Source organism: Dreissena polymorpha, chromosome 11 (assembly GCF_020536995.1).
Source record: "Dreissena polymorpha isolate Duluth1 chromosome 11, UMN_Dpol_1.0, whole genome shotgun sequence".
Lineage (NCBI taxonomy): Eukaryota > Metazoa > Mollusca > Bivalvia > Myida > Dreissenidae > Dreissena > Dreissena polymorpha.
In genome coordinates this window covers 70,382,521-70,443,468 of record NC_068365.1, presented here as the reverse complement: position 1 = coordinate 70,443,468, position 60,948 = coordinate 70,382,521, and the positions used below count along the sequence as shown (strand labels likewise).

General features: G+C 36.0%; 2 protein-coding genes across 3 annotated transcripts; one reads left to right on the top strand and one right to left on the bottom strand.

Annotated features, from left to right (window-relative positions):
* Positions 1–4,412: 4,412 nt before the first annotated feature.
* Positions 4,413–12,736, top strand: LOC127850470 (E3 ubiquitin-protein ligase mind-bomb-like). Of its 2 annotated transcripts, none has more exons than XM_052383542.1 (2): positions 4,413–4,541; positions 11,363–12,736. In XM_052383542.1, the coding sequence occupies exons 1-2, from the start codon at positions 4,489–4,491 to the stop codon at positions 11,964–11,966; spliced, it is 657 nt and encodes a 218-aa protein (XP_052239502.1). In that variant the 5' UTR covers positions 4,413–4,488; the 3' UTR covers positions 11,967–12,736. The 2 variants fall into 2 exon arrangements, with proteins under 2 accessions (XP_052239502.1, XP_052239503.1); XM_052383543.1 differs by lacking the exon at positions 4,413–4,541 and adding an exon at positions 7,406–7,690.
* Positions 12,737–20,966: 8,230 nt separating this feature from the next.
* On the bottom strand, positions 20,967–26,532 carry LOC127850472 (uncharacterized). The gene is made up of 2 exons (XM_052383545.1): positions 26,373–26,532; positions 20,967–21,984 (listed from the first exon to the last, which is right to left on the bottom strand). Exon 2 carries the CDS (start codon positions 21,936–21,938, stop codon positions 21,381–21,383), a length of 558 nt encoding a protein of 185 aa, XP_052239505.1. The 5' UTR covers positions 21,939–21,984; positions 26,373–26,532; the 3' UTR covers positions 20,967–21,380.
* Between the last annotated feature and the right edge of the window lie 34,416 nt (positions 26,533–60,948).

Genomic DNA, 60,948 nt, shown 5'->3' with positions numbered 1-60,948 from the left:
TTGGCATTTCGCGATTTTGATTCTGTGCAAAGCGGGAAATCAATGCGCATATACCCCCAAAATAACGAATTAGTTAACCAATCGCAAAAGCTCAAAAAAGTCATGTGATGTAATGACGAACCGCAATTGGTTGAAGTCAAAATGACGAAGCTGCAAAATAGTGTTACTTCGCCATTTTGCGCGCTAATTAATACATAAAAGTATCAATATAGCCTTGTATGTTTAAGGTAAATTGACGAAACGTAAACTTTTGCTGATAGAATAATTTAATGATGTACATTTTATAGTATTGCTGAACGCAAAAAGAGATCAAAATAATATAAAATGTTGAGGCCTTAACTTAGTAACTTGTGGCCACAACTCATAGCTTGTTTCAACTCTAAGTTGAGGTCTCAATATAATAAGTTGTTCCTTCAACTTAATAACTTCTGGCCGCAAGTTACTAATCTGAGACCACAACTAAATTAGTTGTAGAAACAACTTACTAAGTTTGGACCACAACATAGTTGAACCAATCAGATAAGTCGTTTCATCTTTATCGTTGTATCACTGTTAGTACCCTTATGCTCGAACTATTGTGTGTTCGGGTTCAAGCGCCGGTTTGAGCACTCTCCCTGTAAGCTATGGATGCTGGGATTGAGCCCCTGTCTGAGCACTTGCCTTGTTAGCGACTGGGTTCAGGGTTCCATCCCCGGTCTGAGCACTAGCAACGTAAGCGTCGGATCCCGGTTTCGAGTCCCGAAGCACTCGCTTCATTAGAGAGTGGTGCATGGTGTTTGGATTCTAAACCGGGACCCTTCTTGTAAAGGGCGATTGCTCTGACCGGGGCTTGATCCAGGGAACCATCGCTTACGAGGCGAGTGTTAGATGCCGTAGTTTTCGACGGTCCCTGGGTTCGAATCACGGTAAGAGCACTAGCCTTAAAGCTAATTTGGATTTTTCGACGGTCCCGGGGTCCGAATCACTTTTCGAGCACTAGCCATGAAAGAAGCTTTGTGTCTCTAGATCGAACCTCGGTTTGAGGACTTACCCTATAAGCGAAGGCTTGAATTCCGATGTGCGAATTTGCACCAACAGTGACAGGTCCCGGAATCGAGCTCCAGTCTGAGTACCAGCCATGAAAGCTATCGAACCCGGGTTCAAGCCTGTGTCTTACCACTTGCCCAGTAAGGGAAGGATCCCGGTTGCGACCCTCAGTCTGAGCGTTCGCACCGAAAGCTACGGGTTTACACAGGGACTCGAACCATACAGCCTTCGCTAACATACCATACTGAGCACTCGCCTTCTAAGCGACCGGTTGCCGAAATAAACACGAGCTACGTAAGAAACATTTCCTGGTTTTAAGTCCCGGAATGAGAGCTCGCCTCGCAAGCTATGGGTAATCGGGTTAGAGCGCCGGTCTGAGCACTAGTCATGTAAGCTATAAATCCCACACTTTTTGGGTCCGGCGCTTAGACTAGGTCTTGGATCAGCGTCCGTTCGCTTAAATAATAAGTACTTAAACCGGGATTTGAGCCCGGGGCCCATAGCATACAGGGTGAGTGCTCAGACATGGCCTCCAAATCGGGACCCGTTACGTAGGGTGCGAATGCTCAGACTGGGGTCCCAGCCGCTTACAGTCCTTAGACTGGTGCTAAAACACAAAGAACCATCGTTTAAAAAAGAGCTATCAGGCCTGGATTCGAAACTGGAATACGTCGCTTATGTGGCTAGTTTTCACACCAGGGTTCGAAACCTGAACCCAGTCGCTAACTTGGCGATTGCTCAGATAGGGGCTCAAATCTGGAATCCATGGCTTACATGGCAAGTGCTCAAACAGGGCTCGAACTTCGGATCTATAGCTAACAGAGATATTGCTCAAACCGGCGCTCGAGCCCGAGCACCTAGTAGTATAAGGGTTACTAATTGTGATAAAACGGTAAAGATGAAACGACCAATCTGATTGGTTAAACATAAAGTAGTGACCTTTACTTAGTTAGTTGGTCCCACAAGTTATTTAGTTGAGGCAGCAACTAATAAGTTGTGGGAACAAGATATGAAGTTGTCGCCACAAGTTTCTAAGCTGAGGCCTCAACTTGGTAAGTTGTTCCCGCAAGTTATTAAGTTGAAGTAATAACTTAAATGAACAAATTACTAAGTTGAGGCCACAAGTTTTGGGAACAAGTTATGAATGTGTAGCCACACGTTACTAAGCTGAGGCCTCAATTTAATAAGTTGTGGGGACAACACAAGTTATTAAGTTGAAGCCAAAACTTATGAAGTCGTTCCCACAACTTTATAAGTTGTTCCCAGAAGTTACTAGGTTGAGGCCACAATATAAATACAGAATTGCGGTTGTCACTTCTTTGCCACCGTGTACAACAGAAAAAAACACGCATTGCTTTGCTATATATAATGGAAAACAGTGGAATAATTCATTCTATTGAAACATAATACATTACAATTAGCTGTCCAATTTGCCGAAGCATCACATAAATGCAATTCTAAATGACGAAGATACATTTTACAGCAGATTTATTAACTTAACGTCAAAATAATTTCATACGAACATGCTCCATCATGAGACACTTACAAAAATGTTAAAAATAATATTTATTTAATTTTATGTAAGAAATATTTAACAAAAATACGTCTCCTGAAAACTTGCGTTTTTGTAGGTTCGGCGTTTTGAATTGGGACCATCGATATACAGATCCACATATTTCGAATGAATGTTTAGATAACTATAAATGCATATGACAGTACTTGATAATTGATTTGTATATTGTTATATGCATATACTTTTCTAAATAAATAGTTTGAAAAAAAAATACATTTACGAAAGTTATAACCTGTATACATAGGCATTCCTAATAAAGACATCACTTACGGACTGTCGAAACTTTCGGGTAATTTATTTTACCGAGCGTCGTGCGCGTTAGCGACCATGTTCCTGTACGTCATTTAAACGTCATATAATACCGGTAACTAGTTTGTCATTAGTTTTAAATTGCAACGTCAATTCAAAATTCGTTCCACCTTTCGAGTGGAGTAAGTACACGGCCGTAAATCACGGGCGCCATCTCTTTTTGAGATGCATTTATAAATGAGCCAATGCTACTGCTGAGGTGTGTTAAAAGTTGTGACATGGGTGAGTTTTTGAAAGCAAATCGATGTTTTTTGCCTGTGTGACAAGAAATTTCCGCCAGATTGATACGCTTATGACGTCAAACGATTTCTTTCTACGTATACTAGTTACTGTATGCACATACGTATTGGCTTCTTGCGGATCTAAAAGGAAATTTCAAAACACCCGGCGCTTAGCATCAGCTCGGCAGTAGCACAGGCTTCTTTATTAATGCCTCGCCAAAAAGAGATGGCGCCCGTGCTTAACGGCTGTTCCCAAGCGCGGAGGGACCTAATTACTTTCGAAACACACACACAAATACTGGTGCCCGTGCTTAACGGCCGTTCCCAAGCGCGGAGGGACCTAATAACTTTCGAAACACACACACAAATACCAGTATTAACGATATTTGATCCGACCTTCCATTTTATCGCAATCTATATTATTGCATCGCAGATATTTTTGGAAGATTATACAATATACACGTAGGTCATAAATAGGGACATATTAGTACTATTATACTTTGCTTAGAATAGAAACTTTCACAACGATAATAACATAATAATACGTGTTAAATTATGTGTCTCCCTGTTATCGTCACACTGACACACGAATCAGCTAGTTCGTCCGTCCGTCCGATCGCCTGAAGGTAAAAGTACGTGCTGGGCTTGGGCTGTCCTGAATTAATGCAAGTATAAAAATACAATATGATTGTTTAGTTAGAAATAAATATACATGACATATTGAGTGTATCTTAAATTTATGCAAGCACACGCAGTATCGCGGTAACCGTCTGTAGGTTTTGTTCTTTTTAACCCATTTATGCCTAGCTTCTAGAAAAAAAGGCCTTGGCAAACAGCGTAGACCCACCCAGATGAGACGCCGCATGATGCGGCGTCTCATCTGGGTCTGCGCTGTTTGCTTAAAGGAATTTCTGTGAGAAATATTCTAAATATAGAAATAAATATACTAGACATCCCTAATTTTGGAAATAAATTGATCCAATTTAGAAGGATGTGAGAGTCCACTAGGCATTAATGGGTTATAGGGCCCTTCACTCGCGCGTGCACTATTTTTAGTAATGCAATATAATGTAGATGTTCAAATTCATCACATCGCAACGGTCATGTGAGCAAAGGGCAATATCTATCTCACCGGAATAGCCAGACGAGCGTAGGCTGATGTTTTGGTATGTGGAAATCAGTTTATGTACAGTAAATGCGAAAAGAAAGTGTTATCGACCGCGGCTCGGCAATTTTGCAATCCGGGAATAGAATTGTTGAACACGATACATGACGTCACAGCACGTGATCAATTATTGATATCGATATTAAAGTACGGGTAGAGAAAACATTGTCTTCATTCTCGTATTGGATTTAAACATGAAAGAAAGCAAATTTAGTGCATTTATGATAAAAGTGGGAGCGAAATTAAGGTAATAATTGTTACGCTTTTACGCTTTTTGCATAACATGCCATGAGTTTGTTGTAAGATTCCTTACGGGGGCTAGTTCACAATTAGGCTTAATGACAGTGTTAAAAATGTCATAGATTCAATGCTTTATTTAAAAAAACGTAAAAACTTTAATTTTTCATAATCATCAACGGAAAATCGGATATTTTTTTTTAATAATTGCTAATTGCGTTTTGTAATGGCGTAAAATGTGACGGAAAACGTAAAGCATCATGTAAACAGGATGTTTAAGCGTTTGCACTCCTTCGCCGACTCAAGAAAATGTTACACACGGATGAGAATAATACAAAAGTATTTGTTTGCGTTCGTTTTTGTTATCTAAATACAATTTTACGTTCATACATGTGTAGTGTACATTGCGCTCACATTTTTGTCAGACCGAAATAAAAAATGATTCAGAATTATAATATCGAATGTATTTTTTACAAATTGTCAGTGCCAGTCAGACGATTTCTTACAGCGGTGCTTAACGTTTAATCGAATGAAACCTAATCTTTGTATTTTAATTGATATTCATATCGTAAGTGTTTCTTTTTGTAACAACTGGCCAATAACAATCTAATGATTAACGTATAGACAATTGAAAATAGATACGTGACTTCCGAATGTATGCATAATCAACAGTTTATTCAACAGGTCGACCAGTTACAAAAATAAACAATACATTCATTTAGAAAGACTTGAATTTGCTAAAAACTTCGATTTTACCCGAGTAAATAGTAACTCGACTAGATACCACAGTTTTGCGTGTCTTGTTATGAATACCGGTACAGAATGAAGGTTAATTTTCAATCTGAAAGTGACATGTGATCGGTTAATAATTACTTTGACTTAGTTTGGTCAGAGGTAATAATATGATACATAATAGTACAGGATTAAGAAATTGGAACTTGTTATAAGATTACATAAAGCTCTTTTAAATAGACTTGACGTTGACTATATTAACGAGTATTTCAAACAGTTAAACATCTATAAATCATGCATATTAATATTTTCCTACCCAGCACATTGTCGAGGCTTTCTTCTCGTTTACCTTACCCATTGTCCAATGAGTCTAGTCGATAAATCGGCATTCGATTATTGATAGCGGATAGATAAGAATAAAAACATTGCGCGGTAATGTGTGTATATAGCTTAACCCTTAAAGCGCTGGAGCTGAATTTTAAAGGCCTTTGCAAACAGTTTGGATCCAGATGAGACGCCACAAAACGTGGCGTCTCATCTGGATCCAAACTGTTTGCTATTCTGATAGTATTCTTTGAAAAAAAATGAAGAAAATGCTTATTTTACAAATTCAGCAGACGACATTTTATCAGACGACAAATTTCCCAGCATGCAAAGGGTTAAATGCAGACCAAGCTACTGTTTGCAGAGTCTATACAATTTAATCAATTGATAAAGCATCGAAAACCTCTTTTCTTGTAATTTTGCGTGCTTTGTTTCAACTGAAAATACAAAACATACACTACAGAACATACCTTGAACTATGTCTGTGTAACAAAGTAATGTTCAATTAATAGCGACATTATTAGCAAAGTTTTTAATTATTTATATGTTCTCCTGTTTCTTGACTGCAAGAGATTGCCGTTGCGAAATATGATAATATTTATAGACGATTTATATCGCCTACATTTACAAAGACTTCATAGCGAACATGTATTGATTAATTAAAGGGGCCTTTTCACGTTTTGGTAAATTGACAAAATTTAAAAATGTTGTTTCAGATTCGTAAATTTTCGATTTAGTTAAGATATTTGTGAGGAAACAATACTGAATATTTACCATGCTCTTATACAGCCATTATATGCATCTTTTGACGATTTAAAACCCTGAAAATTATAAAGCGTTGCAACGCGAAACGATTGAATAATTTGGAGAGTTCTGTTGGTGTCGCCATATTTTGTGAAACTACGATGATTGCTTATATATAGTATAAAATACATCTGACATTGCAAGCGGAAGAATGGTCGAGTGGTCTAAGTCGGAGACTTTTTACGCCAGGACACCAAGGGTCAGTGGTTCGAGCCCTGTTGAGGGTTACTTTTTTTTCTTTTTTAAATTTTATTTTTGATGTTTTTACTGCAGCTTTTTAGAGCAAATGTTTACATTTATCAATAGAAAGCATTTAATGACAAACTTCAAAACATGCCAAAATCTGTGAAAAGGCCCCTTTAATATCGCGTAACGTATCTCGAAACGATGAGACATTTTAAATGAACGGTTAAGCGTAAGAAACAGTATCTCTCAAAGAGTAGATTAAGAAAATTAAACTGATCTACAATATTTTAAAGTTATTAATCAACAACAACAACAACAACAACAAATCCTTATTAATATTATTTAATAATTTTATTAGTAATCACTACGGTTTGGAAAATATACATAACATGTTTTTGTTGATAATTTGAGACGTGAGTATTGTGTATTTATTATTGCTTGATTGTTTTTTTTACGATGTATATGATTAAGTCGACATTATCTTCGGTTCTTTTCTATGAATATTAACAGTGGATTAAAATGTCCTTTACGGCGAAAATAGGTTTGTGATCTTTATTTTGTGAAACAAAGCATTAAAGCCATGTTAACAAACATCCCTGTTGTTCTCTACTTAGCGTTAATCTATTATTGTTAATTTGGCAGCGACACAGACACAATAAGTACGTCGGTGGCTTTAACCTGCACTGACGTAAATACAGTCGGTCAAAAACTGTGATATGACCATTGTCACTTGCCAAATGTTATTCAGTGGTATAGACTTTAACGGTGGATTAAATTATCATTTACCGTGAAAATAGGTTTACTTATCGATACTGTCTTTTATAAATCGTGCCTGCCATTTCAAAAACGAAATACTCTGGGCCGATTTAATTCTTAACGCATGCTTTGAAGTGTATACAATGGGTAAAAAATGTTACATACTGTTACGCACTACTTGTGTTTGAATGTGTTTAAGTTGTATGATTAGTGTATTGTAACCGGCGTGTGTGCATTCAGGAAGTTTTAAACGTGTCGACTGTAGTATTGCAAAGTTGTGCTGCTTTTACGAACGTGGAGTAACATGTGTGTACTACACTTCACTTGTTTGGGAAGTTTTAAATTAATGATTAAAAGGTTTGTAAAACAGTTTAATTTGTATAGACTACTAAAACGGAAATTACAGAAATATTACACTGTAAAATATCTTAATGGTTAATAATTTGATTTCGTTTTTCACTGGTTAGACGCCATGTTCGTAAGGTTTTATCTCGGAAAATGTGCAATAAATGAGTCTTTAATAATTAAATCAAATTTGCCAACAAAATCAAAGTTATTGCATATCATGAAACAAAACGATAAATCAATATTTCATTACGAACACAGGTTTATGCTATACTCACATCGGCGTAAATTGTTCCAGCTTGGCAACTATAAATGCGTAGCCATATAAAATAGCTCAACTTCTTAACCCATTTATGCATAGCGTCAAGAAAAAAGGCCTTGTCAAATAGCGTAGACCCAGATGCGACGCCGCATGATGCGGCGTCTTATCTGAGTCTGCGCTGGTTGCTTAAAGGAATTTCCGTAAGAAACATTTTTAATATAGAAATAAATATACTAAACATCCCTAATTTTGGAAATAAATTGATCCAATTTAGAAGGATGGGAGAGTCCACTAGGCACAAATGGATTAATATTTTTGGGCAACCGTATTGCTTTTGTCTTTATGTTTTTAATTCTCGGTTATTCGTGTAAACATTTGTTTTATATATACAAAATAGATGACGAATATGATAATACAGTTCCGGCTATATCGCTCTTGTTTATTACATTAGTTTTGTCATAATTAGGAGCGACTCTTATCAAAGAAAAGCGTGGTGATATAAATTATTCATACATATATTGATGCTATTTCATTCAATACGAAAAGTGTCTATGTTAACATTGGTTTATCTACAGTGACAGTCACACAAGAGTAAACGGGAAACAAAGTGGCAATTTTACATTCTAGCAGATTTTTGCTAATTCAATATATCGTATTGTATGAGATGAACTTAAGTCTCGGACAAAGTTACTGATATGTAAAGGAGATAATGATTTTAATTACAAGAGGAAATTAACTGATGAAATCTTAAATTAGAATCTTATCCGTATGTATATCATAGTGTATAGTGCTTTTTGCAAGATGTCATATCCACCTTATCACCATGTTGTTGGTGAATATTCACTGAATTTGTGTTCAATTAAAGATTATAGACGATATTTTGTGATTATGTTTTTAATTCTGAAACGGACTTAGGTGGTAGCATATTTCAGCGGAATCGTGAATATTCTTGTTAATTGATCGTTGAAGGACTGTGAAAAGGTCAATACATAAATATGAAAAGGTCAACCTAATCACATTTCGGTAAATAAAATTCGTTTGATCACCAGCGTATTTCTAAGCTAATGAAGCGAAATACCGCGCCTCATAAAATATACTTTTATTGTTTAAATGATTTTATATATTATCAATGGAGTTACATTTCATGGTTAGTTGATCATGTTTTTAAAATGAAAGTTATAATTTAACACAGGTCGTTAACGCTCTATACACGTTTATTTTGAAATATTGAAATATTTACGAGAGAAATCTAATGGCCTAGTAAATACTTCTATTATGGAAGAACTGCCCTATCAATATTATTTGAATAATAACTGATAATTCATTCTTGCTTTCAAGGGACTAACAGTTATGTATTATGCCATATATCATTGAACAATTAATAATATCACAAAGCTTTGACATAAAGATATAATACTTGTATCCATTGTTGGTATATCAATAAATATACTATATATATATAACGTCATACATAAATCGACAGTTTCACATGAAGACCAAACGCGATCTCAAGAACACCAAAAACAATAACAACACACTGTTTAACCCTTTGCATGCTGGGAAATTTGTCGTCTGCTAAAATGTCGTCTGCAGAATTTCTAAAATTAGCATTTTCTTCGATTTTTTTCAAAGAATACTATCAGAATAGCAAACAGTTTGGATCCTGATGAGACGCCACGTTCTGTGGCGTCTCATCTGGATCCAAACTGTTTGCAAAGGCCTTTAAAATTCAGCGCCAGCGCTTTAAGGGTTAATAAGAATGCAGTGATTGGCTCAATATAGTAGTAAATACAAAATAACATATATTTACACATGTTCTATCAGTATGGTTAGATAGGTGGCATATGTTCCATACAGTCATTTATTACAGCGTGGTGTTCTTGATATTTTTGTGATAATGTTAATGTTTAACCTAACTGACACTTTGATAAGCGAACATACTGGCACAGTTTATCTTGATGCAAATAAGAAAGGATGGCATTATTTCTTCTATTTAACATTATAAACATTCCAGGAAATGGATTCACCAATCTGTTGTTTTTTTTTACACTTAAGAAGACCATTAATACATAATATTTCAAAATAAATAACAATAATTAGTTTAGCTAACAATTGTGTATTGTTTATTCGTACTTCACAGTTAAAATCTATAATTGTATCAGGCGTCATAGAGAAGAATGTGCTTATGACGTATGCTCTTTCGATAGTCTGTATCTATTCTAAATCGGAAGTATGACTTCTCGGATCTAAGTCCATGTTTCTTCAAAGTCTAAGAATGGGTTGGTGAATACGGGCCCAGTATTGAATTGACAGATTAATATGGGCATAATACGAAGCAGACCAATCGCTTCCGTATATGAATTATTGCTCGTGACAGTCTGAAATATTTACATGTATAAAAGAAGCTCGCAGCGTAGACTTTTATCCGCACAATTTATTAATAAGCCTCTTGATCAATATATTGACACGAGTTTCCTGTGTATAGCTGCCATTTTATATTTTTGCATTGGCATGGGATGTGAATTGCAAAACTTCGTAGATAATGTTATATTTGTGTTGAAAGTACAAAGTACATCTATTTCCAATGTTCAATAATGTATTGACCCTCTTGATAGCTTTTAACACGTTTACAATAAAATAATGATTGTTGCAATTCAGAATTATTTAATAAATTATATTGTAACCCTTAGTTTATCGATTTCAGATTGTTGTCAATTATCCTAATATGATCCAGACAGTATGGTGTTTGGCAGTTTGCAACGTGCACATAAATACCCTATCAATTAGAACGAAATAACAAAATTTTGATAAAATGATCAAGCATTCACGTGTACAACGTGGTCATTTACTTATCAATTTACAGATAAGATTTCCTTTATCACATTTACATTTTTTGCTGTGGCCTGGCCCGTTTTGGTCTCGCCCGTATCTTGTTGATTAGAGTACTTTGTGGACGTGGAAAGCGTCGAGTAAAATGGCAAATAATCTCAATGAGCACGTCTACGAGCTGTGTGCGACTTTATTGTACCGAACGAGGCAACGCAATATTCGTTTGGTTATATTGTTGCAGCGATATACTTATACTTAACAGTTAATAAATAAATATAGAGTGCACATGCACAATCATTACTTAAAGCATGTATATGCTTTCAAAAGTGCAATTACATTTGGAAATAACTCAGGCTTCTGCGATATATACTAATGCCAAGTATGGTATTGGAAAATGAAGACTATTTGAACATTTGCATTAAAATGAGAACTAATGACCACAAATAATCAATTAAGCACGGAGTAAAATAAACGCAGACTGTTTTGTTTCAATGTGATTTACCTTAGACTTGCGAGATTATAACGTGATCAAATAGAAGGCTCATTATATTATATCTGCATATGTCTGAAATATCGGTATCGTCTCGTTCTAGATATATACCTAACCACCAACCATCCGCTGACGTCACCGCTGGCCCGATGGTTAAATGCGTCTCGATGACCAAGAATAATCTGAACTCGGACGCTTGCACACTCCTGGCGCTCTTGCGGAGGGACGAAGACAGCCTAAATGACGCCGGGAGGCAGCTGGTGAAGCAGAACCGGAAGTACGCTTGCGACGTGTTCATGCACGAAGTGGACGGCTGGACGCCTTTTCACGCTTTTGTCCTTCGAGGCGCTCGCAAAATGGTAAAACTTTGTCTCAAGGCGGGCGTCGACGTAAATTTGACTATGGGATCACCAGACGGCGTACCAGGCGGATGTTCAGCGCTTCACCTGGCCGCCCACCGTGGTGACGTCAGTATTATCGATGTGTTAATCTCAAACGGGGTGGATTTAAATGTGAGGGATAAAAATGGTAAGACTCCGGTGATGTATGCTTCCTTGGCTAACAATAGTCTCGCAGTACGGAAATTGCAGCGCGCAGGCGCGGATATGACTGGATGTGAACTGAACAGCAAACATAGTCCAGAGGATATGACGTCATCGCCGATAAAGTGCATTTTACCCTTCGTATGCTCAGGGGGACGACGGTAGCATAACGTGATACCTCAACCTTGTGTTTCAATCATCATCATTTTCATCCTTATCATCATTATCAGCAGCAGCAGCAGCAGTAACAGCATTATTATCGGTTCGAAGAAGACACAAACATTGTTTTCAATTTTCATTTATTAAGTTTGTTTTGTAACTTACACAGAGCCATTTCTAATTAATAAATGCATTTTATATTTTACGTACGTCTGTCAATACATGCATGACAAATTCTTAAAAGAGTAAAAAGTTATGATCCTAATATTGCTTCATTGAAATTGATAGGTGTTGAAATGAATATTTAATGCTGATTTGAAAAAGATATATACATTTCTCCTTTTCTCAGAATGTTATTTGTAATGGGTACAGATATTTAAAAAATCAGAAAATGTGGAAAATGTATTTATTAAATTTGACATCTGGAAAATGCGTGTGTGGAAATATGCTTGAACGTATTTTTGTTTTTATTTTTATGTATAAATTCATTAATCATACATATTTAAAAAAATTCACACTCAAATGCAGGCTGTTCATACCTTAAGCCAAGTTACTTTTTAAAAAAGAAAAACGCGGTGGTACGGGGAATGTAACAAAGATTTTTTATATCTCTAATAAATGCCGGTCAATATGTGCGGATATATACGTTACGTGTTTTAATGGTATTTTTTAAAAATAGTATTGAATCTTGTCAGGCGACTTTTACAGATACATTTTATCCATGTCAGTACTCTATTCCACAGGAGGGAAGCCCATAGTATTATTTTTTTGTTTGTTTAGCATATATATATATATATATATATATATATATATATATATATATATATATATATATATATATATATATATATATATATATATATATATATATATATATATATATATATATATACCATAATACTATGGGCTTCCCTCCTGTGCTATATTCGACTGTTATATACGAATATTTGTTGCGTGTCTAGCATAATTATTAATCATTTAATATACACCTTTGCCAATTAACATTAATCATTTCGTATCGATTTTAAATTCTTTTTGTTTTGTAGTCGTATTGCTTTATACTTTGTGCATCAATACATTAGATTTTGCTTGTTAAGAAACGAGTAAGAAATCACCGTTTACACCGACCTAGTTTGCATGTATTGATTTCGAAATGTATAGTCTCAGTATGACAATCATGTCATGACAATCATGTTAATTATTTGCTGATTTAAAAGCATATCTCAGTCTGCACTATAAGATACCTCGTACCATGAACTGAATTGCCCATTTGAAATACATTCCTTTTGAGTGATCTAGTCGCATTCACACATAACCATTGCATTATTGGTATTCGGTATTCGTAATTGGCACGTAAGTCCTTCCTAAAATATTTTCAGATTTTAAACTTAACAAGCCTCGTTGGGTTACCGAATAAAGCGCTCTGCATTGAATAGCTTAATGTTAAACAAACATTTTTGGTAAGCAAAATGATCTCGCTAACTTGACAAAAGTATCATCGATTACGTGTTACATTTGATTGAAAAATAATCAAAATACCATAATACTAATTTAAATTATTGTGCCAAAACGCTTTTTCATATATATTTTTTCTTTGGTATAAAAAGGGCATACATGTACCACAACTTTTGCACGCATACAGAGCATATTGTACATTTCCACAGGCGTTGATTTACTTAACTGAGATGACAGCCTTTCCCCTTCATTGTTGATACATTTCTTTCAAATTTACGATTTCCAATGGCAAAGTTGTTTTATTGCCAATATTAAATAAAAGTCAAGAATCTTTACTCTGTCTATTGTACGACGTCTGTAAGGATAGTAGTGTGTATTGAACTCGTTATAAAATCTTTACCAATAAAGGAAGGCAACGCTGATGCTCACTGAATATGTTCATTGATTTAGCCAACCAAAACGCAATATATGCTTTTTCAATTATTGCATGTGTTAAACTGAAACAAATTGCTTAAGAGGAAATTAATTGTAAAGCGTTATTTTTAATTTATTGTTATTATTTATAGTTCAAATATTCGTTTGATCTTTATGTATTTATGTGCTTTCTACATGTGATATATATATAATCTATGCATGATAATTACTTTGAATATTGAATGATAACACATGTTTAACATTAAAACAAATCTATAAAAATTATTTATGCATGGGCCGCAACCATTGGTTGTTTAAAATAATGGTTAAAATGTGATAGTGTTGATCATTAGTTATTTGAAATGAAGGTGTTATCAATTACAACAAAATATATTATTTGGGATTTGTTTTATGTGTTGTTTCTTACACAAATGTTCACAGTGTATGTATTTGACGGACCATGGCGTTAATTTTGTTTGTGCTTTGTATACTTTAATGAATACAGAATGTTTACAGCGGTATACTCAGTAATACACAACGCTTAATGCAATGTATTATAGGTATTGTCCGATTAAAAAATGTTAATTAATAAATTAAAACACTAAAACAATAAAAACAAGTTCTTCATCAGTGAATTCTTTTGGGGACATTGTCGGCTCGGGTACCACTTAAATGTACCCAGGATACTCTTTAGTATACTTTAATGTACCCCGGGTACAGAAAATATGATAACACGTACCCGGCCAATTTAGACTGCACCCGAGGTCTATTCCCGCCCAAAGTACGATCTCGTAAAACGCGCTACGGAATACGAAACAATATACTATCTGAACAAACACTGCCTCAACATGCTTTTTGAGTACGATTTTAAATAATATAGAGGTATTTTTACTGAATATTGAAATAAATATGAACAAAATTAATTTAAAAAAAGCCGACAACGATCAATTTAGCGTTAAAATTCCCGGGTACGTTTTAGTATATTTTCCGTACCCGGCATACATTTAAGTAAACTTAAGAGTACCCGGGATACATTTAAGTAGTACCCGAGCCGAAAATGACCAATCGAGCCTTACTATGACGGCCAATGTGACGCTTAGACTTAAAAGCTAACATTATGTCTATTTTCGTTTCAGCTATATAAATTTCTAACATATGAATTAGGAATAATTCAGCTAAAGAGACATAATGAATAGCGCATCTTTTGTTACAATAAGCTGATTTTTATACAAGTGACATTTTACATAAAATTGTAATATTTATTCTTTCGCACATAAACAAAACTGAATCCAGTTAAAACGCCTATTAATTAAGACTTCGGCACAAGTAAGAAAAATCCTCACATATCGATTATTCGATTCGTCGTCAGTCGTTTGCCAGTGTGTTTCTGGCCGATAATACGGTTATATTTCTCAACTGATTTGTTACAGCTGTCGCGTAGGAACTTCGCATCACACTTGCGCATCAAATTACTATCAATTGTCATGACGTAAATTTTCATTGATCGCTGAGTGTTACGTTGTTTTTCTAGTAACGCAAAGACTTTCAAAGTTTGCTGTTTTTTTAGCTATAAACTGTTTTTGCTCTGACTTATATTTAGAAATAATGTTAGTGTAACTTCCGTGCTATTTTGATCCAAGAGAAGAAGAAGAAGAATTTTCGTATATTAATATCAATACTAATAAGTGTACTTTCTTTTCTCGTCGAAAAGCTTTGCCATGAACAGCTTAGTCAAGTAGAAGAGATTCAGAGAGAAAGCCTAAGTTTAAGGCCGCTTGAAGTAGAGTTTCTCGACAAAATACTTCTTTCTATGCAAATATCTTTAGAAACAATGGTGGCAATTTAAATTATTTTATTATTATTTAAAACGTCAAAAATGTCATTGGGCAAGTTTAAATACAAACAAAAATGTTAGAAAATAATACTTGTTCTTCCATTTGTTTCTACTATACCGGTTCGAGTCTAAATTATTGGCTTAAAAGTAAGAACGCAGAAGGTTTAATGTCAGGTATTTATGAACAGCCATTTCTAACAAACTATTTGTCCGTGACAACGGAAGCAAACAACAATCTTGCTTTATCTCCCTAAAAACCTACAAAGTCTTATGAAAAATCTTATATTGACAGACATAATATGACACAACTATAACGCCTGTTGATTTCTAAAGGCGTACCCAATTGACCTACGTATTTGACCACCGACGCTTCAAATTAATCGATTATATATTATCAAGTGATTTAGTTCAATATATCTTATTGACTTTGTTCATTGATCGTTCTAAACCCGACAAATTCTACTGAAAAAGACTTCGGAGTGAGTAATAGGAGGATGTTTCGTATTATGTTTAACCCATTTATGCCTAGTGGACTCTCCCATCCTTCTAAATTGGATCCATTTATTTCCAAAATTAGGGATGGATATTATATTTTTTTCTATATTTAGAATATTGCTTACATAAATTATTTTAACCAAACAGCATAGACCCTGATGAGACGCCGCATCATGCGGCGTCTCATCTGTGTCTACGTTGTTTGCAAAGTCCTTTTTTAAGGACGCTAGGCATAAATGGGTTAATTGTCCTCAAATGCAGTCACGACGACGTTAAGAAAACATTTACTGTTTTTTGCCCAATTTATTTATTTTTAAAACTGCTTCGCGTTTTATTATTATTTGAATATAAACATTATTATATTTTTTGCACGCACGAACACTTTATTACTTTAGCGCTGATATATTTTGAGAAATAAGCTTTAACTTTTTTTCCCCAATACACAAACATCTTCGTTATAAAGGAAACATGGGTTTTTTAATGGTTGTACAAAAAGGTTATTTTGTAACACTGTACTTGGAGCTGAAAACAACGTATCTGAGTGAAATAAAGCATCAATATTGACGTTGATGCTTTGTATAACTATCGTATTGTCGTCAAGAACGTTAATGAGTTTTACGCATAGTGTGGTTTACGTTAGAAAGATTAAATCGGTCTTTCAAGCGTTAAGGTTGTTTTAAAACGTTGTAAATCGTCGATATGTTGCATTTTAAAAAGCATACCGATGTGTGTTCACCTTGTTTCCTAAAACATATCTGCGTTCCCATTTTGCGTGATTCTGACATGTTGATGCTGAACGTGTCAAGACGACTCAATTCAGCTCGATTGGTTCAAGTATTACTTAAATGTAACCCGGGTGCTCTAAAGTATACCTAAATGTACATCGGGTACGGAAAATAAAGTACAACGTACCCGGCCAATTTAAACTGTACCCAAGTTTTATTTCCGCCCATAATCCGTTGTCGTAAAACGCGCAACGGGTTACGAAACATTATTTTTTAACAAAACCTTCGTCAACTTGATTGATGAGTTTGAGTTTCGACACCGATTTATTATAAATTTACGACAGAAATTGAAGCAACTACTTGTTTCTATGACAACAACCTTCGAGACGAAGCCGGGTTGAACAAATTGAATACTCGTATATAAAAATGAGAAGCCGAATAACTATTTAATTTGTAATAATGAATGTTGTCAATTTTGCAAACGTCAAAACTTCTGGAACCGACCAAAAGATCTATCAATCTTGAATTTTGAATATTAATTATTATACAAGTGTCGAATTTACCTGTTTGCTACCACAGATCTGTAAATAAATATGCTTATTAAAAGAACTTGAGGTCAGCGAAATCATTATTAGACAATGTCATTAGGGAAAGCGTGAGTGATTACAGTGCACGTAACTTTTATATACTCAAAGTAAATTATTTCAAGTTACGTAACACATGTTAACTTCAACGCATGTGATCTATATCTTTCTTTGCGGTTTTGTGGGCTTCTAATGTCATCATTGTTTACAAGTCACAATTGCCTTTTGTTTTATTAGTATCCGTTCGTTACAAATCATTTGTTTTGATCTTGCTTTTTGTTTCCAATTTTCGAGTGTGCTCAAGTTATGGTAGCAAATTATTTCCGTTCCACATGTTGTTTTGCATCCCCCATTTTATCCCTTTTTATTCGTTTTAATTACTATTCCTGCTTGGTTTAAGCACGCAACTGCAGTTTTTTATGACATTCTTTAATCGTTTCAGCCCATTTGCTGTTCTAGTTATTTTCTGTCGTAAGAAACACAGTTATCGTACATATATCAACTTGCAAAAGTAGGGATACACTCAATCTCCGCGCAGAGTTGTCGTTCCTTGCTCTCATTTGATCATGCCATGCTGGTTCCTGTAAAATCTCTGCGCGGAGTTTGGGATACAATATCGCCTCGTGCCCATTCATCAAAAATCACTTGCAAATGTTAAGGTACGTGTAACCCTAAGAAAATAAACACAATAAAGGTGTCCCGTAATTTAGAGTTTAATATAAAGGACTCGAATGTAAAGCATTTGTAAACATGTTTCGTTTCACCATGGCGCTGTTTGTAATACTAGCCGAAAGCCAATTGTTCACCAAGGTCGATTTACTAAGTGTAACTCGCACGTTATTAATTAAATACGCATTAACCTCGGCCTTTTTTAACTACCATTAGTGGAATTTAGAACGATCAGTTAACAAAGTCAATAAGGTATGTTGGGAAAACTAGTTTCGCAATATGATATAGATTTTGAAGCGTGGGTGGTTAAACAAACACCGGTACGCCAATTGGGTTCACAATCAAAAATACATTTTTTTGCATATGTATAGTTATGTCTAATAAGCTCGGACTGTTTATATACAATTTTGCAATATTTGGTCGGTAACATGATTGTTATTTACTTCCGTTGCCAATCATTATGATAACTAATTTGTTAGCAATATATATTTATATATTTTGATACAAACTTGACCTTAAAGGCCATGCGTTCTTATTCAAAAATGAATTCTTGATATTAAACGTTAAAATAAAAGAATGTGTCTTGTATTATTTTAATAGAAGCACTTTTTTATTCAAAGTTGACGACTTACCATTGCGTGCGTTATACTAATAATGAAATACATTACATCATTCAATTTTAAGCTAAACACATTTGCAAAATAAGTAATTTGCTCGAGTATGTCTTTTCTTGAAGCCCCAGTTAATGTAAGTCCTGGCTTTTTGAACCGGTTCTACGTGTAAACTTTGTTAATAGCACCGTTTTTCTTGACAAGAGGATATAAATTAGATAAGTTTAAATAATTATTGCCATTTTAGATGACAATTGTAATAGATCGCTTGGATATCTATGTTTTTCAGCTTTAAAACTATTAATAACAAAGTCGAACAGAATTAAATTGCACTATTTCATATAAAAATATTTGAGCACACAAATTGCATCACAATTATTTACCTTAATTCATCCGGGAAAATAGTTTTTGAATTGGAAACAAAACACACTCACGGATTTGATAGTATTTTTTGCTAATTATCCAGCATTACACTTACCGAACAATAAACACTCGCGTCATGGCCATTGATATTATTTATCACACGTTGCCACGTCAAATGACGTTACGAAATGTAAACAACATTCGGGATTTATCATTATGTTTGCGTAAATATTGATTTAATTTGCTCATTTAAAAGCATGTGATATAAAAGATATGACACTCGTTGTCATATAATACCATATTTTATTAAACTGGTCCAGGAAATTCGTTAGTAAGCTCGCCAAAGGCTCGCTTACTAACAAAATTCCTGAACTCGTTTAATAAAATATGGTATTAATGACAACTCGTGCCAGATGACTTGATGGTTTAGTTTGTTAATAAAATCATTTAAATTAAAATGATGTTCAGCTGTTTAAAGGGTATCTATATGTAATGTTTAAATCTCCTTTACGGTCTTTATAAAATTCATTCTTTCTGGGAACGAATAGAACGGCGTTAGCCGGAGCAATTCAAGTGCAAACGTAACGCGGAAAATCGAATTGTTATGTTTGCTTACACTGCGAAAACCAACATATTTCAGTTTAAACTACAAGCAAAGCGCATGAAGCGATACTCGAGAGAAAATAAGAACCTGTAAGAACAATGTCAATGCTAAATATGTCTAAGTTAAAACCATTTAAAGGCTTCATTATTTTGTGCGTCAAACTTAGGATGCGAAACTGTAAGGGGATTGATACGTTTAACCTGACAAATGATATTAGCGATACTTATCCCACATTGAAAGCATTACACAAGTTTTAAAAACCACTTTTTATATCCGCAAACAGTTGAGATGTGACCTTATTAAACCAAGGTGCGGATAAATATATAAAGAGCGTTTGGTACCATTGTGCACAATAGTAGTATAGTATTTTGTATAGACAATACAATCAAATATGGAATACTTCTCCAGAACATAATTTACTCCTGTTTAATATATAGTTTAGTTTACAACTTTATAGAAAAGTTTGGTTTATTTTAAAGGGGTCCTTTTCACGTTTTGGTAAATTGACAAAATTAAATAATAACGTTTCAGATTCGCAAATTTTCGTTGTAGTTATGATATTTATGAGGTAACTGTAATACTGAACATTTACTATGCTCTAAAATATCCACTATAGGCATCTTTTTGACGATTTCAAAACCTGAAAATTATAAAGCATTGCAACGAGAAACGATTGAATAATTTGGAGAGTTTTGTTGTTGTCGTTATATTTTGTGAAACTACGAGGATTGCTTTCTAAAGTATAAAAATTAAATACATCCCTCATTGTATGAGCACGGATGAATAAGTGGTCTAAGCGATAGACTTTTACTCCAGGACTCCAGTGGTCAGTGGTTCGAGTCCTTTTGAGGGTCACTTTTTTTTCTAAAAAAAAAGTTATTCTTGTGTTTTTTTACTGGAGCTTTTTAGATCCTATGTAAATATTTATCAATATAAAGCATTTAATGACAAACTGAAATACATGCCAAAATCTGTGAAAAGGCCCCTTTAAACTATTAACTGCAATGAGCACTATTTGGTAACCGTTTGATAAACGAGTTCTCCAAAGTTTTTATTCTGAAAGAAGGCTTCGGATTTTTACATGAATTGAATGATTATTTTCAAATCAATATACCGTATATAAATAAAATCCGTACTTATCAGTCCAATACAGCGTTTCTTTTAAATTATTTTAGCTAAAAACAAAAAAAGCTGTATTCAACAGGATCTTGATGTAGGGTTACACATTTTGTCAGTATAAAATGGAAGCCATTTTGTGTTTTATTTTTATTTTGCAGTGGTGAAAAAAGACATTTCGTTTGAACAAAACCGTCTTTCTTCAACTCGTGGGATAAATTCAAGTGCACAAATACACTGACATAGTAATCTTTATTTATAAGTATCGTTAAAGACTTTGGTATGCATTTAAATACAGACAGACACAAAATGAAACATGCTCTTATTATTTAAACATGTATCTTTCTATGTGATAAAAAATGCTAAATTTGAACAAAATAATAATAATAATAATAATTATAATAATAATAATAATAACAATGATAATGATGATAATAATAATAATAATAAAAATAATAATAAAAATAATAATAATAATAATAATAATAATTATAATGCTCCAGCTGCTGCTCATGATGCTTGGATCACATGGTTGAGCTATCACGTTATGCTACCGTCGTCCCCCTGAGAAAACAAAGGGTAAAAGGCACTTAATCGGGGATGACCCCATATCCTCTGAACTATGTTTACTGTTCACGTCACATCCGGTCACGTCCGCGCCTGCGCGCTGCAATGTCCGCACTGCGAGACTATTATTGGCTAAGGACGCGTACACCACCGGGGTCGTACCATTGTTGTCCCTCACATTTAAATCAGCTCCGTTTGAAATCAACACATCGATCATACTGACGTCACCGCGGTGGGCGGCCAGGTGGATCGCTGAGCACCCGCCCGGGACGCCGTCAGGAGATCCCATAGTCAAATTCACGTCGACGCCCGCCTTCAGACAAAGTTTCACCATTTTGCGAGCGCCTCTCAAAACAAACGCGTGGAACGGCGTCCAACCGTCCACTTCGTGCATGAACACGTCACAAGCGTACTTCCGGTTCTGCTTCACCAGCTGTTTACCGGCATCATTCAGTCTGTCTTCGTTCCGGCGTAAGAGGCCCAGGAGTGTGCACGCGTCCGAATGCAGGTCATTCTTGGTCATCGAGACGCCTTTGACCATCGGGCCAGCGCAGACGTCAGCGGATGGTCGTAGGTTTGGTATAAATCTGGAACGAGACGATAACGATATTTCAGACATATGCAGACTTTATCATACTGAAACTTAATTCGATCACTTTAGATTCCCGCAAGTCAATGGTTAAACGCAATGAAACATTTTTAATGAAGTCTTATTTTAATGCGAATGTTGAAATATTCTTTCTTTTATTAACCCTTTCAGTGCTGGAACCGAATTTTGAAGGCCTTTGCAAACAGTTTGGATCCAGATGAGACGCCACAAAATGTGGCGTCTCATCAGGATCCAAACTGTTTGCTAGTCTGATAGTATTCTTTGAAAAAAAAACACGAAGAAAATGCTAATTTTAGAAATTCAGCAGACGACATTTTAGCAGACGACAAATTTCCCAGCATGCAAAGGGTTAACAAGTAAACTGGTCCTGAGTATACCCCATAGAAGCCGGAGTACATTTGCAAATGTAATTGCAGTTTTAAAACATACACGCACAGTCAGCTAAGTGAGAGCATCTGTACAATAGTTATTTCTTCTCGACTTTTGCACAAACAAATATCGATTAGTTGCTTATGCGGATGTTGCAAACTTCCAAAAATCGCCTGTAATATATAGGGATAATGAACAACAAATAGATCGGTGACATGGGATAAACTATGCGTCACTAATTCGACAGCGAGAGTGAAGCCGCTGGGATAAACTATGCGTCACTAATTGACCTTTCGACAGCGAGAGTGAAGCCACGCCCACCGATTTCAAGTGGGTCACTCCGCCGAAGTCCGTCATAAAAATGGCTACGCGAATCGGCCGCATAAGTGAACCAAAAAGGCCTCATGGTATACCAGAAAGGCCATACAATAGTTTTTATTATCATTGAATAGTTATGCTGAATATAATTATCATATCTATTAAATAGTCATAACTTGTTTATTAGTCTACTTAAAAACCGTTAATTTTATTATCAAAGTCGGCAAAATTATCGCAAATTATCGCATACAGTATGAATTGTTCGTTAGTCACAATATTTTTCCTTGAATAATAAATGTTTCAGTTTTTTAATTAAAAGCCGTTAATTTTGCAACCGATGGCAACATCGCAAATGTGGCACAGGTAAGTAAATTTATTATATAAGAAGACGAAGAACGTTTTTATTGAAATCCGATATAACACATATCTACAATGCGTTTGGTCAAAATGACCCATGCGCATTGTTATAATCGTATAACAAAGTCAAAGTCGTCAAAAAAGTAACATACACAATATATTATTATATATTATTATTTCCTCGAAAACTATCTTCCAGAATGTTTAAAATATAAGAAGTTGAAAGAATTTTCATGTACAAAAAAACTCGCTAATCAGACCGGGTTTTCAAAGGGTCATTCACAGTTTGCGGCATCTGTTTTGATAACGGATTAGTAGAAAGCCCACATATGGTGTAAAATGACACTTATTGGCCCCTATTGATAATTACTTGCGCATTTTAAAATAGTTTCTTAACTTACATTAAATTTGGAAGACTTAAACCGAAAGAAATAAAAAATGTTTTATTCTATGTGATATTATTAAAAATAATAACTCATTGTCTTTATTATTAAGCATTTCATTAGCATTAAAAAAATCTAGCAAAGTTTATAATGTCCTATTTATTTGCCGACTGCATTAGAATGTCAAATTTATTTAACGTTGGCCACCTTTGAAAAATGGTTTTAAATGTTCCTTTCTAATTTGTCTATATAGAGGATAAACAAGTACAAAGTTATACTCTTTTTTATAACGTGTCCGTTGCAAAACTTACATTTTCTATTTTCGCGTAGTATCTTATTATAACGACTGTGTTTTGCTTTCGGGCGATCGCTTAATATGTTGAGATTAAGCTGTTTGTGGACGACCACAAAGACGAATCCAACGTTTGAATTTTTCAAGATTAGTACCCGGTTGAGGGAACGGAAAAAATGTACTTCCATCTTTTAACCGTTCTGGATACCTTGTGTCTGAATAACAAATGCCATAACAGCACCTTTTAACCATTTTCTTTGTTTAAAACACAGAATTACGTATAAGCTTATGTGTCGGACAACGGCGAGTTTGACGGACAAAATGGCGGATAGTAACGGGCCTAATCTATGCTGTAATCTGATTGGTTAATAAGCCTGTCAATCAATCGGCTGTCGAAAGGTCAATTGTATTGTGTAATTCATGATTCATCATCAATTCACTGAATACATGTGAAAAGATAACGAGATCATTAGTGAGCGAGGGAAATACTAAAATATTAAATGGTGTATTCTCTAAGGAGAACTGGCAATCTGTTCCCAAGCCAATGTAAACATATTAAATGGAAGCAATAGGAAACTCATGTTTATTTATTGATAAAGAGCCAGCCTATTAACAATTATGCGGGAGAAACAGTCTACGGTACGATATACTATTTTAATCAATGTAAAAACTGCTGACAGGCACTGGCTATAATGTCTAGTTGCAAAAATGGACCCTATTTTGCATTCGTTTATTGTTAGTGGTGCCCAGTAATTTAATGATAATTTAATAATGAGCTCGTATCATTAACACCGACAATTTCAAAATTATACACTTTTGTGTGTTAAATGTCAAGTCAGTCCCAAAAATAAAATTATTAAGAACAAACAGTTTGAAGAATATTATTCATTCTTAAACTAAATCGGGCCCTTGAAAGTTTATGACATTAAATAGCAAAAATATGGAGGACATTTCCTGTTTGCAACAAGTTTCATATTACATTGTGCTCGCATGGCAACATGTTCAATAGCTTAAATATTGCGAATATCACCAACAAAAAATATCCCGGAGATCCACTTGTCATCCTATAATAAATGTCTGTATCTTAACACATAGCACGCATGTTACACAACTAAGCAGGCTAAAACATGTTTACAATATGTAAATAATTATACATTCGTATTCCGCACTATATTGAGCATCTATCATACGTATCCTTATTATAGAGTATGTTTTCGCTTGTTTGAGAATGGGGTACATGTAGGTACACTTTAGAGAAACTTTAATGATATATGATATAATACATTACCTCTAGTATCTTAAGAAACATAATGTATTGTAAGTATATGTTCAAATACTACAGATAGTGCATTACTTCCTTTAAAGAATGATTCCCTCGGTGATTTTATTTCTATCGTTAATCATATCTAACTCAAAAGGCAATATTTCAAAATACAAACATGTACTCGTTTATATAGATTTTACAACTTGTGTTCAATTAAAACTTCCCTTTACAAAGTATTTTTACCAAACCATGACATTTAACTCGATCGGTAATAAATAAAAGAATGGCAGCAATTCCTGAAACAATCAATTCACAAGGAAAAAAAGCGATAGCCGCTAAAATTTGCTTGCTAACACCCAAGTCGATTTTCAGATTAAAATCATAAACACAAATTATCTTCTGAAATCTTAAACTGAACACAATTATATTAAATAAAGGCCGTAATCTGAGAAAACTTGGCATAATACATGTGCGTAAAGTGTCATCCCAGAAATGGTCCAGTGGGCCAAACACACTATTAAACACCACGAAAAATGCAATAAGTGAGATATGAAAAATATATTGCTGAATGCACTTTACACGATGTTATTATACATGCGGAGCTAACGCTGTTCTGGTGCATCTAATATTTAATCCGTTCGTTTGTTCTTTGAAATAATTTTTATATACGGTTATCTAATATCAGTGACTTTGCAAGAGACTAAAGTTCATCTTATACCATGCGATATCTGGAATTAGCCACAGGCGGCTAGACTTTAAATTCCAATATGTTGCCCGTTTACTCTTTTGTGACTGTAGATCAAAAATGTTTACATGGACGCTTGTTGAATTTTATGAAATAGCATCATTATATGCATGAATAATTGATGTCATCACACTTTTGTTGATTACAGTCGCTTCTAATTATGGCAGAAATAATATAATTTAATCAAAAGACTGATAAAACACGAACTGCTTTATCAGCTTTGTCATCCGAAGAATTTGGAACATTAAAAACGAAGGCGTACAAGAACAATAGAGAACGATACAAATAAAGACAATTAACAATACGGTTATGCACTATTTTTGTATTGATTAAATAAAGTGTTCAGTTATTCTTAAATGGCTTTGCATTTACAGTTACCAAAATGAAACAATTTATGCCAAATATACAAATGACGTGTTCCTTCAGCAATATTGATCGATTTATCTTGTTCGTGGTATTCAATAACTTCGATTGTGTTGGCAAATTTGAGTTAATTATTTAAGATTGATGTAACTGCACATAAATGCACATAAATGTATTCCGAAATCAAATTTAACGAAAGACGATGCTTCTAAGCAGTGAACACAATATAATTTCATTTTAAGTGATTCACAAAACTTGATTAATTTTTACCAACCTTTTAACCCTTAAAGTAAAATGTCCAAAATAAGTGACATTCAGTTCGCACAGATTATTCCGCGTGCGTAGAAGCAGCACATGCAATACTACACTAACACGTTTAAACTTCCTGTTTATCGGTTAAAACACACTACACATAACTTAGCGCCATTCGTACATTAACCGTGGCTCTTATGCCCCAGATGTTGACCGATCCTATATACGTCAATGCATGCGATAAGATTTAAAGCGACCCAGAGGTATGTGAAGTTGGCTGTTAGATGTTAGCTGTTCATCAGATGTTTAAAACAGAAATGCACAGCTGTGCATTGGGTGTTAATCAGATGTTTAAAACAGAAATGCACAGCTGTGCATTGGGTGTTAATCAGATGTTTAAAGTAGAAATGTACAGCTGTGCATTGGATGTTCGTCGGATGTTTAAAATACAAATGCACAGCTGTGCATTGGGTGTTCATCAGATATTTAAAAAAGAAATGCACAGCTGTGCATTGGGTGTTCGTCAGATGTTTAAATTAGAAATGCATAGCTGTGAATTAGGTGTTCGTCAGATGTTCACAATTTAAATACACAGCTGTGCATTGGGTGTTCATCAGATGTTTAATATATAAATGAATAGCTGTGCATTGGGTGTTCGCCAGATGTTAAAATAGAAACGCAAAGCTGTGCATTGGATATTCGTCATATGTTTAAAATAGAAATGCACAGCTGTGCATTGGGTGTTCATCAGATGTTAAAACAGAAATGCACAGCGGTGCATAGGGTGTTAATCGGATGTTAAAATAGAAATGCACACCTGTATATTGGGTGTTCGTCAGATGTTTAAAATACAAATGCACAGCTGTGCATTGAATGTTCGTCAGATGTTCAAAATACAATTCCACAGCTCTGCATTGGGTGTTCATCAGATGTTTAATATATAAATGAATAGCTGTGCATTGGATGTTCGTCAGATGTTTAAAAAAGAAATACAAAGCTGTGTATTGGGTGTCCGTCAGATGTTTAATATATAAATGCATAGCGGTGCATTGGGTGTTTATCAGATGTTTAAAATAGAAACGCAAAGTTGTGCATTGGGTGTTCGTCAGATGTTTAAAATTTAAATGCACAGTTGTGCATTGGGTGTTCGTCAGATGTTTAAAGCAGATATGCACAGCTGTGCATTGGGTGTCCTTTAGATGTTTAAAATAGAAATGCATAGCTGCGCATCGTGTGTTCATCAGATGTTTAAAAAAGAAATGCACAGCTGTGCATTGGGTGTTCGTCAGATGTTTAAATTAGAAATGCATAGCTGTACATTGTGTGTTGTTCAGATGTTTACAATTTAAATGCACAGCTATTCATTGGGTGTTCATCAGATGTTTAATATATAAATGCATAGCTGCACATCGGGTGTACGGCAGAAGTTTAAAGTAGAAATGCACAGCTGTGCATTGGGTGTTAATCAGATGTTTAACATAGAAATGTACAGCTGTGCATTGGATGTTCGTCGGATGTTTAAAATACAAATGCACAGCTGTGCATTGGGTGTTCATCAGATATTTAAAAAAGAAATGCACAGCTGTGCATTGGGTGTTCTTCAGATGTTTAAATTAGAAATGCATAGCTGTGAATTGGGTGTTCGTCAGATGTTTACAATTTAAATGCACAGCTGTGCATTGGGTGTTCATCAGATGTTTAATATATAAATGCATAGCTGTGCATTGTGTGTTCGTCATATGTTTAATATATAAATGCATAGCTGTGCATTAGGTGTTTGTCAGATGTTTAAAATAGAAATGCACAGCTGTGCATTGAATGTTCGTCAGATGTTCAAAATACAATTACACAGCTCTGCATTGGGTGTTAATCAGATGTGTAAATTAGAAATGCATAGCTGTGCATTAGGTGTTCGTCAGATGTTTACAATTTAAATGCACAGCTGTGCATTGGGTGTTCACCAGATGTTTTATATATAAATGAATAGCTGTGCATTGGGTGTTCGTCAGATGTTTAGAATAGAAATAAATAGCTGCGCATCGGGTGAGCGGCAGAAGTTTAAAATAAATGCACAGCTGTGTATTGGGTGTTCATCAAATGTTTAAAATAGAAATAAATAGCTGTGAATTGGGTGTCCGTCAGATGTTAATATAGAAATGCGAAGTTGTGCATTGGGTGTTCGCAGATGTTTAAAATACAAATGCACAGCTGTGCATTGGATGTTCGTCAGATGTTTAAATAGAAATGCACAGCTGTGCATTAGGTGTTCGTTAGATGTTTACAATTTAAATGCACAGCTGTTCATTCGGTGTTCATCAGATGTTTAATATTTAAATGCATAGCTGTTCATTGGTTGTTCGTCAAATGTTAAAATAGAAATGCATAGCTTCGCATCGGGTGTTCGGCAGAAGTTTAAAATAGAAATGCACAGCTGTGCATTGGGTGTTAATCAGATGTTTAAAATACAAATGCACAGCTGTACATTGGATATTCGTCAGATGTTTAAAAAACAAATGCAAAGCTGTGCAATGGATGTTCGTCAGATTTTTAAAATAGAAATGCACAGCTGTGCATTAGGTGTTCGTTAGATGTTTACAATTTAAATGCACAGCTGTTCATTTGGTGTTCATCAGATGTTTAATATATAAATGCATAGCTGTGAATTGGGTGTCCGTCAGATGTTAATATAGAAACGCAAAGATGTGCATTGGGTGTTCGTCAGATGTTTAAAATACAAATGCACAGCTGTGCATTGGGTGTTCATCAGATGTTTAAAATAGAAATGCCCAGCTGTGTATTGGATGTTCGGCAGATGTTTAAAACAGATATGCACAGCCGTGCATTGGATGTCCTTTAGATGTTTAAAATAAAAATGCATAGCTGCGCATCGGGTGTTCGGCAGATTAAAATAGAAATGCACAGCTGTGCATTGGGTGTTAATCCGATGTTTAAAATAGAAATGCACAACTGTGCATTGGATGTTCGTCAGATGTTAAAATACAAATGCACAGCTGTGCATTGGATGTTCGTCAGATGTTAAAATACAAATGCACAGCTGTGCATTGGGTGTTCATCAGATGTTTAAAATAGAAATGTATAGCTGCGCATCGGGTATTCGGCAGATGTTAAAATAGAAATGCACAGCTGTGCTTTTGATGTTCGTCAGATGTTTAAAATAGAAATTCATAGTTGCGCATCGGGTGATCGGCAGAAGTTTAAAATAAATGCACAGCTGTGCATTGGGTGTTCATCAGATGTTTAAAATAGAAATACAAAGCTGTGAATTGGGTGTCCGTCAGATGTTAGATAGAAACGCAAAGTTGTGCATTGGGTGTTCGTCAGATGTGTAAAATACAAATGCACAGCTGTGCATTGGGTGTTCATCAGATGTTTAAAATAGAAATACACAGCTGCGCATTGGATGTTCGGCAGATGTTTAAAACAGATATGCACAGCTGTGCATTGGGTGTCCTTTAGATGTTTAAAATAGAAATGAATAGCTGCGCATCGGGTGTTCGGCAGATTAAAATAGAGATGCACAGCTGTGCATTGGGTGTTAATCAGATGTTAAAAATAGAAATGCACTACTGTGCATTAGATGTTCGTCAGATGTTAAAATACAGATGCACAGCGGAGCATTGGGTGTTAATCAGATGTTTAAAATAGAAATTTACAGCTCTGCATTTGATGTTCGTCGGATGTTTAAAATACCAATGCACAGCTGTGCATTGGGTGTTTATCAGATATTTAAAAAAAAATACACAGCTGTGCATTGGGTGTTCGTCAGATGTTTAAATTAGAAATGCATAGCTGTGAATTGGGTGTTCGTCAGATGTTTACAATTTAAATGCACAGCTGTGCATTGGGTGTTCATCAGATGTTTAAAATACAAATGCACAGCTGTGCATTGGGTGTTCATCAGATGTTTAAAATAGAAATACACAGCTGCGAATTGGATGTTCGGCAGATGTTTAAAACAGATATGCACAGCTGTGCATTGGGTGTCCTTTACATGTTTAAAAAAGAAATAAATAGCTGTGCATCGGGGGTTCGGCAGATTAAAATAGAGATGCACAGCTGTGCATTGGGTGTTAATCAGATGTTAAAAATAGAAATGCACTTCTGTGCATTAGATGTTCGTCAGATGTTAAAATACAGATGCACAGCTGTGCATTGTATGTTCGTCAGATGTTTAAAAAAGAATGCATAGCTATGTATTGGGTGTCCGTCAGATGTTTAATATATAAATGCATAGCGGTGCATTGGGTGGTTATCAGATGTTTAAAATAGAAATACATAGCTGTGCATTGGGTGTCCGTCAGATGTTAAAATAGAAACGCAAAGTTGTGCATTGGGTGATCGTCAGATGTTTAAAATTTAAATGCACAGCTGTGCATTGAGTGTTCGTCAGATGTTTAAAATAGAAATACATAGCTGTGAATTTGGTGTCCGTCAGATGTTAATATAGAAACACAAAGTTGTGCATTGAGTGTTCATTATGTGTTTAAAATAGAAATGTATAGCTGCGCATCGGGTATTCGGCAGATCCTAAAAATAGAAATGCACAGCAGTGCTTAAAATGATCGTCAGATGTTTAAAATAGAAATTCATAGCAGCGCATCGGGTGTTCGGCCGAAGCTTAAAATAGAAATGCACAGCTGTGCATTTGGTGTTAATCAGATGTTTAAAATAAAAATGCACAGCTGTACATTGGATGTTCGGCAGATGTTAAAAACAGATATGCACAGCTGTGCATTGGGTGTCCTTTACATGTTTAAAATAGAAATGCATAGCTGCGCATCGGGTGATCGAAAGAAGTTTAAAATAAATGCACAGCTGTGCATTGGGTGTTCATCAGATGTTTAAAATACAAATACATAGCTGTGAATTGGGTGTCCGTCAGATGTTAATAAAGAAACGCAAAGTTGTGCATTGGGTGTTCGTCAGATGTTTAAAATAGAAATGCACAGCTGCGCATTGGATGTTTGGCAGATGTTTAAAACAGATATGCACAGCTATGCATTGTGTTTAGATGTTTAAAATAGAAATGAATAGCTGTTCATCGGGTGTTCGGCAGATTTAAATAGAGATGCACAGCTGTGCATTGGGTGTTAATCAGATGTTAAAAATAGAAATGCACTTCTGTGCAGTAGATGTTCGTCAGATGTTAAAATACAGATGCACAGCTGTGCATTGGATGTTCGTCAGATGTTAAAATACAAATGCACAGCTGTGCATTGGGTGTTCATCAGATGTTTAAATTACAAATGCACAGCTGTGCATTGGATGTTCGGCAGATGTTAAAAATAGAAATGCACAGCTGTGCTTTAGATGTTCGTCAGATGTTTAAAATAGAAATTCATAGCTGCGCATCGGGTGTTCGGCAGAAGCTTAAAATAAAAATGCACAGCTGTGCATTGGGTGTCCGTCAGATGTTAAAATAGAAACGCAAAGTTGTGCATTAGGTGATCGTCAGATGTTTAAAATTTAAATGCACAGCTGTGCATTGAGTGTTCGTCAGATGTTTAAATTAGAAATGCATAGCTGTGAATTGGGTGTTCGTCAGATGTTTACAATTTAAATGCACAGCTGTGCATTGGGTGTTCATCAGATGTTTAAAATACAAATACACAGCTGTGTATTGGATGTTCGTCAGATGTTAAAATACAAATGCACAGCTGTGCATTGGGTGTTCATCAGATGTTTAAAATAGAAATGTATAGCTGCGCATCGGGTATTCGGCAGATGTTAAAAATAGAAATGCACAGCTGTGCATTGGGTGTTAAACAGATGTTTAGAATAGAAAAATATAGCTGTGATTTGGGTGTCCGTCAGATGGTAAAAAAGAAACGCAAAGTTGTGCATTGGGTGTTCGTCAGATTTAATGCACAGCTGTGAATTGGGTGTTAATCAGATGTTTAAAATCGAAATACACAGCTGTTCATTGGATGTTAATCAGATGTTTAAAATAGAAATGCTCAACTGTGCATTGGATGTTCGTCAGATGTTAAAATACAAATGCACAGCTGTGCATTGGATGTTCGTCAGATGTTTAAATACAAATGCACAGCTGTGCATTGGGTGTTCATCAGATGTTTAAAATAGAAATGTATAGCTGCGCATTGGGTGATCGGAAGAAGTTTAAAATAAATGCACAGGTGTGCATTGGGTGTTCATCAGATGTTTAAAATAGAAATACATAGCTGTGAATTGGGTGTCCGTCAGATGTTAATATAGAAACGCAAAGTTGTGCATTGAGTGTTCATTATGTGTTTAAAATAGAAATGTATAGCTGCGCATCTAGTATTCGGCAGATCCTAAAAATAGAAATGCACAGCAGTGCTTAAAATGATCGTCAGATGTTTAAAATAGAAATTCATAGCAGCGCATCGGGTGTTCGGCCGAAGCTTAAAATAGAAATGCACAGCTGTGCATTTGGTGTTAATCAGATGTTTAAAATAAAAATGCACAGCTGTACATTGGATGTTCGGCAGATGTTAAAAACAGATATGCACAGCTGTGCATTGGGTGTCCTTTACATGTTTAAAATAGAAATGCATAGCTGCGCATCGGGTGATCGAAAGAAGTTTAAAATAAATGCACAGCTGTGCATTGGGTGTTCATCAGATGTTTAAAATACAAATACATAGCTGTGAATTGGGTGTCCGTCAGATGTTAATAAAGAAACGCAAAGTTGTGCATTGGGTGTTCGTCAGATGTTTAAAATAGAAATGCACAGCTGCGCATTGGATGTTTGGCAGATGTTTAAAACAGATATGCACAGCTATGCATTGTGTGTCCTTTAGATGTTTAAAATAGAAATGAATAGCTGTGCATCGGGTGTTCGGCAGATTTAAATAGAGATGCACAGCTGTGCATTGGGTGTTAATCAGATGTTAAAAATAGAAATGCACTTCTGTGCAGTAGATGTTCGTCAGATGTTAAAATACAGATGCACAGCTGTGCATTGGATGTTCGTCAGATGTTAAAATACAAATGCACAGCTGTGCATTGGGTGTTCATCAGATGTTTAAATTACAAATGCACAGCTGTGCATTGGATGTTCGGCAGATGTTAAAAATAGAAATGCACAGCTGTGCTTTAGATGTTCGTCAGATGTTTAAAATAGAAATGCACAGCTGTGCATTTGGTGTAAATCAGATGTTTAAAATAGAAATGCACAGCTGTGCATTGGATGTTCGGAAGATGTTTAAAACAGATATGCACAGCTGTGCATTGGGTGGCCTTTAGATGTTTAAAATAGAAATGCATAGCTGTGCATCGTGTGATCGAAAGAAGTTTAAAATAAATGCACAGCTGTGCATTGGGTGTTCATCAGATGTTTAAAATAGAAATACATAGCTGTGAATTGGGTGTCCGTCAGATGTTAATATAGAAACGCAAAGTTGTGCATTGGGTGTTCGTCAGATGTTTAAAATACAAATGCACAGCTGTGCATTGGGTGTTCAACAGATGTTTAAAATAGAAATACACAGCTGTGCATTGGATGTTCGGCAGATATTTAAAACAGATATGCACAGCTGTGCATTGGGTGTCCTTTAGATGTTTAAAATAGAAATGCATAGCTGCGCATCGGGTGATCGAAAGAAGTTTAAAATAAATGCAGAGCTGTGCATTGGGTGTTCATCAGATGTTTAAAATAGAAATACATAGCTGTGAATTGGGTGTCCGTCAGATGTTAATATAGAAACACAAAGTTGTGCATTGGGTGTTCGTCAGATGTTTAAAATACAAATGCACAGCTGTGCATTGGGTGTCCTTTACATGTTTAAAATAGAAATGCACAGCTGTGCATTGGGTGTTAATCAGATGTTTTAAATAGAATTGCACAACTGTGCATTGGATGTTCGTCAGATGTTAAAATACAAATGCACAGATGTGCATTGGATGTTCGTCGGATGTTAAAATACAAATGCACAGCTGTGCATTGGGTGTTCATCAGATGTTAAAATAGAAATGTATAGCTGCGCATCGGGTATTCGGCAGATGTTTAAATAGACATGCACAGCTGTTCATTGGGTGTTAATCAGATGTTTAAAATACAAATGAACAGCTGTACATTGGGTGTTCGTCAGATGTTTGAAATAGAAATGCATAGCTAGATCGCGATTGGTAAAATACATTTTGTTGAAAACTCAAACAACACATTCGTGATCGAACTTCTGTATTTTAGATTGTAATTTTAAGTATGTAAGAGAATTTGCATATTGTTTACCTTAATGATCAAGGTTAAAGGGACCCGTTAAAACGAGCCAGGGTAAATCAGTATTTATTAAATTTAAACGCACATATCACTTTTTTTGCCAGAGACCCATTTGTCTGATTATATGATTGCTTTACTGAATCAAGATTTTTCAAATTGGCTTATATTTATCTTATTTGGGAACAGTATCCGAAAATGAGTGTCTATTTTGAATACAAACTAATTTGAATTTCGATGTCATTAACTATTCACACGATGAAAATGGCAAGTAAAACTGTTTGAATATTGAAATGAAAAACAATGCATATTCATTTCTGAATGTTTATGCGCCAAATAATAAAACACTACGAAATTCGTTTCTAAAAAATATTTCAGAAATACTAAACTCTCAGGGCATCAAAGTAATAGGTGGTGATTTAAATGAAATAAACAAAGCCATTGATAGAAAATCTACATCGAACACTTAAATAAATATTAACTCCAACCTTCATAATTGAATTAACAATAATAACTTAACATATATAACAGAAAAACTAAACATTTTGTTTTCAAATTACTTTGTACAGATATGCGTCAGTTTAAAATCCGGTTTAAACAACATGTTCTAACACGGACATGTTGCTTGAACAAGGGCTGTTTGTAAAACATGCATGCCCCCCATATGGGCTGTCCGTTGTAGTGGCAGCCATTGTGTGAATACGATTTTTGTCAATGTGACCTTGACCTTTGACCTAGTGACCTGAAAATCAATAGGGGTCATCTGCGGGTCACGATCAATGTATCTATGAAATGTCATGATCGTAGACAAAAGCGTTCTTGAGTTATCATCCGAAAATCATTTTACTATTTCGGGTCACCGTGACCTTGACCTTTGACCTTGTGACCTCAAAATCAATAGGGGTCATCTGCGAGTCATGATCAATGTACCTATGAAGTTTCATGATCCTAGGCCCAAGCGTTCTTTAGTTACCTGGTGGACGGACCGACAGACCGACCGACAGACAGACCGACCGACAGACCGACCGACAGACCGACATGAGCAAAGCAATATACCCCTCTTCTTCGAAGGGGGGCATAAAAACGATTATCATAAGAGTTTTAAGAAATCAGAAGTACATGTATACTTACACTGTATTCATTGGAGCATCGCTTGGTTGCTTAAACATACCGAAAACAGTTGTACCTTACGATACGGCGAGTTTTTGAAGTACAAACCAAATGTTTATATGTGTTGTTGCCGACATTGCAACCAAAGTACAAACACAAGTATTATATTTTGGACATGTTTACAATGTACACTGAACAGATGTCCACTCCTTCGCGTGATGTTAAAATACAACGCTTTTACCACTTCAAGTGACTTGATTAGTTCACTAACTATATATAATATAATACGAATATGCATTACGTATTGACAAGGTTTTCCAATTACAAAGAACAACTATTAATTAGCTTTCCGCATGTTCAAAGACTATTATTTAGTCTTCAAAGCTAAAAAAATAATACAACAAACAACATTCATTTAAGGGTAGAGGGTGAGACAATATTGACGATAAATGACGCACAAAATTGCACTGCAGCTCCAAAGTGCACAACACACTGTGTTCAGGTGAGCTAAAGTCGCAAAGTTTATCAACAAACATATGATATGCATATTTTAGACAACATACAGTGTGATATTCCCGCAAACCATCGATTGTTCCTTCAAAATACTTGTTATATTCACACAAATACCCAAATCACACTCTACAATATAAAGCATGTGTCGGGAAGTAGTTCAATGCATAATCAGGAGGTGGTAATTTCAAGTGCCCCACCAAACCGTCATACCAATAACATTGTCCATCGAGAAAAACCAGAGCACAAAAATGTCCATCGGTGAACATTGTTACACCTGCCAGAACATACATGTTTCTATTAATTTCTATATTTGTTGAATTGACAAGACTTTCAAATGTAAGCCTGTCATATACGCACTGTTCATAAACACGAACGACAAGAACTGGGCTCATTTTAATCAAGCTGGTCACTTCCTGCCTTGGACTTAAACATTTTACAGCATCCCTACAAATAAACAAACAAATATATACGTACTGTCCTTGTAATGACGAAAATAACATAATAAAAGCCTGTCATATATTAAACTCATTATCTTAAACAAGAGGGCCATGGGCCGAAAACCATTTTACTATTTCGGGTCACCGTGACCTTGACCTTTGACCTTGTGACCTCAAAATCAATAGGGTCATCTGCAAGTCATGATCAATCTACCTATAAAGTTTCATGATCCTAGGCGTATGCGTTCTCGAGTTATCATCCAAAAACCATTTTACTATTTCGGTTCACCGTGACCTTGACCTTTGACCTTGTGACCTCAAAATCAATAGGGGTCATCTGCGAGTTATGATCAATCTACCCATGAAGTTTCATGATCCTAGGCCTATGCATTCTTGAGTTATCATCCGGAAACCATTTTACTATTTCGGGTCACCGTGACCTTGACCTTTGACCTAGTGATCTCAAAATCAATAGGGGTCATCTGCAAGTCATGATCAATCTACCCATGAAGTTTCATGATCCTAGGCGTATGCGCTCTTGAGTTATCATTCAAAATCCATTTTACTATTTCGGATCACCGTGACCTTGACCTTTGACCTAGTGACCTCAAAATCAATAGGGGTCATCTGCGAGTCATGATCAATGTACCTATGAAGTTTCATGATCCTAGGCCCAAGTGTTCTTGAGTTATCGTCTGACAACCACCTGGTGGACGGACCGACCGACCGACCGACAGACCGACCGACAGACCGACCGACAGACCGACATGAGCAAAGCAATATACCCCCTATTTTTCGAAGGGGGGCATAATAAGCATGCATGCGTGAAAATTATTCGCAATCAATGTATTAATAATCAAAGCACAGATAAGTAATAACATATTTGCAGGATACAATACAAAGTATATCAAAATGTTAACTAATTAACAACTTCAGCATAAAGTGACATCGATTTTGCAAAAAAAGGGAATTCATCGCCCGTGTAGCTTTGCCATTTAGTGTATTCGTGGCAGGTATAAATAAGCCCCACTTGACGTAACAATACCAAGATAGTTGAAATTGCTAACTATTTCAATATCTTTTTATGTGCAGGTCCATTTGGATTTTTTTAAGCGCGCCCCATTTTCGGAAAACCATTATTTTTGTATGGTCATTATTAACAGTTAGATTCTATTTATCGCGCGTCAGTTTCCGACTTGACTGAAATTTCGGGACCGCGAGAATCGACGAGAACTCGCGATGCCACAAATATTTGTTTATTAAAAGATCTTTGGACAGACGGAAGGACGGACTGACGGACGGGCAACGCCAATTTTTCATCCCTCTGCTTTTAACGGGAAATAAAAAATACATTAATGATCAGAATACACACACATTTTGAATGGTAATTTAATTGAATTCCGCGCTTATACCGCTTATTAATTTATTAGTTATAATGTTGCTTCAAATCAATAACAGTAATACGAACAAAGGTAATGTTACGATTTGAATGTGTACATTATTTCACATATATAATACGCTAAATAGGCTGTGTGTGACGCCGACCCTAATTAAAACCCCGGGCCGAAACTATGTGCGCCCGACAGGCAGAGAACAGGTGGTCAGCGTGCACTAGGTCGCTTCCGGGGGATAACTCTTGTTTGTCCGAAAGGGGCCCTTAAAGGTGCATACCCACTCACATGTAAAATGATCCATACTACGCTAAATAAGCTGTGTGTGACGCCGGCCCTAAACTACCGGTAAATAGGATGTTTATTAGGCTATAATGGGTAAATAGCATGCAGGTTTCAACCTATGTAATTAACTTGTTAAGTAGGCTAACTTTATTGAAGAAGCTACTAAATAGCCAAGACCGGAAGTTTTTTCGTGATTTATTTGATATACTTGCTAATTGGCCTAAACAGGCTTAACGGGCTGATACAAATGCTAAATAGAGCGAATGTTTTTGCCCATTTAATATTCTTATTTAATAGGCTAAACAGGTTCAAAGGGCTGCTTTATAGGTTAATATGGGCTAAATAGGTTGTATATTTCAATCGACGTACTAAACGTGCTAAACAGGCTGAACAGGCTATTCCATAGGCTAAAAAAGCTTAATAGGATGTTATAATCTTGCTTAATGGGCTCAACAGGCTTAAGAGGCTGTTAAATAAGCTAAATATGATGTATGTTTCAACTTATCTACTAAAATGGCTTTATAGGCTAAATAAGCTAAATAGGATGTATGTTTCAACCTATGTACTAAATAGGCTAAATAGGCAAACTTCACACACGTGGAAATCGCACGCAATCTTATGTCTTAATGCTTTTTCACGGGTGAAATTCAAAAAAATAATTGTTGCAAACCCGTGTCGACTTAATTTGTGGCCAGTTGTATCCCTTGTTAGTATAAATACTATAATTACATAAAAAAAAAATCAATACTCGAACCTGTCATTTTGACTATCTTAAAAACATAGACCACATTTATTCAACTTCACTTTTGACTTTGTTTCGGTAGAATAGTAAGGATTAGCGATTTACTTACATAGTAGGTTCGTTAAAAATATTGGTGAGGGGGGGGGGGGATGCGGAGTAACACGTTAATGCCAATACATGAGAATGAATGAAGATGAAATGGAAAGAAATTAAACGAAGCATAACATTTCTGGTGAATATTTTGATTGTGCTTATACATGGAACATCACCAAAAGGGAGTATTATAGTATAACTGACACGTGACATGTACTGTAAAACGCTCATGCATTAAAGTTTAATCGATTGGCAATTGGCTTCGAACATTTGCTTACATGGTACTCGGCGAAAAAGGGCTTAATGCATGTGCGTTTAGTAAACGATTAAGTGTCTGGATTTTTGCTCACAAGAGACTTCCTTTAAATGAAAATACCATTACATAATAAGGTGTCGTCCCTGATTGGCCACTGCAGATTGCACAGGCTAATCTGGGACGACACTTTACTCACATGCATTAAGCTCCGTTTTCCCAGAGCGTTACTGATACCTACCGGTGGTTGCTAGCTCCAATTTCTTTGAGAACAATACTCCATGCGCCACAACTGATGTGCGGGTTAAACACTTTTTGATGGTGCCTTCGAAATGACCCGACATCCATAGTAGGGTTGTGTACTTTAGTATTATATTAGATCACGGAGTGTATATTGATCTGGAGTCCGTGATCAGATTGACTAAATGTTTCCTGGTAATTTCTTTACATAAAGTAAATGTCCTCAAATAAAAACAAAAATGATGACACATAACTGCATTTTAATCAGTTCGTCCCATTAAAGAATATTCCTACCATAAACTCTTAGTAAATAAAGTCGGAGCCTGACCAGACCTTTTGACTTCGTAAAATGACCTATATCAATAGCTTATGAAACGCCGGGGGCATTTTTTCCCGCCAGTAGATCCGATGGATAAATCCGAGTATTTCATTGGCTGATTTAAGGAATTCCTCCCCAGAAGATGGTCATATTGCTGCGTCCTATTCGAGATGAGTTGCTGAGTACTGCTTAGTAATGTTACACGGTAAGTGTAGCAAATTCATAAGAAACATAGACACGGATTTTCGGCCCAGGTGCAATTACGCATTAAATTCTATCTCGAAGAATTCCAGGGTCAGTACTCGGTCAGATCTAAGTCATTAAATCGGAAGGGGAAGAGAGAATTAAACTTTCTATGAACGCGAGGAGGGGGAGAAGACAGGAGGGCGGGCAAGTGAGAAAAAACAGAATATTAGAGGAGAGGAAGAGGGGAGCAAGAGAGGAGAGCAGAGAGGAGAGCACGGTGTATGAGCAATAGGAGAGGGAAGGGGAGAGGGAGAGAAGAGGAGGGAGAATAGGGAAGAGAGGAGAAGAGCAGAGCGGAGAGAAGAGGAGAAGAGAGAGAAGACAAGAGAGAAGAGAAGAGAGAAGAGAAGAGAGAAGAGAAGAGAGAAGAGAAGAGAGAAGAGAAGAGAGAAGAGAGAAGAGAAGAGAGAAGAGAGAAGAGAAGAGAGAAGAGAAGAGAGAAGAGAAAAGAGAAGAGAAGAGAGAAGAGAAAAGAGAAGAGAAGAGAGAAGAGAGGAGAGAAGAGAGAATAGAGAAGAGAGAAGAGAAGAGAAGAGAGAAGAGAGAAGAGAAGAGAAAAGAGAAGAGAGAAGAGAAGAGAAGAGAGAAGAGAAGAAAGGAGAGAAGAGAGAAGAGAAGAGGAGAGAAGAGGAGAGAGAGAAGAGAGAAGAGAGAAGACAAGAGAGAAGAGAGGAGGGGAGAGAAGAGGGAGAGAGGAGGAGAAAGAAGAGAAGAGAGAAAAGAAGAGAGACGAGAAGACAGAAGAGAAGAGACAAGAGAAAAGAAGAGAGAAGAGACGAGAAGAAGAGAAGAGAGAAGAGAAGAGAGAAGAGAGAAGAGAAGAGAAAAGAGAACAGAAGAGGGAGAGAAGAGAGAAGAGAAGAGAGAAGAGGGAGAGAAGAGAAGAGAAGAGACAAGAGAACAGAAGAGAAGAGAAGAAAGAGAAGAGAAGAGAAAAGAAGAGAAGAGAGGAGAGAAGATAAGAGAGAGAGAGAGAGAGAGAGAGAGAGAGAGAGAGAGAGAGAGAGAGAGAGAGAGAAGATAAGAGAAGAGGGTAAGAGACGAGGAGAGAAGAGAGAAGAGAAGAGAGGAGAGAAGACATAAGAGAAGACAGAAGAGAAGAGGCAAGAGAACAAAGAGAGAAGAGAAGAGAGAAGAGAAGAGAGACGAGAAGAGAGAAGAGAATTGAAGAGTAGGGAGAGAGAGAGAAGAGAGAAGAGAAGGGAGAAGAGAGGAGAGAAGAGGAGAGAAGACAGAAGACAGAAGAGAAGAGAAGAGAAGAGAGAGGACAGAAGGAGAAGATGAAGAAAGTAAGAGAAGAAAGCAAGAGAAGAAGAATCGAAGAGAGAAGATGGAAGTAGAGAAGAGACGCGAAGAAGAGAAAGATGAGAAGAGAAGAGAATAGAAGAGAAGAGAAAGAAGATAAGATAATATAATTAATCGAATTATACTATAATATAGCTAATATATAATATATAATGTAATACTTTAATGTAATATGGTATATACTATAATATATATTATAACTATACCATTAAGATAATATATAATTCATAATAAATATAATAAAAAATATCTAATATATTTATAAATATTTTTTATAATATAATATATAATATAATATAATATATAATATAATGGGTCTGTGGCAAAAAAGTGATATGTGCTTTTTAATTTAATAAATACTGATTTACTCTGGCTCGTTTTGACGGGTCCCTTTAACCATGATCATTAAGGGAAACAATATGCAAATTCTCTTACATACTTAAAATTACAATCTAAAATACAGAAGTTCGATCACGAATGTGTTGTTTGAGTTTTCAACAAAATGTATTTTACCAATCGCGATCTAGCTATGCATTTCTATTTCAAACATCTGACTAACACCCAATGCACAGCTATGCATTTGTATGTTAAACATCTGATGAACACCCAAGGCACAGCTGTTCATTTGTATTTTAAACATCTGATGAACATCCAAAGCACAGCTGTGCATTTCTATTTGAAACATCTGATTATCACCCAATGCACGCCCATGCGTTTCTATTTTAACATATGACGAACACCCAATAAACAGCTATGCATTTATATTAAACATCCGATGAACACCCATTGAACAGCTGTGCATTTAAATGGTAAACATCTGATGAACACCCAATGCACAGCTGTGCATTTGTATTTTAAACATCTGATGAACACCCAATGCACAGCTGTGCATTTGTATTTTAACATCTGACGAACATACAATGCACAGCTGTGCATCTGTATTTTAACATCTGACGAACATCTAATGCACATATGTGCATTTCTATTTTTAACATCTGATTTACACCCAATGCACAGCTGTGCATCTCTATTTTAATCTGCCGAACACCCGATGCACAGCTATTCATTTCTATTTTAAACATCTAAAGGACACCCAATGCACAGCTGTGCATATCTGTTTTAAACATCTGCCGAACATCCAATGAGCAGCTGTGCATTTCTATTTTAAACATCTGATGAACACCCAATGCACAACTGTGCATTTGTATTTTAAACATCTGACGAACACCCAATGCACAACTTTGCGTTTCTATATTAACATCTGACGGACACCCAATTCACAGCTATGTATTTCTATTTTAAACATATGATGAACACCCAATGCACAGCTGTGCATTTATTTTAAACTTCTGCCGATCACCCGATGCGCAACTATGAATTTCTATTTTAAACATCTGACGAACATCTAAAGCACAGCTGTGCATTTCTATATTTAACATCTGCCGAATACCCGATGCGCAGCTATACATTTCTATTTTAAACATCTGATGAACACCCAATGCACAGCTGTGCATTTGTATTTTAACATCTGACGAACATCCAATGCACAGCTGTGCATCTGTATTTTAAACATCTGGTTAACACCCAATACACAGCTGTGCATTTCTGTTTTAAACATCTGATTAACACCCAATGCACAGCTGTGCATCTGTATTTTAACATCTGACGAACATCTAATGCACAGTAGTGCATTTCTATTTTTAACATCTGATTAACACCCAATGCACAGCTGTGCATCTCTATTTTAATCTGCCGAACACCCGATGCGCAGCTATTCATTTCTATTTTAAACATCTAAAGGACACCCAATGCACAGCTGTGCATATCTGTTTTAAACATCTGCCGAACATCCAATGCGCAGCTGTGCAATTCTATTTTAAACATCTGATGAACACCCAATGCACAGCTGTGCATTAAAATTTTAACATATGACGAACATCCAATGCACAGTTGTGCATTTCTATTTTAAACATCGGATTAACACCCAATGCAGAGCTTTGCATTTCTATTTTAATCTGCCGAACACCCGATGCGCAGCTATGCATTTCTATTTTAAACATCTAAAGGACACCCAATGCACAGCTGTGCATATCTGTTTTAAACAACTGCCGAACATCCAATGAGCAGCTGTGCATTTCTATTTTAAACATCTGATGAACACCCAATTCACAGCTGTGCATTTGTATTTTAAACATCTGACGAACACCCAATGCACAACTTTGCGTTTCTATATTAACATCTGACGGACACCCAATTCACAGCTATGTATTTCTATTTTAAACATATGATGAACACCCAATGCACAGCTGTGCATTTATTTTAAACTTCTGCCGATCACCCGATGCGCAACTATGAATTTCTATTTTAAACATCTGACGAACATCTAAAGCACAGCTGTGCATTTCTATTTTTAACATCTGCCGAATACCCGATGCGCAGCTATACATTTCTATTTTAAACATCTGATGAACACCCAATGCACAGCTGTGCATTTGTATTTTAACATATGACGAACATCCAATGCACAGCTGTGCATCTGTATTTTAAACATCTGGTTAACACCCAATACACAGCTGTGCATTTCTGTTTTAAACATCTGATTAACACCCAATGCACAGCTGTGCATCTGTATTTTAACATCTGACGAACATCTAATGCACAGTTGTGCATTTCTATTTTAAACATCGGATTAACACCCAATGCAGAGCTGTGCATTTCTATTTTAATCTGCCGAACACCCGATGCGCAGCTATGCATTTCTATTTTAAACATCTAAAGGACACCCAATGCACAGCTGTGCATATCTGTTTTAAACATCTGCCGAACATCCAATGAGCAGCTGTGCATTTCTATTTTAAACATCTGATGAACACCCAATTCACAGCTGTGCATTTGTATTTTAAAGATCTGACGAACACCCAATGCACAACTTTGCGTTTCTATATTAACATCTGACGGACACCCAATTCACAGATATGTTTTTCTATTTTAAACATATGATGAACATCCAATGCACAGCTGTGCATTTATTTTAAACTTCTGCCGATCACATGATGCGCAACTATGAATTTCTATTTTAAACATCTGACGAACATCTAAAGCACAGCTGTGCATTTCTATTTTTAACATCTGCCGAATACCCGATGCGCAGCTATACATTTCTATTTTAAACATCTGATGAACACCCAATGCACAGCTGTGCATTTGTATTTTAACATCTGACGAACATCCAATGCACAGCTGTGCATCTGTATTTTAACATCTGACGAACATCTAATGCACAGTAGTGCATTTCTATTTTTAACATCTGATTAACACCCAATGCACAGCTGTGCATCTCTATTTTAATCTGCCGAACACCCGATGCACAGCTATTCATTTCTATTTTAAACATCTAAAGGACACCCAATGCACAGCTGTGCATATCTGTTTTAAACATCTGCCGAACATCCAATGCGCAGCTGTGTATTTCTATTTTAAACATCTGATGAAAACCCAATGTACAGCTGTGCATTTGTATTTTAAACATCTGACGAACACCCAATGCACAACGTTGCGTTTCTATATTAACATCTGACGGACACCCAATTCACAGCTATGTATTTCTATTTTAAACATCTGATGAACACCCAATGCACAGCTGTGCATTTATTTTAAACTTCTTCCAATCACCCGATGCGCAGCTATACAATGCTATTTTAAACATCTGATGAACACCCAATGCACAGCTGTGCATTTGTATTTAAACATCTGACGAACATCCAATGCACAGCTGTGCATTTGTATTTTAACATCTGACGAACATCCAATGCACAGTTTTGCATTTCTATTTTAAACATCTGATTAACATCCAATGCACAGCTGTGTATTTCGATTTTAAACATCTGATTAACACCCAATGCACAGCTGTGCATTAAATCTGACGAACACCCAATGCACAACTTTGCGTTTCTTTTTTAACATCTGACGGACACCCAAATCACAGCTATATTTTTCTATTTTAAACATCTGTTTAACACCCAATGCACAGCTGTGCATTTCTATTTTTAACATATGCCGAATACCCGATGCGCAGCTATACATTTCGATTTTAAACATCTGATGAACACCCAATGCACAGCTGTGCATTTGTATTTTAACATCTGACGAACATCCAATACACAGCTGTGCATTTGTATTTTAAACATCTGACGAACATCCAATACACAGCTGTGCATTTGTATTTTAACATCTGACGAACATCCAATGCACAGCTGTGCATCTGCATTTTAACATCTGACGAACATCTAATGCACAGAAGTGCATTTCTATTTTTAACATCTGATTAACACCCAATGCACAGCTGTGCATCTCTATTTTAATCTGCCGAACACCCGATGCACAGCTATTCATTTCTTTTTTAAACATCTAAAGGACACCCAATGCACAACTTTGCATATCTGTTTTAAACATCTGCCGAACATCCAATTCGCAGCTGTGTATTTCTATTTTAAACATCTGATGAACACCCAATGCACAGCTGTGCATTTGTATTTTAAACATCTGATGAACACCCAATGCACAGCTGTGCATTTAAATTGTAAACATCTGACGAACACCCAATTCACAGCTATGCATTTCTAATTTAAACATCTGACGAACACCCAATGCACAGCTGTGCATTTAAATTTTAAACATCTGACGAACACCCAAGCACAACTTTGCGTTTCTATTTTAACATCTGACGGACACCCAATGCACAGCTATGTATTTCTATTTTAAACCTCTGATAAATACCCAATGCACCGCTATGCATTTATATATTAAACATCTGACGGACACCCAATACACAGCTATGAATTTCTTTTTTAAACATCTGACGAACATCCAATGCACAGCTATTCATTTATATATTAAACATCTGATGAACACCCGATGCAGGGCTGTGTAATTGTATTTTGAACATCTGATGAACACCCAATGCATAGCTGTGCATTTCTGTTTTAAACATCTGATTAACACCCAATGCACAGCTGTGCATTTCTGTTTTAAACATCTGATTAACACCCAATGTATAGCTGTGCATTTCTGTTTTAAACATCTGATTAACACCCAATGCATAGCTGTGCATTTCTGTTTTAAACATCTGATTAACACCCAATGCACAGCTGTGCATTTCTGTTTTAAACATCTGATTAACACCCAATGCACAGCTGTGCATTTCTGTTTTAAACATCTGATTAACACCCAATGCACAGCTGTGCATTTCTGTTTTAAACATCTGATTAACATCCAATGTACAGCTGTGCATTTCTGTTTAAAACTTCTGATTAACACCCAATGCATAGCTGTGCATTTCTGTTTTAAACATCTGATTAACACCCAATGCACAGCTGTGCATTTCTGTTTTAAACATCTGATTAACACCCAATGCACAGCTGTGCATTTCTGTTTTAAACATCTGATTAACACCCAATGCACAGCTGTGCATTTCTGTTTTAAACATCTGATGAACAGCTAACATCTAACAGCCAACTTCACATACCTCTTGAAGGTTAAAGTTTTTCCATAGTATCACACAAGAGATGAACTGATAGCAAAAATTATATGCTTGAAGTTGGGCAATTCGGGTTTTATCGAATGTGATGTCAACAGTTTTCAACATAAGCGTATATCGATTCGCAACAATGCAGCGGGTTTAGTCAATATCGGCCTTTATCGTGTGCCAAAATGAAATGATGCCGTTCTGACGGAGGAGAAAATTCGATCGGGAACCACATTCTATTCAAAGATGGTGATGTCACTAAGTTTTACCGGTGTGGACACAATGACGGGAATTAGTCATGTTTATATGAATTTATATGCATGTATACACGGCTAATACGCATTTAACTTGTACACGATGCGTAATCCAAATTTGGCCAGTTGTTTTCTTACTCCACAAAATTTTAAGTCATGCGTATTTTCTTTCTTTTTATGCGTATTTTACGCAAATACGCATCTGATCTGGCCCTCTGGGTGCGTTGTCGTGTAAAACTCGCCGATACGCCATATCGATATTTAAGAAATCAATCTCCGCATGCACTGTGCATATTTTATTGTTAAATGCCGTTTGTTTCGGATCCGAAAATATGTCTGATATTAAAAAAACATGATCTGCAAAAAGTGTTATCAGAAATAAATAAAGATGCATTTATTTAGAATCAAATTATGTTTTTACTATAATTGATGTTTTCACATTCTTTAAACACTTAGACATGACATATACATGTAATGTACTTTGTGATTTCCCGGCGAACATGAACAAAATGGGACAACTCCCATGTTCCCTGCATACCCTAACTTAAGTTCCACCGATGCGTTGTCGCCGCTACTTCCGGTCGAGGCATCGGCGAGCAGGAAGTAGTGTTAAACAATTTAATTTTAATGTAAATGCATTTATTCAAATATATAATTTATAATCTAACTGATGTCACATGTATTGTTGAACTCAGTGCAGCTTTCATGCTTATGAATAAAAATTTGCACAAAATAATGTGTTTTACTCGAGTCATAATGCAGACATTATTTGTATATTTTTACCATGCATTTAACTGAAATATTTCTTGGAATATCCGGAACTTCTATCACAACATTAGAATCCGTTTAAGGTTTGTTGCAACTTAACGTACACTCAGGGCCGGATTAAGCACTAGGCTAATAAGGCTGCAGCCTTGGGCCCCCGATTTGTAAGGGGCTCCCAACGACAGGCCAGTTTTTCAATGTATGATCTGTCTTTATTACGCCATTTAAGGACTCTATCGAGATTGCAGTAGAAATTTTCAATGTGGTTTAACCAGTTTCCCGATGTATATCCAATTGTAACCGTTTCGTTTGCTTTGATTTACTATGCAATATATTTTCTTTTTGAGTTTTATATCCATTCAGAACCATTAGTTTCTCTGTTTATTATACGACTTGCCCGTATGGTTATGACAACATATGGGCCGTTCTCTTTGATTAACTATGCTATCCTGATGCACTTGTGGGAGGCCTCTTAAAATATGTAGCACAACATTGCTTCTTTGTGTTATCGGGCCTCTGATGTATATCCAATAGTAGCGTAGCCAATCACTGGCTGGCTTATGTTAATAACACCGTATCAAGGTTTTCAAGCTCAATTTACCGTATGTTTATAACCCAGGGTGCAGACTAACGTGACTATGTGGGGTTCCCAATTAAACGTTAAATTGATTTACACACACCGGTAAGTGGTGCTTTTTCTACAATTACTTTTCTTAAAACAATTTTTCTTAAGAATTTTAACTAGTGCATAAAAGACAGTTTTTTGTTCTGCGTATGGCAGTGTGACTTAAATCAGAATTACTTTATTTAATAAGCCTTTGTTCTTAAACAAAAAATCGATGTCTACTGCATTTATTTACATGGTTATGCTTCGCGAAACGTGGAATTTTGTCACTTATTTCAGATGCTTTCAAGGATTTATTCTTAAATCTTAAGATATCGACAAAAACTGCAAGACAACTTGAGATGTTTGCAAAAATAAAGTTCTTTACGGTGTGTTTACATTGTCCAGCCCGTGTTTAAAACCCGGGAAACCCCGTTGATTCTGCACCCTAAACCTGCACAATTTTGTTCACGCACCATTCTTCAATAAGTCTACGGACAAATTACCACGCTAACATATAGGATATTTCAATTACTTATTGGATAACTGACACGAGCCTCGATGTTATCTCACTGTTTCTGAATATTCTATATTTCGGATCACAGACACGAATAACACCCATAAATGAAAATAAAACGTGCACAACATAGACATACAGTTCTGTTCTGACCTTCGGATACTTACAACCCCCTATCCCCTCCCTCTCCCACAAAATGGCCCCATTCTCAAATCCCCTATTTTCAACTCTTCATCCCCAATCTAACTCTTCCACTCCAACCCCATTGTCGTGATTTTGTCGTTCCGCCACGTGCTTTGTAAGAGTTGGTTAGTTTGGAGGCGAATAGAAGGTAATTGTTTTGATTGTACCATTAGCTATTTAATTGTGTACATATGCCAGTAATTTGATCTTTGTAGCTGTAGTATCAATTATGATTTTCAATATACAGAAGGGGGCCAAAGGGAAGGGGCCCCCGTTAAATGTGCAGCCTTGGGCCCCTAAACAGCTTAATCCGGCCCTGCGTACACTGAAATTCTTTCAACGATACGAGTCGACCTGTAAACAGAGTAGGTTTAAAGAACGAAATGCGTCTACCCGTAAACAGAGTAGGGTTTGAAGTGCTATACGAGTCGACCTGTAAACAAAGTAGGGTTTGAAGTACGATACGAGTCGAAATGTAAACAGAGTAGAGTTTGAAGTACGATACGATTCGACCTGTTAACAGAGAAGGGTTTGAAGTACGATACGCGTTGACCCGTAAACAGAGTAGGGTTTGAAGTACGATGCGAGTCGACCTGTAAACAGAGTAGGGTTTGAAGTACGATACGAATCGACATGTAAACAGAGTAGGGGTTGAAGTACGATACGAATCGACATGTAAACAGAGTAGGGGTTGAAGTACGATACGCGTCGAATTGTAAACAGAGTAAGGTTTGAAGTACGATACGAGTCTAATTGTATACAGAGTCTTAACATATAATATACATGTATATATAAAGAAATATTTGTTATTAAGTATACATTTAGTGAACACTATTTATGTTATTGACATTCAACTTGTACCGATATTTAATGTCAAGAAAAAAAACTAAATCAATTGCTATAAAGCATCGAACAAGACATTATAACATGGATCACCAAAGTCTTACTGTTTTGGGTGATACTTTTGAATACCCTTTTCAACAAAGGACACACATGCTTAAATGTTCATGCAATGAAGATATAAACCCATAGCCTTACTAATTCAAATATATCCTAGAGACATGATGCAAATGCTAATCAGGAAGAACACTTTCCGCCATAACTGGATTTTTGCAAAGAAGAGACTTCCTTTAATCGAAAAAAGCCCACATCTTAAACCCCGAAATCAAATCCTAGTTATTCAAGGACGCGGCTTATTGAATAGTGCTCCCTGTGGTCCTTCCACATCCACGGGATTGCCCCCACCCTCCTGACTGAGGGGTCAACGAAGTCATAGAAACAGTCAGTCGAAAGAAAAGTTGACGTTGGAGATGCACTGTTTATCCCATTTTCACCGCGACATTGACGGTATAACACGTTGTGGAATATACTTGCTTGTATTCAACACTGTGGAATATACCTGTCGCGTGCACGGACTACTTTTTAAATGACGTCATGCGATATGCGCTAAAATTAGGTCGATATTGTTTGGTTCATTGATCGAATTTTAAGGTCACCCATTAGAAGAAAATGTGCATATGTTGCAAAAAATATATATATGTCATATTCAACAAAAGAACTGTTGAAATAAAATATAAAATTACACGATTTTTGTTTTGTTATTTTTTTATTTATATTGACTTTACCACTAAATGATTTTTCATAAGAAACAAAGTCGACAAAACTTAAGGCTTACTAGTAAGCTTCAAAATTATACGACCTTCAACCTTTAAATCTAGTCATATGACATCATTTTTCGCCATCCGTATAATGAATCAGCTGATTGATGGCGTCATAAAATGACATACTTATTGCGTCATTTTCCCCATTTTTTGACGATTTATTATAAACGCGATTTATTTCACATGTTTTCTACATGTACTGTATGTCGACATATCTGAATTGTCAATTGATCACATTTTCCTTATTTCGTGTAATGTGCATTGTTTATAACCAAAGCATATACTTTTGACATTTACCTTAAATATTAAGAATGTACAACAAGCCATACACATATCGCACAGTTCATGAATAATCTGCTATGTTTGCTTTCCTATTTAATTCACGTTAGGCATAGAGCTGTGTAAAGTATAAGATGGTAAAAATAGCACCACACTGGAATTGGGAACGTCCCATTTTGTACACGGGTATTTTCTACTCATTTATCTTTTGTGTACTGGAATGTTTTCCATTCTTTGTGTATTTATATATTAAATTATTTTTTCGTACAATAAGGGCATTTACCATAGATAAATAAAACATTGTGCAAGTTTAAACATAATTATGTTTGTATGCAGAAATCTGCAAATGCAACCGAGTTTACCAACGGCTACTATTAGATAAACTGCTCCGGTTCATTTGCATAACAGTAATGTAGAGTACATGACGTAGCGTGTGACGAAGAAGAAAGTTAATCGCGTTCATAAACCCATTTGAATCAAGTGTTAGAATGGCATAAGGGTCTTTATTTAACTATGCTAAAATAATTATTAAAGACCCTAGATGCAAAATCGTCAATTATTGAGTTAAATGGATTATTAGATGGATTTTAAAGGATAATTAAAGGTAAGATACTAGTTCTTACGTGTTTTGATTTTTGAAATTGTACTTTTGTCGTTCCCTGTTCTCGGGGAAATGATTTTAACATGGGCGCCATTGATGCATCGGATCACACACGGCATACCCATAACATTATATAAAAACACGTTCTGCGCGCCCTTAAATTCGTCGTCCGAAGTCGGAAAACGTATTGCCCTGTATATTTTGTCAAATAAAGTGTCAGTCGCTGCAATTGTCTGTTTACTCGTCAAAATTGTCAAGGTCTTCGATAGCTAAAGAAACTTCAGCGTACAGTTTATTTAGTATTGACAGACCTGTACAAAGTCGCGCCAGTCAAAAATCATTAAAAGCGACATTTAAAGTTATGGTAGCCAGAACTAGGTCGTCGATGGTGTACATGTATGTTGACATCGACAGCATTTTGTCAGGATCATTCGCCGCCATATTGGATTTTGATCATTTCCTTTCGAAAATAAAATGAATTATAGTAAAGTAAAATCTTCTTTTCGCGGTCGTAAAGTGTTAAAATTCGCATACTGCATAAAATTGAATGTAGGCATATGGTGATATTTTTACTTGTTTCACAGTTTGTTTGTGAATTTTTAAAGACTATTTTGCGTACCAGAACAAATACATGTATATCACTACGCATGGTTACAGTTGTTAGATTTTAAGCGCTTTTATGACTGAATTAAAATTATTGTTAAGGTTATTGGATCGATTTATGTTAAATGTCACGTTGAAAAAATCAAATGGGATAAATAGAATACTAGGATTAGCGTTGAATACAGAGAAGCTTATGTTGCTCGGCTCGAACACCGAAAGCGCTCGCCAAGGCTCGCGCTTCCGGCGTTCTAAGCCTCGCAACATAAACTTCTCTGTATTCAACGCTAACCTAGTACTCTCTATATATGCGAACAGTCGATCTCAGGATTGCCCGCTGAAATTATACTTTTTGGTAAAAATGAGTCGCATTTTCGGAAAACCGGGCTTAATGCATGGCCCCGAATCGCCTTCCTTGTGATTAACCTGTGCAGTCCGCACAGGCTAATCAGGGGCGATTCTTTCCGTTGTTTTTGAATTTATCGTTCATATGAAGTCTCTTCAAAACGAAAACCAAGTGTAGGCGGAAAGTGTCGTCCCTGATTAGCATGTGCGGACGGAACCGGAAAATCTGGGCGGAAACTTTAAGCGGCTCACATGTTAAAACATTTATAACGAGATTTTTTTATGAATTTGCATACCCTACAAGTAGTAAGAATTACAACTATATGAAATAAAGACTATTGTATATATATGCCTTCATTTCATTGATGGCGTTTGTGGAAAAACCCGCTTAAACCGACGTCATTATTTTACCCTGGATGTATTTTATTGTTTCGTAAACAACAGTTACTTGCGGTATTGTTGTGATTTTCGGGATAACATGATGGACGAAAAAATGGAGTAAGTCATTGTTTTTAGGGTTAGGAATGTTTCCGTTTGAAATGTGTTAATTCTATTGCTATAATTACATGAACCGTCTGAAGTATAAGTAAAACACAACGTTGCATTTTTGCTCTATAGTCTTTAGCAAACTTTGAGTTATCCAAATTGACATCCATGATTGTCATGTTATGCGTATTAAAAGTATGTTATATATTTTCATTTTAAATCTATTTGTTCTTTGAATTTACCCTAAAAGCTCAAGCATGAAGTTTGCAAGCATGTACTTTGCATATAGGTTATGTATATATACATTATATTTATTTCACGTTGAGGTCATGCAGCACCACCATATTGGTGATAGCTCTAATATGATATTTGGTATTATAGTATTTAGTTTGAACATGTAATTTTATCAGTTAAAGGGTGCAAACAACTAAATATATGTAAAAGATCGGCATCGGAAAATACGCATAGATGTATATGTTAAAGGGGCCTTTTCACGTTTTGGTAAATAGACTAAAATAAATAATAAATTGTTTCAGATTCGAAGACGTTCGTTGTAGTTATGATTTTTGTGAGGAAACAGCAATACTGAATGTGTCCCATGCTCTAAAATATCCATGATATGCATCTGTTGACGATTTAAAAACCTGAAAATTATAAAGCGTTGCAAATGAAAACGATTAAATAACTTGGAGAGATCTGTTGTTGTCGTTCTATTTTGAGAAACTACTAGGATTGCTTATATAAAGTTTAAACAATATATCACTTATTGTATGAGAACGAATGGCCGAGTGGTCTAAGCGATATTCTTTTACTCCAGGTGGCAGAGGTTCGGACACAGTTGATGGCTACTTGTTTTTTCATAAATTGTATTCTTTTTTTACAGTAGTGTTTTAAATCCAATGCTTACACATTCAATAAATTATAAAATCTATGAAAAGGCCCATTTAAGTGCTTATATCAGCTATGGTTTGTTAACAAAATTGAGTTGGTTTTTGACCTCCATGATGTGACTAAATACTGCCAAAACGGCGAAAATTACAAATATTTGAATAGCAATGAGCCTCGTTCTTGGAAAAGAGTCGCCCTGGGTCCGGTTAAATAAAAAACTACAAAACACGACTGTAGTCGCGCGACTGTGCGGTCGACCGACGGTTGTCGGCCGCCAACTGACAAATTGTCGCGTTCACGGAGAAATTTGCCGCGACTGTGGTCGCATGACTGTGTGGTCAGTCGACTGCGGTCGTTGTAGTCGATATTTTTAGAAAATTATCACTTCCGCCATCAACATTTTTTTTTATTTATTGTGCGAAAACTCATATCACGAAAAGTAAATCTTAAATATGTAAAAATAATATTATATTATTTGTTTAAACAGAATTCGCTTGCGGATTCTTCGTCAAAGGTGTGTTTGTAATAATATTCATTAAGTGTTCAAAGTTCAAATACAAAATCTTACGCAATGTACTAAAAAATCTACTGCTATGGTTCACGCGTCACTGGACAATGTCCTTTCGCGTGTCAAAATTGCAGAACCTCAAACATACTTGCCAACGCAGTTTCAAGATGTTGGTACTAAAAACCGTACAATTATATGAATATTCACCATATACCAATATGAATTGGTGCGCTCGACAAATCGGACGGAAAGAAGGATCGAATGAATAATGCTCGTAGATCGAGGAAAACGCGTGCAAAAACTGCATTGTGGAGTCTGGATGTCTACGGAAGTCTTTAAAACCAAATAACGGGTTTGCAATCAGCTCTGGAATTCACTAATGATTATGGACATACTGCCGAGACATTTTTGTTAAAATGTTCTTTTATATTTGGCTTCTAAATCTGCCCAATAACTATTACCCTTAAAGGTTTGATACATTGAATTATCGTCTGCAAAATTTATATTAATGAGAATTTATCTAAATAAGGTTGATATTTCACTTTTATAGGATTGAACTTATGAGACTTTATCTGGGCAATGATCGTTTTGTTAATGATTCATATGCCATTGTAAATTTCACTTCAACTTGATACACATACTCGAATAATATGTATGGGACTCTTCTAAATAAATCTAGGTACATGGTGCCGAGAAAATTGTATTTCGGGGAGTTCGTTCCTGCATATTTTAAAATACTGTCAACATATCTGAGATTTGCTTTATTGATACCATGCTGTTTTGTCTAAAGTAAAAGGTATTTTTATACAGGATATATTTCACATCTGATCTGAAAAAAAGCGTCATGAATTCGTATTGTCGGTACTAGGAGATTAATCACATGAATATTTGAAGCATCTGTCAGTATTACAAAAAAGTTTACTTACACTTATCTTGTCTGTATTTAAGATATTAGTCTGGTTATTGATGGCTCGAAACTGATCTAGTAATCCGAGTGTTTTTTAGCATTATTTGTGTGATTTAATTTTATTATTGATGTCTTTATCAATATATCATTTTATTTCTCAACCTACAAAAATGACGTAATGATTCATGAGGGAAAATACTTATCCTTTATTTGTTGATATTTGTTTCTGTTTTTCCCTTCATTCGTTGTAACCACAAATTCTTTCTTCTAAAAGCCATTATTCATTATTAATATTGATGTAGGTTATATGACTCATTCAATATTGTTATTACAAAATTAAATTGGTACGGTTTCTTATATATAAACACGAAGTGATGAAGCTATTGGTGGAGTAACATTAAAGTTGTGCACATGTATCTAAGTGTCGACACCATTTTACTTTACACTTTACTACATGTATAAATCATTAATTTTGTGCGTATGGTATAAGTATTGCCGTTTTTTATACCATGGTGTATTTTTACAATTTTAAAAGAATGCTATCAATATACATGTATGTTGTCATTCGATATAGTTCAGCATATATATGAGCCGTACTCTGTCAAAAGTGGGTAAATGCATGTGCGTAAAGTGTCGTCCCAGATTAGCCTATGCAGTCCGCACAGGCTAATTAGGGACGATATTTTCCGATTTTATGATATTGTTCGTTTAAAGAAAGTGCATCCTTAACAAAAGTCTATTTTAGGCACACAGTGTCGTCCCTGATTAGCCTATGCGGACTACACAGGCTAATATTGGACGCTACTTTACGCACATGGATTAAACCCCCTTTTTACAGAGCACGGACCATATGTAGAGTAATGCGTCAACGGGACACGTTGAATGTAAAATCAGTGCCTTCAACTGAATTCATTTCAACGTACGTGTACAATTTGCGAATTATAGGCCAAGATAAGTACCAAAGAAAGTTGCCCTTCATGCGCAGTTAATTAAATGATATTGGTGCACATAAACCCGGGATTATTTGCGCATTGCCTTCTGTGGGACTAACCTTTAAAGGGATCTTTTCACGGTTTGGTAAATTGACAAAATTGAAAAAAGTTGTTTCAGATTCGTAAGTTTTCGTTTTAGTTATGATATTTGTGAGGAAACAGTAACACTGAACATTAACCATGCTCTAATATAGCCATTATATGCATCTTTTGACGATTTTAAAACCTAAAAATTATAAAGCGTTGCAACGCGAAACGATTGCATAATTTGGAGAGTTCTGTTTTGTCGTTAAATTTTGTGAAACTACGAAGATTGCTTATATAAGGTATAAAATACGTTAAGAATGTGTACTCGGCGGAATAGCTCAGTAGGCTAAAGCGTTTTTACTTCAGGACTCTGGCAGGACTCCAGGGGTCACTGGTTCGAAACCTGCTGAGGGCAATGTTCTTTTCCTTTTTTTAATTTTTTTCTTGATTTGTTACTGGAGCTTTTATAATCCAATGTTTACATTTATCAATATAAAGCATTTAATGAATAAGTTAAAAAAATGCCAAAATCTGTGAAAAGGCCCCTTTAACTTTCAGTGAACAGTCTGCACTCCTCTCTTGTATTAATACTACTCTTTATAAGCCAGGAGAAAAATAAATGACGCGAAGTTTAGCATCATAAAATATATTTATCCCATTGTTATTAAGGTAAATCAATTAAGTGCATTTCTTGTAAACTACTGTATATGTATTACTTTCCCTTGCTCGAGACATCCGTGTATTGGATGGGAAATACGCATATTGATGATACAATATTGTATAAATTTCGGAAACGTATTCTAGATCTACAGCAAAGGTGTCTATTAGCTCCAATAGCTCTCTCCTTGGTAAGCGAAATCGACGGAAAAGTTCATCATCATTGTACATGTCTAATGGATTCAACCTATTTCTAAAAACTCGCTCTCTTCGAAAATGTCTTCACATTCGATGAACAAGTCGCATGGAGGCATCCATGAATAAACTCGAAACTATCCGCGTTCATTTTGCACGGGTTTTGAATGCCGACAAAGCGTCAAGAGACGAGCAGTCGTGGTGTGAGGGGTAGACTGCGGTCGCTCGACAATATGTCGAACAACGCGCGGTCGATTGACGACCGTCGCTCTCCATTAAACACGGCTATCGTCACACGACGATTATTCGCTGGTGCAACCATAGTCGCCCGACCATGGTCGCTCTCATTAAACCGGACCCAGGTCAGCCTGTGAATTCCGCAGAGGAGAATAAAAGACTATATTTTCCGACAACACTGGATTTTCGGTTAGAACACTTCATTAAAACAAAAAAAAAACTATAAAGTTCGGTCTCACAGGCGTATCCGGGACGACACTTTTTTGCATATGGATTAGGCCCCATTTTTCCAGACCTCATACTTTGTTTAGAATTCTGATCAGAATTTAAGTGCTACATACATTTTAAGATGCTGTATTTTAAGATGTAATGATAGCAGCCCTGGAAGCCTAGACGACAGTCGCTTCCCGCGAGCCGAATCCATCGTCGCACACCGCCCGCCACTCGACCTCTAGTTTCACTTGCACTAGACCTTCCTAACAGGTGCTGCCTTGAGACGGGCGAATATTAATATAAAAATGGCGGATTATACGATTTACATTAAAAATCTATAAACTCGATTGTCCCAATAAACTATACACGTCAAGTAGAGAGAACTATGTTTAAACTAAAACAAAAATATCATTAAATAATAAAAAAAAGTAATTATAACTTGTTTATAAATAATTGCGCAATACAATATTTATTGAAAATAAATAACTATTTAATTGAAATTTTTACAATCAATACCAAACGCATGTGAAAAAAATATGAATTTTTTATGCGTCCAGTGTATGTTTTCGATAAGATGCCGCATTAAAACATCTCATGTAAGGGAGACAACACATACATTCGTGAACGCTTTTTCAAATAAACATATACAATTGTTTCCCTCGCATTTTATGAGAACATTTTTTTTTGTGCTGTACGCGTTCATTTTAAAATTTAACAAAGAATGCCCGTGTTGTTTATGCCTCTAACTTTCGGAATCGATACCTATACAACGGACGCATTGAGCTACACATATTATAAAAATGGAAATTTCTAGTCTTAAGTACTGCAATAAAATATTGTTTCCCCACAAATTACGCTTCAAAAAATATTTACATACGAGTACATTTTCAATTTGATTTTAGTGATTAGTTTTGGCTTGTTTTGCTTTTCCGTCGTATGTAATGCGGTTAAGGCTACATTCTAATATTGTTTAACTGAAATATTCGATATTCTAACACGGCACGTGCCAAATTTCATATAAACAAAAACAAAAATCGTCCATGGGTTATTCTGCAATATTTATGGGCAAAACTTATACACTGAAAGCACGCGCTGTAACTAAACAAAACATACATTTTTCACCGTAATAATCCAGTATTTTAATGAAAGTCGGAGATCTGATCGACAGAACACCATACAGTTTTATGTATGGGTGGAAATTCACATAAAATAGTACACACTAAAAATAAGATATATTGTATACATCGTTATTAAAAACCGTGTTATATATGTGATGGGTATATGCGCTTCTCACCTAGGCGACACAGGTTCGATCTCCGTTCCCAGAAAGAAGGAAGTTTGGTTGGTAGTCACCATGCCGACAGCTTGGGTTTCCGCCACAACCCCAACCAGCACACACAAAACAATTAATGTAATATCTGTCAGCAACAACCCAAGAGCTGGATACCGTAGAACACAACAACCCAAGAGCTGGATACTGTAGAACACAACAACCCAAGAGCTGGATACCGTAGAACACAACAACCCAAGAGCTGGATACCGTAGAACACAACAACCCAAGAGCTGGATACCGTAGAACACAACAACCCAAGAGCTGGATACCGTAGAACACAACAACCCAAGAGCTGGATACCGTAGAACACAAACTTTCGTGAGTCTAGTTAGTAAATTAGATAGAAGGTATAGGACTCACTCCGGGTCTTCACATAATGCCAACTCTGGCGTGAAAGGACCGTATAAAATTTGAAACATAGATACACATTGACAACCCACTCACCACATGACATGCTGGCATCCTGACTATATCCGCACAATACCGCTTCCGGTACAATACAACGTGACCAGCATTGACTCTGATTCGTCTCGTTTCTATGCTAGTATAGTTCCTGTATACGCGCTTGTTCATTCTGCCTCGGGAATAAACCAAATAAGTTCACTGAATTCGTTCCAAGACTACATACAAGTATGCGAGCTTCGCTCTAATAAAATCGGGCTTAATGCATGTGCGTTAAGTGTCGTCTCATATAAGCCTGTGTAGTCCGCACAGGCTTATAAAGGGCGTCACGTTTGGCTTATATTGTATTTTTCGTTTAAATGAATATTTCTTGGCAAAATGAAGTGAAGGCGGACGGCACAGTCTAATCTGGGACGACACTTTAAGCACATACATTAAGCTCCGTTATCCCAGAGCGAGGCTCCTTTGTTCCATTCGCACTGAGAGCTTTCGACTACAAACATAATGAATCGTATTTCCCACAAGCAAACTAGCAAAATCGTGAAGTTAGACACGTACAGTTAATTACTTTCGATGAACTTGGTCTTCAATAATAAATATATAAAGAACACCGTGAGTGTTACCCTTAGCTAAGCTCTCACTGCGTATTATAATTATTTTTGGTTTACTATATTTTTTAACTATAAAATACTGTAGGATCATTTATATGTAATGGGAATTGATTTCTGTTGACTTTGTAGGTTGACTGACCCACGAATTTGACACAAACACATCGGAAAACGACGACAATTCTTATTTGTTTTGTACAATATTACATCTACACGAATAAAGCTGTCCTCGTAAGGTCATTTTTGTATTTCATGCCGACGAATATTAATACGTAAGCAGTAACCCACTCCGTTTACAGTAACCCATTCGTACTCGCTCTGTATACATTAACCCACTCGTACTCATCCGTATACAGTAACCCATTTGTACTCACTCTGTATACAGTAACCCACTCGTACTCGATCCGTAAACATTACACCACTCGTACTCACTCCGTATACAGTAACTCGTTCGTAATCACTCCGTATACAGAAACCCACTCGTACTCGCTCCGTATACATTAACCCACTCGTACTCAATCCGTATACAGTAACCCACTCGTACTCGCTCCGTATACAGTAACCCACTCGTACTCGCTCTGTATACATTTACCCACTCGTACTCACCTGTATACAGTTACCCACACGTACCCACTCGAACTCACTCCGTGTACAGTG

Excerpts from the sequence above, each read along its gene's own strand:
- LOC127850472 (XM_052383545.1), bottom strand. The coding sequence starts at position 21,938 with ATGGTCAAAGGCGTCTCGATGACCAAGAATGACCTGCATTCGGACGCG.
- LOC127850470 (XM_052383542.1), top strand. The coding sequence starts at position 4,489 with ATGAAAGAAAGCAAATTTAGTGCATTTATGATAAAAGTGGGAGCGAAA. Across the intron at positions 4,542-11,362 it reads AAAGTGGGAGCGAAATTAAG|ATATATACCTAACCACCAAC; the intron begins GTAATAATTGTT and ends GTCTCGTTCTAG.